Raw genomic sequence first — 60,948 nt, forward strand, 5'->3', positions numbered from 1 at the left:
TCCAGTTGTTATCCTATGTTTTGCATGAAGTAACCTACCACCACAAAGAGTGATGAGCACGGTCTTGCCATGCTTAGAGGCTTCGCGTGCACTGTTTTGGTGGTTGACGGTGGGGCTACTCGAGTTGGTGAGTGAGACTCATGGTGATGAGTCTGAGCAGTGGAGGCTCACCAAGGTGCCTCCGGTAAGGGCAGCAGCTGGGTTGACTGAGTTGTGGCTCATGGTGCCCTCCAACAATGCTCTGTTTTGTGGAGTTAAAACAGAGGCCTCTCAGTGATGGCCAACGGCGGCTCAATGTGAGCTCAAGGTTGGGCTACGACGGTCATATTTTTTCCTGCATGCTTGGCGGCACGGGATAGAAGAGACATGGCTGGCCGGTGGCTTATAGTGGTGCGGGGGTCAATCAGTCTTTCGGACAGTGTGGAGAAACTGAACTACGATGGTTGGCATGGTGGCTATGTTGAAGCGGCAGCAACGGCAATACCTTGAAGGCAAGAGGAAGAAAGCAGTGATGATTGCCTTGCCGTGGCTAAGCGAACACTTCTGTGGTGGTCTTACTGGCCATTGGGTTGTCGGGAACACATCGAATGAGGAAGGAGGCGCCAACGAGTTGCTTTTACCGAAACATATAAGCAGTGGCAAGTTTGCTACTGTGTTTGTTTCCTGAACACTTGGGGACATGCATGCTCAGTGTTGTAGACATAGAACAGGTCTAGGAAATTTAAACGTGAAAGTAACATATAAATGTAAAGTGTTGTCGTTTATCCCAAACGGAAACAAACTTGCATGTAGAAGAAAACGGGCATGCATGCCGTTCTTTTCATCTTAAAATATAGATAAAATTTTGTCTATTCATAGTTAAATTCGAGAGTTTGTATGGATTTAAATTCTTATTTCTTGGTTCATTGTGGATTGACAGGGTAGCCAAGTAAGATCACTATCATATATATAAATTTGTCGGATACTAGCATTTATTACATTTTAGAACTATATTTTTTATTCTGTTCTCTCTTATTACATGTTTTTACAAGAAATTTGTATTTTTGAAGTTAAAAAAAAAAAAGAAATTTATAGTTTTAGAATATTTTTCATGTTTTTGCAACTGGTAAGTTTTTTCATATTTTTGCAACTGGCAAGTTCTTACAAAGAAAAAAAAAAGATGAAAATTTTTGCAACTGAAGCTAAAAAATTTTCATGTAATATTTTTAGAATATTACATATTTTTCCTGTTTTTGTTCTTATTTCATGTAAAAACAACTGAATGTGAGAAAAATGAGAATGTTTTATATTATAGTTAAAAAAAATAGAGACTTCACAACCAAGGTAAACATTTTTCCTCATATTTTGGAGTTAAAATTTTTTACATTATAATTAGAATATATTAATTGTTAATATCAATAAATAATAATTTATATACTATTTTTAGATATCAAGTTTATTTAGAAACATACAATGATAGTGCATCAACTCCAATAGTCACTTTTGGATTTGTAATAGAAAATTGTGTAACACTAAATGTGTTTGTGGAAATTCTTATATTATAATAGTCATGTATATTCTACACATAATATATGTGATATTTTTTATGATCGATGAAAAAAATCTTAAAATATCGACAAAACTATTACATTTCATAATTATATATATTGATCTATTTTTTATTATTACACATTTTTATAGAAAATTCTTATTTTCAAAAATATTTTTCATATTTTTGCAATTGGGCACACGTGCATTGCACGTGTTTGCCCTTTACTAGTATATATATATATATATATATATATATATATATATATATATATATATATGCCGTCTCACTCTTACCGCTCGGCATACCGCTTAGTAGTTTTTTTTTTCTTTTTTCTCTTTTTACATTTTTTAATATTTTTAAATGTTTTTAAAAAATAAAAAAATAGATATATCAATATATTTAAAATCACTTCTTTAATTATTAAGAAAAAAAAAAAATTGACCAAAGTTCACGTGGACCAGCCAAAGTGGAGAGGCAAAGTAGTTTTATTCATATATGTAAAACAACAAAGTGCGAGCGATACATGAGCAGTACTCAACTTTCTTAACATATATTACACATGGTATATTATTATGGAACAAGGCAGTACTGATTATTTAACTCGATCGAATATATGTGTCATGCATGATGGCCGTCTTGCTTTGCGTCCATGGCAATCCATCAGATATATACAGATCCTGCATGATCACCCATCATGCTTTGCTTCAACCTGAATGTGAAAACCATTTCCGAATCCTAAAGCAGGGGACCGAATCACCTCGCCTCCCTTGATAGCAGTGCACCTATATATATATAAATAATATATGTAGGAAAATACCGAATCGTATTCGTAATTAGTTTTAATTGCTCAATAAATAATGTGATCAAGTAGTACTGCTGCTGCGCATCATGTGCATGAGGTACGTACGTACGCACGCATGCATATAAAATAGAAATTAATTAAAGTACGTACCTGTATTTCGTGACCAAGGCATGAAAGAAAACAGCCATGAGAACCTTGCTGAAATCTGCTCCTGCACATGACGTCATGCCTACCCCGAATGGTATGAAATTCTTGGCTGTGACGTTCTCAGTGATGTCCTATATATATATTAATGAAGCAAAACTGATGAGTCAACCATCATGTATTTTAATATTCTACCTGAGGAACGATTTTGGTGCTTGACTGATGCATGATGCATGAGCGAGAATAAATTAAAGGTTTTTGATCGATCTAGACAGGTAGACGTCCCTGCATATTGCGCGCGTGCAGTACGTACCTGCCATCGCCAAGGATTGAAGGCTAGAGGATCCTCATAAGTTCTTGGGTTCAGTTGAAGTGCAGAAGGAACCACCATAAGTGTCCACCCTTTTGGAATCGTATACCCTTCATTAGTTAAACAAGGAATTTTTAATTCAATAGCTCATATATATTAATGTACATGATTTGAACTAATAATTACCATTTATTTGAATGTCTTGAAGTGTTCTTCTCAGTATTCCAGGAGCAACACTGGCCAGCCTAAGTGATTCATTGATAACCTATCTTGCATGCCGATTCATTGTACATCAATTAAGAAGTGTTGCTTATAATAACTAGAAGCCGGCCTTCAGGGACCTCATAAAAGAAGTGGGAGAATCAAACTTACGTTATGGGTAAAAGTCATGGAGTACTTGTATTCCTTCCATGTGAGTCCAGAATCGGCATCTTCTCTGTTGTTAAGAATTGCTTCATGTTCCTCCTAATTAACAGAAATAACATGATGTCAAAAACAAACTGCCTTAAGGTATTTCTGAGTACTGTATCTGCATGCATGAGCTGCTACTAACCGTTAATTCTTGCAGAACTTTAGGATTATCTGTAATTAACTTAATGGCTAATGTAAGAGTTGCTGATATAGTCTCAAAGCTTGCAAGGATGAGCCCAAACATCATGTAGATGATGAATTTTTCGGTCAAGAACGACTCCGTTTTCATGTCGGCCAAAATCTGATCAAGAAAATCTCCTTTGCGAATTTCAGGATTACGTTTTCTTTCTTCTAGCGTGTTGGTTATTATTTTTACCGCCGCCTTCCGGTTCTGTATGAAAATGGATTTAATATATACGTATTTGAAAGAATTAAAAGGTGATCTTAATGATCAGAGTGCTTTAGATTTTGAAAAATATAAGAATTAAGTTGGGAGATGGGATATTTATGTACCTGTAGACATTTATGATAAGCAGTACCAGGGATGTTGATGGGGAATGCCATGAGTCCTTCCAGAAAGTTGTCGAAAGATTCACCAATATTTTCCCCAGATTTGTTTGGTTCATAACTGAATAGCTGCGCTGCTGTAAAATCAAAGATCATCTGGAAATGACCGAAAAATAAGTTAATATTGGATTTGCAGGAAAAAATTACGTTAAAAGAAACACATATATATATATTTATATATATATAAGTTATATATGTTCTGCAATAGCTTTGCAAGTACTTGAAAAGAAAAAGAATTACCGTCATCCGTTTCTTGAAGTTTATATATGTGTGTGTGTGTGTGTGGCATGCATATATAAAAAAGAAGTGTTTTCATATTTTGAATATATACTAATTTTGATCTATTCGTATATATAATTGCTTTGTATAGGTAAAATATATTTCCCAGCTCATGTGAGGAGCTTGATCACTGGAATATTTTATCAGAACAGTACGGAGTGGGTATTAATTATATGAGAGCCAGCCGCATTGAGAAAAGAACTGCTTACAGCTGAAGTGCCTTTTTTCACTTCCAAACTGGAAAGCTTAGACCAACACTGCAACTTTTCGTTTATGGCATCTTCCAACTTGGGCAGCAACTTTTCCTTGAGAGCCTCGGTACCGAAGGTACCCAAGATCATATTTCGCTGGTACTTGTGAATGTTCTTGTGGGCATTAATTCCTGATGCGTCTAGGCCCTGCAGAAGCTTTGAGAAGGAATCCATGTACCATCGCTCAACCAGTTTTCCTTCTTGTTGGAAAACTTGATAGTTGAATTCAGGATCAGATGATACCACAACCGGCCGTCCGACCAAGCTTGTCCGAAATACTGGCCCATATCTAACGTACATAACATTTATATATGCTTAAAAAATGCATGGGAATTAAAGATGTTATATATTATCACTAAAAAAAATGCACGAGGGCTCGTTATAATTATGAGGGAAATTAAGCAATACTACAGTGTGAATTTATATTGTGCACAGCTGCTTACTTCTCCATCCTTTTCTTCACGAAAAGTGGTGTGTCTATGGACTTGTTTGAGACCATAAAACTGAGGGTCTCCCCAATAAGTGGGAAGCCCATAGAGCCGGGTGGTAATTTTCCATTACATTTAGGGTTCCTCCACCTATAAAGCCAATGGGTGGAAAACACTATAAGCAGGCCGCTAATGACAGAAAGCCAAACAGACCACATCGATCTTTAAGTAGTACTACTACAGGGAGGAAAATAAGATATATAATACGTGCGTACTGATGTGGGTTGGTTTATAAGAAAAGAGTATGGCTCTTTATATAGGCAAAGGATGAGCTCATCACATGATCGAGACATGTACGTACGTACGAGGGTTTTCTTTTTTCGTCTAGCTTAAGATTAGAAAATTAATGTTAAAGCTGCATTGCCAAATGTGAAATGTCGTCGTCTATCTAGATGGTCAGGTCCTTACTCCGGATTTGAATGAACTATTTATAAGTGATGTGTCAAAGAAGAAAATGGCAACCTGGTTTTGAAAACTTTGCATGGCCTTTCATATTAATGAGGTTGACGTTATATGAGTTGAGTTGAGATGATTTGTGAATAGTAATGAAATTATTAGTTTAAATTAGATTAGATGAAGTATTTCATCTATATCTAATTAAACTGACCCTAATGATGTATGATGATCGGTAGCTATGCTATGCCGGTTTGATTGGCGAGTAATTCTACATACAACTGTGAAGTGCGTAAATGCTAAGTAATCGTTTTGAAAAAGAATGATGTCTATTATTAAAAAATTATTATATTCTTATGTGAATCTCATATTCTATTAATTTTATTCAAAACGATTACGCGGCAGTTCATATATAATTCACGGTTTGCAGATATATTTTCTCTTGAGTGACTGGCCTATCAGTTATAAATAATGGACAAGCAAGACTGCTAGCTAGAGGCCGTTGGACTAAGTACTTTTTAATGAATGGAATCGAATTTAATTTATTTTTCATACAACATAAGTCATGTTAAACAGATCAAGACGTACAGAGTTTAACTGCCATCATATATATATGTACATAACTACCTCAGTCTTTTCCCAACTCAATTGATTACACATTCAATCCCTAGATCATCATCTTCTGATATCATGATCGAAAACAACTTAATTAATTTATATGAGGCCAACAGCATCGATCTGATGATCAACATTTTGAAAAATTGAACAGTTGGGTAGAGTATTGTAGAGTGAGGATTTAAAATCAAGATCTCTGCTAGATCTGATCCAAAAAGTTTAAACTGATCAAAAAGAAATAGATTTAAGTACGAGAAATATTATATTTACAAAATGATTACATAAAAATAATTTTACAAATTGATGTAGTTTGATATAATTTTTTAGATTGTAAAATTATTTTTATTATAAAGTAAATCTGACAGATCATATAAAACTATATCAATTTCTGAAATTTTTTTTTTATAATCATTTTGACTATAATACTCCCTTTTAAAAATAATCTACGGTAGATATTTATTTTCGTGTGTTTTGGACCGAAGAAAAATGAAAACAAAAGACAAAGAAACAACAGTAAATCCACAAAACACAAATGATAACAAAAGTCTTTCTTTTAACATTACTCTTTGCAAATTACAATCAGGCGGTTTTGATATAAAATATCCTCCGATTCATTTTAATTGATATTATCTAATTATTATGATTTTTTAAGTTTTTATATAAAATATAATAAATAATTCAATTTTTTCAAATTTTAAAATAACAATAATATTAAAAAATAATATTTTATTTTACTTTCAATTTTTATCTTATCTCAACTCATTATCTAAATCTCTTAATTTTCACTGTTTGTTGCTATTCTGATCAGTAAATATTGACACGGATTGATCAGTGCTGGCCAATCGAAGGTCTAAGGCGGAATTTCCCCAAGCTGATTTTTTTATTTTATTGGATTTTGAAGATCTCGTAAATTAAGTTTCATACAAATTTTATGATTTGTTTTTGAAGATAAGATGCGATTTTTTGAATATAGATGAGATAATATGAAGTGTTTGTTTGTTAATTTATAGAGGCAAGATTAATTTGACTTTTTTTTATAGAATTTAATGTGATGAGATTTTTTTATAGTATTTTATTGGAGAAAACCGTTGAAAGCCCTCGCATGGGAGTATAAGTGTATGACAACCATTCATCAACGGTTGAGAAGTTTTCCCTTGCGTTCGTATGAACACGTTTTTCCTTTTTCGTTTTTTTTCTACTTTGCTTATTAATTTTCCAATTACGTGTAATTATTTTTTCTCTGCAAATCTGGCGCAAATCTCTGCGAATCTCTCAAATATTTTATTGGAAGATAGGGCTTTTGCCGAAAGGACAGCACGAGAGAGACTGGAAGATTTTGGAGACGTTTGGATTCGAAGATGACTTGAGATGACTTGAGATAGATTGTGAATAGTAATGAGATGAGTTGTGAATAGTAGTGAGATTTGTGAGTTAAAGTTGCTGAATAGTACGTAATGAATAGTAGTGAAATGAGTTGAGATAAGTTGAGATGAGCTGAGATGTCCTGCGAACAGTATTGAAGTAAGGAGAGAACGAGTGAGATGAAAACATTAAGGAGTATTCGTTTTCATAGATTATTTAACTCTACCAAAACTAGAAAAATTTTCAAAATTTTGTATTTTATCTTTAAAAGTAAACGAGACCTAAGGTGTATGTAGATTATAGTGTCAAATCGTGTTAACGGATCGTATTCGTATCGTGCCAAAAAATATATATATTATACTATATAGATCAACCCTAACTGACCCGTTAAGTTTATCGTATCAAAATCTTAAACTCTAACACATCCTATTAATATAAAGGGTCGTGTCATGTCAATCCGTTTTAACCCGTTTATGTCAATGGGTTGAACAGATCCAAAATTAACCCGTTTGGTCCAGTTAAGTTTAGCATAAGTTTATATAAATGTTAAAATCACAATATCTATAAAAAATATATATAAAACTAACTACAAATCCAAAATTACAATCCAAATAATAAAAATATTGAAATTAAAATCCCAACAATTTTATTTTTTAGATATAAGGGTATAATTGTAACTGTAATTTTCTTAATGGGTCAAAACGGGTTGACCTGTTATCAACCCGTTAAGCTATCGTGTCTTAACGGGTCAATCTGTTTTGATCCGAACCCGTTAAGACTAAACTATAATCCATTTTTATTGTGTCGTATTCGTGTTAAATTAATGGATCGTGTCACGTATTGTCACCACCTTAGAAACGACAAAATGTGCGTTTCCATTGAAACGACAAAATGTGCGTAGCAAGCTTAGAAAATCATATCGAAAATAGTTGTAAAAGATATAATAGCCATAAGGCCCATTATTATGGGCCGAACCACAGTGAAGACCAGCTAAAAAACATAAAGGGTCCACCACCTTTGCTCGGACTTTGGGAAATGATCAATAATTTATATATCTATGTACTATATAATTTCTTATGTATAAATCTCTTTTATTCTTAACCCATTTCATATTTTATCATTTATAGTAAATTAAAACAAATTATTATAATTAAGTTTGAAAGGTTATCATATAGCCTTTTACATTACATACTCTTTATTATCACCTCGTTACTTGTCTCTTATACTTCTCGTCTTTTACACTTCTCTCTTTCTTCTTCTTCTTTTTTATTGAAAGCATTGTAATTTCATTCAATTCAATGTTTGACTATACAAGCTATATCATGTGAAACTGCAATATACACTTCCTTTGGACACTTTTCAATCCACACTTGTTCTTCCTTTCTAGACAAACCTATCTTTGCGAGTTGATGAGCTACATTATTCCCCACTCTATTTATATAATGAATTTTCCACCCACTTCTACACTACATAGCTTTTTCGACATCTTCAACCAATTGTCCATAACAAGTCCAGCAATCCTCAACCATGTTTACTGCCTTAATGACCTCTAGAGCGTCTCTTTCCAAAGTAACAGAAGAAAATTTGAGTTATGTGCATAACTTTAGAGCTCTCCATAACGTCAAATTTCTGTTATCACTGGGTGTGCTACACCCTGTCTATTCATGCACATAGACACCATAATCTCTCCTTGGTCATCCCTTATTACAATCCTTGCACCCATTCTCTTGGCTTTTGAATCGTATGCAATATCCCAATTCACCTTAACTCCATTTCCATCTCACCCACCTTCTTTTTGTACATCTATCAATTTTTAGCCCCATTAAGCTACTTTGTGCCTACCGAAATTCTTCAAGACTATCCCTTGCTTCCTTCACCACCACTTTGGGGTTGGAGAAAGTCTTCTAAAAGATAAACTTGTTTCTTCTGGTCCATAACCCTCTCATGATGGATGCCATAACTTTCAATCCATCCTGCTGTAGGTTCTGGGACAATTTTTCCCACACCTTCAAAAACTCACCTTTTGAACTGGCCCATTTTGTTAACAGGACTCATAGAGTTAGCCTAAACATCGGATGCAGCAGCCAAACTCCACAATGTATAGCATATTGATTCCTCCTCTCTTTCACAAATAGGGTACGAGATTCTTAATAACTCTCCTCTTAGTCAGGTTCACTTTCGTTGGTAAATGGTCATTGATAGCTTTCCACATGAAAGTCTTCACCATAACTGGGGAATTCATACTCCATACCGCTCTCCAGCAAGTGTCCCTTACTAGGCAACTAGAAGTTTCACCCTTCTCTTCCATTCTATTTTCTCCTTCTACCCATTTCCAAGTGGTATGCAATTTTTACATTGAACTGCCCATTCTTTGTGTACCCCCATATTAGCTTGTCCCTTTGCCCAGACAAACTGAAGGGTATACTGCATACTAACTCAGCTTCCATTTCCCTCAACGTGTCTTTGATAACCTCAGCTTTCCAACATCCCCTTTTAGCATCTATAAGCTCCTCAACTCTAGAGTTGCTCTCAAAATTCTTCATAGGTGATTGCAAGCAGAAAGTAGATAGCTTTGGGATCCATTTATCACCTCATATTTTGATGTCTCTACCATTGCCTACCCTGCATGTAAGTCCTTCTTTGAGTAGATTAAGGGCTCCCCATAAGCTCCTCCATATCATAGAAGGCCCTGAGCCTAGCTTTGCTTGTAATAAATCATTGTTCTTAAAATACTTCTTATTTAAAATCCTTGTTGCCAAAGAAGTGGGATTTGTCAAAATCATCCAGCACTGCTTTGAAAGTAGAGCTTGATTGAAGCTTTCCAGGTTCCTGAAGCCGAGCCCTCCAGAGTCTTTTGGTTCCCCCATTCTACCCCAACTACACCATTGTATTTTCATGTTTTCTTGCTTAAAACCCCACAAGAATCTCGCCATCATGGCTGAAATTCCTCTGCACAACTTAACAAGCAATTTAAAGACACTCAAATGGTAATTTGGGATCGCTTGAATCACTGCCTTGGGGAGGATTTCCTTACCCGAGGGGGAAAGAAACTGGTTCTTCCAATTATTAATCCATTGCCACACCTTATCATTAATACCTCAAAAGGTATTATATCTTAATCTGCCTACCATAGCTGGGAGTCTCAGGTACTTCTCATAATAGCCATTGACTCTTGCTCCCAACTCTCTTTGAATTAACCTCTGTTCTTGAGCCTTAGTGTTAGAGTTGAAGAAAATATAGGTTTTTTGTTTGTCGAGGCATTGTCCTGAGGCATGTTCATGCAGTTCAAGCAAACCATTTATTTTCTTTCATTCATCCAGTTTAGCCTGCCAAACAAAACACAATAATCAACAAACAAAAGATGTGTTAGTCTGGTTCCTCCCCTCACCACAGCCACCCCCCTTACGGCTCCATTCTGCTCAAAAGATTTAAACAAGCTACTCAACCCTTCTGCACACAGTAAAAACAGATAAGGGGACAAGGGGTCCCCCTGTCTTAGCCCCTGGAAGGTTTAAACTTCCCTCCTGGTTGTCCATTTATCAACACTTCATACGAGACTGTAGTGACACAATTAATTACTAGAGCAACCCAGCTATTATCAAAATCCAACCTCATTACTTCCTCCAAGTAGCTCTATTCCACCTTGTCATATGCTTTTAACATGTTTAACTTAGTAGCCATACTCCTCACTTTCCCATACCTCATCTTCTTCATAGAATGAAAGGCATCATAGGCTACCAAGATGTTGTCAGAAATGAGTCTACCAGGTATGAAAGCGCTCCAAGTGATGGAGATGATAACATCGAGGACCAGTTTAAACCTATTTGCCACTCTCTTGGGTTACCACTCTGTTCATTATTACTTCTATCCTTATATTATTAGTTTATTACTTATTTCTTCCACTTCAAGTGTAGTTTTGTTTATTAACATCATTTTGTCTTCTTTTGTTCATAACATTTTGTTTATTTCATTTATACATATCTCATTAAAATTAATAATTGAAGATGATCATGTTTAAACAACTTCACACAAGCAAGTTATAAATAAAATTTAAAATAGAATAAAATTAAAAACTTAACAATATCTTGCACATTGCTCAGGTGTGCGACTAGTTTTTAACTATTCTAAAAGCATCTATGTGTCTTAAATTACTAAAAATTAATGTATTTGTGAATAGTTTTAACAATATCATATTTAATAAAATAGAAATACGACATAATCTATGAGAGAATTTGAGAAGTTTTTGGAAATGATATTTATTTATTTTTTCTTATTCTTTACATGAACTTCAAGGAATAGCATTTTCCTGTTTCTCTACATGCAAAGAAACAATAATTACATACAAAAAATACAACTGAATCAAGTTGAAACGCTTACCCTTGTAATAATAACCCTCGGAAAAGGGGAAAATCTAAGCAATATATGGACAATTATCTTGAGATTTATAGAGGAATGTCAAACAATTCTAGACCGTCCGATCAAGAATATGACCGTTGGAGGCTTCTGCCCTGTTATGGTGTCGAATTCAAAGCTACGTACCTCTCTCTCTCCCAATAAAAGCCAGTAAACTCGGAGAGAAAAAAATGGCATTCACAAACCCAATACAACAGGCAAAATACACACATTCGCTCGCTCTCTCCAGTCGTCTACGTATTCTGTAGCAAGAATGAAGTCTGACTGCAAGCCGCCGCTCCCTAAATCGCCGATCAGGCTTCGACCCCGTCCAGATCTTCGCTCAAACTCAGCCTCTCTGCAAACCCCTGTAGTGGACCTTGTATAGTCTAAAGAGAAACTGATGAGAAATGAGGTCATTAACCTCCAGAAATCCAACGGAGTTACGCTAGAGAAGAGGAAGATATAGAGAGAAAAGAGATAGAGAGAGAGATAGAAACAGAGAGAGAGATCGAGTTTCCCTTGAATGCCGAAGTTGGCCTCTTTCCCAACTTACGGCTACTATTTATAGAAGAGGGTTTCGGTTACATGAGCAGTTAGGAAAACTGCACAATTTGACCCAAACGACAATGCAAGAACGACATCGTTCTAATTATTCCACCTTAACACTAAACGACACGATTACAGACAGCTAAACAAACCAACTGACACTTAAACAAAACTCTGCGTTTTGGTCATTTCTTCACTACGAGTCGGGACTTCAATCTCAGCAAGACTTCAACCCTTGTTCATGCAAAGCTCAGACATCACTTACTATAGCCCGTAATATACCCTTCCCCATCAGAGCACCTTGCCCACAAGGTGAGGAAACCTGTCACGCAATGACCAATATGGCTCCCAAGTGGCATCATCCACAGTAGCTCCCTTCCAATGTACTAAAACATCAATTACTGATCTGTTGTTAACTTGCCTCATCCGCCGCTATAAAATAGCCTCAGGTTCATGAGTGAGTTCACCTTGTAAATCTACTGGTGGTAATGAAGATAGTGGAGAGTGATGTTGTCCCAGTTTTTTCTTAAGACAAGAAACATGAAAAACTGGGTGGATAGAGCTGGTTGGAGGCAATTCCAGCTTATAAGCAACCTGCCCTACTCGTTGGACAATCTGAAAAGGTCCAAAGAAACGAGGAGAAAGTTTGAGATTCCTTCTAGCAACCAATGATTGTTGCCTATAAGGCTGTAATCTCAAATAAACCCAATCCCCAACAGCAAATTCTCGTTCTGTTCTTTTCTTATCAGCTTGGTACTTCATCCTTTCCCGAGCAACAACTAAATTACTCTTAAGAGTAAAAAGAATCTGTTCTCTAGTCTTCAAAACTTCATCAACTGCTGGATTAGCAGTCAAACCAGGTATATAAGCTTGCAGCTTGGGTGGAGGTCTACCATACACTACCTCGAAGGGAGTTAACTTGGTAGCAGTGTGAGGAGTGGAATTATACCACCATTTAGCCAAGGTTAACCAATCAGACCACAACCGAGGCCTATCCCCGGAAAAACTCCTCAAAAAATGTTCAACACATTTGTTGACTGCCTCAGTTTGGCCATCACTCTGAGGGTGGTAGGCAGATGAGTAAGAAAGGGTCACTCCTTGAAGGTTAAAGAGTTCCTTCCAAAAGGAACTGGTGAAAGTAGCTCCTCTATCAGAAACAATATTCTGAGGCATGCCATGGAGTTTAAACACATTATCAAAAAATAATGTTGCCACCTTAGATGCTGTAAATGGATGTTTTAAAGCCATAAAATGTGCATACTTGGATAATCTGTCAACAACAACCATGATGACAGAAAACCCTTTAGAGATTGGCAAGCCTTCAATGAAATCCATGGACAAATCTGTCCATGTATTTGCAGGTATAGGAAGAGGCTGTAAAAGACCTGCAGGATGTAAATGTTCCACCTTATTCCTCTGACACAGATCACATTCTCGTATATACTGCTTCACCTCACGTTTAAGTCCAGGCCAATAAAAGTCATGTCTAGCTCGATGCAATGACTTATGGAACCCTGAATGTCCAGCAGAGGGACTAGCATGGATAAAATGTAAAATTTTTAGTTTCAATTCCTGATTATCAGGTATATAAATTCTGCCCTTCTTGAACAATAACCCATGCTTGATAGAAAATGCAGAAGATGAAGAAGGAGAACTCCCTTGTAATGCTGCCAAATGATCCTGCACTTTCTGATCTGAAGTGTAAGCTTGTTTCAATTCCTCCAACCAAATTGGAGTAGGAAATGAGGTAGCAGACATTAAAGTTGTGTCATCTGAAACTGCCTTTCTTGACAAAGCATCTGCTGCTTTGTTTTCAACTCCCTTCTTGCATTCAATTGTGAATTCATAGCCTAAAAGCTTAGAAATCCACCTCTGCTGAGCATCTGTCCCCACTTTCTGTTCTAAAAGGAACTTTAAACTGTGATGATCAGTTCGAATAACAAAGGCAGACCCTAACAAATAAGGCCTCCACTTTTTGACAGCCATGACTAATGCCAAAAGCTCCTTCTCATATGTTGAAAGCATTAAATTTTTTCCCTTAAGAGCCTGACTTAGAAAAGCCAATGGCCTCTTGTCTTGCATCAAGACAGCTCCTATTCCCACTCCACATGCATCACATTCAACCACAAACTGTTATATTGAAATCAGGTAAACATAGAACAGGAGGACTGGTGACTGCCTTCTTTAATTCTTCAAAAGCATGAGTGGCTGCCTCAGACCACTTAAAAGCATCATTTTTCAACAAAAGAGTTAAAGGTGCTGCAATCTGTCCATAGCCACGAATAAATTTTCTGTAATATCCTGTTAATCCCAAGAAACCCCTCAAAGCTTTGAGATTTTTTGGAATTGGCCAAGACAACATTGCTTCCAGCTTTCTTGGATCAGCTCTCACACCATCTTTGGAAATTAAATGGCCAAGGTACTCGATTTCTGAACAAGCAAAGTAACACTTGGACCTTTTTGCAAACAATTGATTAGTCTCCAATGTCTTCAAAACAGTGGCCAGATGATTTAAATGGGATGCCATATCTTTGCTGTAGACAAGAATGTCATCAAAAAATACTATGACAAACTGCCTAAGAAAAGGTTTAAAAACCTCATTCATCAATGCTTGAAATGTTGAGGGGGCATTTGTAAGGCCAAATGGCATGACAAGGAACTCATAGTGACCCTCATGAGTCCTAAATGCAGTCTTATGTACATCCTCATCTTTCATTCGAATCTGGTGATAACCAGATCTCAAGTCCAATTTAGAGAATACTGTTGAACCAAATAGCTCATCCAATAACTCATCAACAACAGGTATTGGATACTTATCCTTAATAGTAGCTTCGTTTAGCACCCTATAATCGATGCACATCCTCCAAGACCCATCAGATTTCCTCACTAGCAATACAGGAGATGAAAATGGAGACTGACTTGGCCTAATCACACCAGACATGAGTAGTTCAGATACAATCTTCTCTATTTCTGTTTTTTGAAAGTAAGGATATCTGTATGGCCTCACACTAACATGTATAGTGTCTTTCTTGAGGTTGATTTGGTGATCTCGAGCTCGATGAGGAGGTAAAGAAGTAGGTTCATAAAAAACCTTTCCAAACTTTTGTAATAACTGCAGTATTTCTGGACAAGGATCATTATGAGGTTTCATGTTTTCCACAGCCATAAGTTGTAGCCATACTCCTTTCGAGCCTACTTTAGAGACCATAGAAATTTCCTTATCATCAACTAAAGTGCTAGCAGATGATGTGAGTCCTTTAAAACAAACTTCTCTTCTATGATAAACAAACTGCATTTTTAAGTCTGTAAAATCCCACAGTATTGGTCCAAGTGATGAAAGCCAACTTACTCCCAACACTACATCACACCCTCCGAGAGATAATGAGAAAAAATCAACAACAAATCTGGTGCCTTGGATTTGAATACCAACACCAACAGCTTTGCCATCACTAGACAAAACATCACCATTAGCCACTTTGACTTGCAAAGCTTGCCCTTGCTGCAATACCAAGCCACACCTGCCTACCAAAGCAGTATCCACAAAATTGTGGGTGCTACCAGAATCAATCAATATGACTACCTTTTTGTTATGAATATGACCAACCATTCTCATGGTTGTAGTACTGGGAGAACCTACCATAGCTTGCAATGAAATGGAAGCTATGTCAGCAGATTCAGGCTCCTCATGGATCTCTTCCACAAGTAATTCCTTCTCACTCGTATGAACACTAGTTTCACCCATTTCCATTCCATCTAACACATAAAATTTTGGTCTACTGCACTTATGGCCTGGTTGCCATTTCTCATCACAAAAATAGCATAAGCCTTTCTTTCTTCTCTCTTGCATCTGAGACTCACTTATTTTTTGATAAGGTAACTTAACAATAGGTGCCTTAGGGTTTCCCAAAACAGAAGGTCCCATATTAGACTGAGGAGAATCACTAGAACTAGGCCTCCACGATCTCTTTGTACTCCAAACATACTGTTCTTGAATTTTTGCTAAACCAAAGGCATCATTTAAGGAAGAAGGATTCAACATACGTATTGGCAGCCTAATCTCATCTTTCAAGCCACTCAAAAAACAACTTAATTTGTTTCTTTCAGAAATGCCTTTAATACGATTGGAAAGCAGTTCAAATTCAGTTTTATAAGCAGTAACTGAATGAACCTGTTTCAAACGTGTTAATGCCTCCATAGGATCATCATAAGCAGATGAACCAAAACGTACCTGCACTGCTTGAATGAATTCCTCCCAAGAATGAAAAACTTCCGACTCACTTGCATCCTGGAACCATACCAAGGCATCATTGTCCATGTGGAATGAAGCTATAAAGATCCTCTGGCCAGGAGGAACTTGATGATACAGAAAATATTGATTAGCGCGATAAATCCAAGCAGCAGGATCCTTTCCACCAAATCTTGGAAAATCCAGCTTTATTTGTCTCATATTAGATCTGTCAGGTACATTTGTGCAGTAGACTCCCCCCGAACCATCATCTGTTTCACCTTCTCGCGATTGATGAAAACCTTGTCCATTCCTTGTATTATGAGCATTACTTTCCAGCTGAGGATTATAAGGAAGCTTCGAAAGATGCTGCAATAATTCAGTAAATTTCCTATCCTGTGCCTCCCGTTCCAATCTTGCTGTTTCTTGCTGCTGAGCCAGGATCGTAATTGCATCCTCGATCTGTTTTTGTTGTCTTTCTTGCCGGTCCCTTAACTGATTGACAGAATCAAGGATCTGTGCATATGATCTCGTGCCTTCCGCCATTACTGACAACTGATACCAATTGTAGTGGACCTTGTATAGTCTAAGAGAAACTGATGAGAAATGAGGTCATTAACCTCCAGAAATCCAACGGAGTTACGCTAGAGAAGAGGAAGATATAGAGAGAAAAGAGATAGAGAGAGAGATAGAAACAGAGAGAGAGATCGAGTTTCCCTTGAATGCCGAAGTTGGCCTCTTTCCCAACTTACGGCTACTATTTATAGAAGAGGGTTTCGGTTACATGAGCAGTTGGGAAAACTGCACAATTTGACCCAAACGACAATGCAAGAACGACATCGTTCTAATTATTCCACCTTAACACTAAACGACACGATTACAGATAGTTAAACAAACCAACTGACACTTAAACAAAACTCTGCCTTTTGGTCATTTCTTCACTGCGAGTCGGGACTTCAATCTCAGCAAGACTTCAACCCTTGTTCATGCAAAGCTCAGACATCACTTACTATAGCCCGTAACAACCCCATCAGGTAGCTAGGCCTGAACAAACACGTCTCAAGCTGGCTCTCTCTCTCGATTCCTGTTATTAACTTATATTTGTGCCCGACCGTTTTTTTTTGCCCGCTTTGGCAAAATCTGAGAGACCAAATCGTTGTTGGGACAACCAGGAAATGGATCTTCGACCCGAGTACCGCTCAATCTCGTGCGAGTTGCGGGCTTTAAAGAAGATGGTACGCAACGAGTTTGGCAACGGAGATTCAGACAGTGATGGGATTGCTAATTCTTTCGGTGCCAATTCGAGTCCTCTGTTTGAGAGGGGTCGGTTTTACGAGGAGTACTCCGCTAGAAGGAACGAGAGGCTGAGGAGCAAGAAGAACGAGACAGGGCATGAAAGGAAGACCGCGCACGGTCTCGGTGCCATGGGGGAGTCTGCGAAAAAAAGCAGCAGTACGAAGAACCTTGAGAGTTTGAGGAAATCGGTCTCGTCGGCTTACTCTGTGGAGCAGAGCGAGGCCCGACTTCGAGGTATATGCTAAGAAGTATGACGAAGGAGAACAAGAAGCCACCTCTGGCTGTCAAATCTAGGAAATCTTCGGTGCTTGGTGCAGAGCCAAAAATCGGGACTCGAAGCGTTCGGAGAGGCTGAGTTTCAAAACTCAGTGAATTCTACAGTTTTATTATTTTTATTTACTTTTTTATTTTGGCCTTTTGGTACTCAAGGAAATTGGTAATTTAAATAGGAATTTGAACATGGTTGCCTTGTTCATGGATTTTTTAGTGGTTAATGGTTATCCCCCGAATGATTGAAGTTTCAACTTGGCAAAGAAACCTATTCTAAATAAGCATTGTATTTGATAAAATATAAAAAATTCTATCCCGGTAGGCAAAGCAACATGGCAATTCTTTGTCATGACAATACTTTGTTTAGGGATAGTAATATGTGACATGACCTGTAAACCTAATATGAATACGACATGAAATTAGTAAGTTTGGATTTGATGTTAATACACGATTTATAAACGAGTCAATAACGGACGGGACAACTTGCTTAACACGAAATCAACCTATTTTAACCCGTTTAGAATTTATTTCTAAATTAAAATCTTATTATTACAAAAGTATTGTTATTTCTCAATATGCTTATGTTTTTATTATTGGGATTGTAATTTTAGACTTATGTTTTCTCATTTTTGTTATTAGTTTGTAATATTTATTTTATTATATCTTAAAATTTGAAAAATAAAAATATTGATATATATTTTTTAAGATATTGTGGTAAATATAGATTTTAACTTTTATATAAAATTATGTTAATCAGGTCAAATAAGTTATGTGTTTTAGTTTAATTCATTTACATGAAACAAACGGTTTAAATGAGTCGTGTCTTGTTAACATATTTCTAATTATTATTAAACTAGTTAAAACAGGTAACACGCTGTTATCTAAATGTCTTGGGTGTGTTTGAAAATTTGACTCGTTTAGCTTAATAGGTTGGGTTTGGGTTGATCTATATAGTCGAATGCTCATGACTTAATACGACACAGACACAATCCAAAGCATGATTTGTCACCACTAACTTTGTTAAAAAAATTTAAAATTAATTTTTTTTGAAATCAAGTGGCAATAAAGTGGAGAGTATGCTTTGCACAATGGCTTCCAAGTAGAAGAACTCATTAGGGAGATCTTTTCCACTATGGTAGTCTACTAAACACTCTGGAATTATAATTAAGGGTATGCATCCAAACAGATTGTTTGTTGCTTCCCATGGTGCCATTTTTTTGAGTGGTGTCCAGCTCTGGAAGGATCTCAAAAGACTTGAGATGTCTACGAAAATGTTGTAGATTGACTGGTCGGTTGATGCAGATGGTTGGGCTATTGTTGAAGTTACCACTTGGCTATCTTCTTCAATAATTATTCTTGCTAGCTAGTTTGCTAGTTGCTGCTTCCTCTATTGCTGAGTTTTGAAATTTGAATTTATAGAGTCAACGAACTGTGTGCGTCTTAGCTAAAATAATGGACCCTGTGTCAGACAAAGAAACCCAGTTATAAATATTGATGCGTTTATCACGTTGAAACGTTTTGATCTTACATTCTCATGTCTTTATTTCCTTGGCATTTCATCGAACGGTTGGGGGTGGGTGTTCAACCATTAATATAGTTGTAGCTAGCTAGGTGGCCCTCACCTTATCAATCTCCTTTGCAAGTTCTGTATGTATAACAGCTGAAGTACAAAGCCATCACTTTTCCATCGCGATGCATTTTCAGGGTTAGAATTCTCTGTAACTTTCCCGAACTCTAGGGTAGCATACACAGAACTCAGAAGTGAGAGAAGTCAGAACGAGTTAAATTTCTTAGAGTTCTTATCCAAAAAACCTAGGATTTAAAATGAGATAGATGATGCATAAAGTTAGTTTTATAATATTTATTGAATATTACTTAATCGGACACTACTAAATGTTTAATAAATAACATGAGACTTACTCTATTACGCGATAATTCTAGATGGTCTAAATCTAAAATGGAATGTCTTAACATTTTTAAGATATATTAATCCCCATTTCATTTTATTCCAATTTGGCAATGACCCAAGAGTTATAATACAATTATTTTGAATCCTTAAAAAGAAAGGAGTTAGTTTACATACGGTCTCTAAATGCGGATTGCTTATAATGTTTTTTCTCTTTTACCCCAATTCATCAATGAAATTGTACACACAATTCTCTACTCAAGAATGCAAATAAAATTTCTCGAAAGAGAGACATCCAGTCTTACCCGCAAAAAGAGTTGTAATATTAAGGGGGAAAAATTCTAAACATAAGCCCCACACCCTGCACACCCACTTAAAAACATGTGATTTTACTTTTTTATCCTCATATTTCATATTGAATTCAATATGAAATATGAGGATAAAAAAGTAAAATCACATGTTTTTAAGGGGTGCTAGCTTCACGCTACCTACTTGGAAAAAAAAGAAGAAGTGGAGCATATATGGGATACTAGTGAAAAAATTCACTTTTTCTTGGTATGTCTTACTTTATTAAAAAAAATATGTCAATCTTACATGCTTTAATATTATTATTTATGTAAAGGATAAAATATCCCAAGTCCAGGCAGACTAGGCCCAACCCACCAAGTGACCATAACTAGAAGACAAAGAAAGAGAGATAAATGGGAGACAATGAGAGGACAAGAGAGATAAATGTGTCATAGGAAAAAATGGATAGCGTCAGGAGAAAGTAGAAAAGGAAGAGAGGGTGTCATACATGCAAAGAAAAAAGGTGACCATGTCTAGATCTCATCATTGCAGACAGGGACGCGGAGAGAGGGATCAGATAAAAAGCAAGCGGCCAGACGACTGGGGGACTTTGGCTTCTTCAACTTCTTCAACCTTTCAAAGGGGTGCTCTAGCGAGGAGGTCTTCTCTAGCAAATATAGTTAAGATTTTTATTGTACAGTAAGAAATGAGAGACTATAAACAAGTATATTATAGTAGATTTTTCCTCTCTAAACGTACCATAAATGTAGACAATATGCTGAACCATATAAATATGTGTGTTTATCTCTCTTTACTTTCTCTATACTTATTTTCCTTTCACTGCCATAAATGTATACACTGACTCTGTATAGTCACACTGGACTATTGACGGGGGTTCCAGACCACACCGATCGAGGCTCGAAGGCCATAGCGGATCGGGAATGACTCTTTCTCCACTTCTAACATGTTCTGCAATTTTTTATGCATCATTTTGCTTCGCGTATAAAATGGTAACACAAATGGAACAAGATCTTTGATGATGTGGAAAAAAATCGGGGGTAACGGAATCATGTGTAAAATCACATTCAGTCTGAACAAGTAGGTACGCTTTATCTTGCATGCAGTATGGCATCGTGAACTTTTTTTTGAGTAAACGGGTGTTAACCTTCATTAAGAGAGGACTTACAAAGTTGATTTGAAAAACAAATCAATTACAATCGTTAATATCTTCCCAGTACACTTTCGTGACTGACATAGTCTAGTCCAGACAGTAAATCTCTGAAGACCTAGATCTTTAGAGAAAATACCACATCTGTCCACGACAGAGATTACAAAGCCCCATACTCCGACTAAGCAGGGTAGGGTATACCAAACCCCAACAACCCCGTCAACATGAAGGGGGGACTAATACTCTATTCGGACCAAAGTCTGAAGGTACTAAATTTTTTAAGATTTTTATTAACCTAGAAACTACATTACACAAAGAAAACTACAAGGAAAAACACTGCAACAAAAGAAAATAGAATACAGAGGCTGCTGTGGCGCGTTAAGAAGAGCGAGCTGGCTAGCCGTTATATGCCTAACTAAATAAATAAGAGAAATGCATGGGATCTTGAAAATGAGTCTAGAAATTTTCTCTCGAAAGGTTTTTTTATTTTTATTTTTTTTATTTAATGATTAAGGAAATATTTTTTAATGATGTTGTGAATTTTTTTATATTCTTTAAAAATGTTATGATGATTAAAAAAATTACATGAAAGAAAAGAAAATGAAAGAAAAATGAAAAATTGAAATGCACTATTCAGGACATCCTTTGGGATAATTTTTTAGTGGCTGTAGTGCCACTCAATAAATCAAGAGTGGTGCTGGCGGGCCGCCGTATCACTAGCCTAATTTGTAGATATTTTATTATTATTTTTTAAAGCATTTTTTTAACATTAAAAAAATATATAATTTTACTAATAATAACTTTTTTAATCATTAAATAAAAATAAATAAAAGAGCTTTGTTAACGTCATTTTTGCATACTCTTTATGCACTTTATTGATATTATTGATTGCGTCAATTTTTTTAACATGCAGCCAATCATATCAGTTGAGTGTATAAAGATTACGTAAAAATGACTGCATATAAAATTTTTGTTCCTATAAATAAATAACAATTAGCTGGCTAGCTGTGCAAGTTGATCTAGGGGTGGGGTAGCAGAGTGTGCCCCCCCCGTCGAGCGGGGCAGGTACCCCCGCTCCCCCCATGCAGGGGCGGGGTTGGTGGCGGGGGGCGGGGAGGGCCCAACCTCGCCCCGCCCACGCTTATATGTTTATATATATATATATATATATATATATACCTAGCGATTCCTTTCCATCCGAAAACTGCAGTTAAAGCAGCTACTCTTCCAAGCGGCCACCGGGTCGGTGCAAATGGAACGATTTTAATATTTCTGTATGCAATGGGAAGAATGGAGGAATTATGGAGTGAAGATTGCTTGGAGTACAAGCCAGAGAGATGGATATCGGAGCAAGGAGGAATCATATCTGTGCCATCTTACAAATTCTCTTCGTTTGGTGGGTGTCCCAGGAGTTGTTTGGGTAAGGCCATGGCTTTCATTCAGATGAAGATCGTTGCCTCCTCCATCTTATGGAATTATCATGTTCAAGTGGTAGAAGGTCACCCTGTTTTGCCAAGTGTTTCTGTTGTACTTCAAATGTAACACGGTTTGAAGGTGAAAATCAACAAAAGAATTGTTTGACTTTGATGCAGCTAGAGATATTATATATATATATATATATATGTCTACATTAATTAATATTTGAAGAGAAATACTCTAGTCACAAAATAATTATATAAAAGTAATCTCAAAATTGATGTAGTTTGTCAAATTGTAAAGTTACTTTTATTATAAAATAAATATGACATATCACGTAAAACCACATCAATTTATAACCCCTTTATAGCTGTATCACTCTCATCAATTTATAACCCCTTTATAGCTGTATCACTCTCATACTTGAATTTTATAGCTGTATCACTCTCATACTTGAATTATGTAAGATATTTTTTATAATGCTGCAGTCAAATCTTGACAGGCCACAAATTAAAATTCAACGCTGCTCGTAATAAAACTGCAATATATATGTTTTACAAAAATAGAAATTAAATGTCAGCTCAGCTGATAAGATGGACCTTGGCCTTCAACAAGGTCCGTCCATTCAAAAAGATTGGCTGGGGAGCCTGCAAATATAAAATAACTTAATAAGGCACAAGATTTCTCACTGGTAGGTCAAAGTCTGGCATATGCCTTATTTAGACCGAGCTCCATATATACTACGTAAGTAATTAGGTGGAAGGCTTACCATAATAGGGTTAAACTTATCCTTACAAAATCAAGTCCATGCAGTTTGGTTATATATCTTATTTTTACACATTTTTTTTAAGAACATTTTTTTTTCTCAATTCGTTTGCCTAAGTTTTAATGAAAAATAATAAGAAAAAAAAAATTATTTCAAGAAAATATTGATCTTAGATGAAATTGCTCCTTGAATTTGTGAAATCATCATTTGTTCTTAAAGTTTAAGTTGATTGAAAGAAATTTATTTTATTATTTATTTTACATCTTAATACTCTCACTCAAGTATTGGCCGGTCATCTTCCTCCTCAATAAGTGAGCCCAAGACGTGAACCATTTAATTAAATGAAATAAAATGTAAAGTTAAGATTTGAACTCAATACCTCTATTCCGATACCATGTGAAATCACCACTTGTCTTATAAGTTTAAGCTGATGGAAAGAAGTAAATATAATTATTTGTATTATATGCTTAACATAGTTGGTAAATCCTTATAGCATTAAGGCATTAAAATGATTAACGTACAACTATTTTGCAACTTTATTTTAAATGAATTATAGTTTTGTAAAATTAAAATTTATTTTTAATGAAATGGCATGCTTATATTGGTTGATTGTAAAATGAATTGTAAGAAAGTTATAAGAAAATTGTAAGTGTATCAAAGAACAAATGGTGAATTCTTATGGAGATCATAAAAACACAAAATAATTGGGCTAAACAAATACTTTATATAAACTAAGGGGACAAGGCATGGTGATTAGAGGTTGAAACTGTTTGCCTAGAGGTGCTATTATCTAGGGGTGTAAATTTAAATCGGAAAACCGGTCCGGACCGGTTGGTCCGGTTTTGAACCGGTTCGGTCCGAAACTGGTTCCTATTTTATGAAAACCGGCCGGATCCGGTCCGGTTTCAGTTCCATAGTTTCCAGGACCGGACCGGTTGGAAAAAATATATATATAAATTAATTTTATATATTATACAAAATATTTATATATATAATATATAATTATATATTAAATTTTTATATATAATATATATAATTATATATCATATATGAAATAATTTCATATTATAATTTATAAATTATAACATAAAATATTAATCTTAAATATGAACATTTATAATTTGTTTGATCATATGTTATTAATATAATTATATATAAGAAAATGTTGTTATAATTTATCAAATAAAAGTTTAATCTTAAAGATGAAAATTTAATTGATCATATACTTTAAACACTTTATTAAATTATTAATAATATTTTATCATAAGAAGTGACACTTTCTTATATTTTTTTTACATTTAAAAAAAACCAGAAAACCAGACCGGACTAGAAATCGGTAAAATCGGAGCTACCGGTTTAGAGGGTAATTGGGGCATAATCGATTTTGAAAAATACAAAACCGGTACATACCGGTTCGGTCCTAGATTTTATCCAAAACTAGACCGAACCGGACCGGTTACACCCCCTACTATTATCCTTAATTAAGGGGTTTAAATGAGTCCATGAGAGGCCCCTTATACGTCCGGGTCAAATATGGGGGACCATAGGCGTTACTTCCTCAAGCCATATTCTAACCCACTAACTCCATCAATATAGAGATCAAAATTGGCATGAATCTTGTCCCATTAGAATCCATTTTGATTCTTATATCACTATTTTGATAGGAGGAGTACTACAGTCACAAATAGATCATATAAAAATAATCTTACAAACTAACATGACTTTATGTGATTCGTTAGATCTACTTTTTATCATATAAGAATGTTTTCAATTGTGTATGAGAATGTATTTTATAATTAGATTTGACTTGAGTCTAGTTCCAACAAGCTTGATCGATCCAAATCAATGTTAAAGAACAATCTTAATCACAAGATTAGCAACTGATAGAAAAAGTTTGTAGACTTATGAGTCGACTTTCTTGTTCTTAAAATTAATAGCAATGTCTACTTGGTAAAAGCTTTTTTTTGGGTGGGGACGTATTCTAAGACTTATTAAGATGACTATTCTCGCCGGTTAAACAAGATCATTGTCTTGGCAATCAATAGTTGGAACACCAACATCCCCATGATTCACCGTGCTTCAAAGCAATGACGGTTCGCCACAAGGCCTCCCGTTCATTGTGATATCTTCATAACCATTTGCCTAGCAAAACATTATTGAAAGATTTCAAATTCCAAATACCCAAGCCTCATTCTTTGATGGGAGAACAAATTGTGGCCCATTTCACCAAGTAGAATTTAAACTCATCCTTTATCCCTCCCCAAAGGATATCACGTTGAAATTTCTCCATGCGATGAGCCACCTTGGTGGGAATAATGAGAGGAAGTATGTTAGTAAGTTAGAAGCAGTGTTTTTGATGAGAGTCACCCTACCCCCATTGGATAAGTACATCCGCTTCCAACCGACTAATTTCCTTTCCATTTTTTCTACCACATCATCCCACATGGATTTTTATTTAAAAGCTGCACCCAATGGAAGATCAAGATATTTCATGGGCAGCTGAGATATCTTGCAGTCCAAGATGGACGCCAAACTCTCCACATTGGGTACAAGCCCCATTGGCACTACCTCATATTTGGCCAAATTCACCTTCAACCCTGACACGGCCTCGAAGCATAATAAAAGAGCCCTCAAAGCTCGAATTTGCTCATGTTTAGCATCACAAAAGATTAAAGTATCATCAGTATGCAAGATGTTGAGCAAACCTGAGGCTGCCTCACCAACTGAGAATCCTGATAAGAAACCACCCGCTACTGCCCCTGCAATCATCTTACTAAAAGCTTCCATCATAAAAACAAAGAGAAGTGGAGAAAGGGGATCCCCTTGTTGCAATTTTTGGGAGCTTTTGAAAAAGCCTTTTGACGTGCCATTCACCAATACAAAAAAATAAGTCGTAGAGATACAGTAATGGATCCAAGTACGCCATTTAAAAAGCCTCATCTCTCAAGTATATAAAGTAAGAATCCCCAATTGACATGATCATAAGCTTTCTACATGTCCAACTTGCATAGAAGTCCCGACTCTCCTGACTTAATATGGCTCTTTAGGCATTCATTAGCAATAAGTACTGAGTTAAGGATTTGCCTACCTTTAACAAAGGCATTTTGAGGCTTCGAAATTGAACTTTCCATCACCTTGCTCAGCCTGTTCGCTAATACTTCAGATAAAATTTTGTATAACCCACTCACCAAGCTAATGGGACGAAAATCTTTCACCTCTACTGCGCCGGTCGTTTTAGGGATGAGTGCTAAAAATGTTGCATTGAGATTTTTCTCAAACAGCCCACTTCCATGAAATTCATGGAACACCCCCATGATATCTTCTTTAAGTACATCCCAACAAGTTTGAAAAAAGGCAATGTAAAGCCATTAGGACTTGAGGCTTTGTCGCCCGCCATACCTTTAACTATCAATCTGACCCCTACTTCCTCAAATGGCCTTTCAAGTTGTTCCAAAGCTTGCAGATCAAGAACATCAAAAGCCAGCCCATCAGATCTTTGCCTCCACGAAAACTGTTCCGAAAATAACTTATCATAGTAATTGACATTGTAATATGAGATCTCGGTTTGGTTGGATGAGGCCACCCTGTCTATCATTAGAGTTTCTATAGCATTGTTCCGCCTATGTGAATTGGCCACCTGGTGGAAAAACTTGTTGCATCTATCCCCTTTCTTCAATCATAAAGCACGTGATTTTTATTGCCAAGATATTTCTTCCAAAAGAGAGACCCGTTCAATTTCTGTAGTCAATTGAGTTTTGCGTGCCCACTCAGTTCCAGATAGTACCCTCTCCTCTTCACACCATCCAAACCCTTCAGCTCCTCCAAGAGAACAATGTTTTGGCTTTCCACATTACCAAACTCTTGTGCATTCCACTGCTTGAAATAATTTTTCGAAGACTTTAATTTACTGGCTAGAATATAACTAGAATTGCCATGAAAATGGTATAATGACCACTATTGACGTATTATGTCCAGAAAACCTTCAGACTTCAACCACATGTTCTCAAATTTTAAGTATCTTGGACCTTTTCGAATGCCTCTGCAGTTCAACATGATGGGAAAGTGGTCCGAACATAACCTGGGTAATCTCTTCTGAATGAGGTCTAGATACTGAGCCTCCCAATCTAGTGAAATTAGAAATCTGTCAAGCCTTGACCAAGATGAAAGATCTCGGTTGCTAGATCAAGTGAAAGAGCCACCTGCAAGAGGAAGATCCTGTAAATTTTGTTCAGATATGAAGTTAGAGAAGTCTACCATAGGTGAGTTGAAACCCAAACCACCCGATCTCTCACTCAGAAAACGAGTGACGTTGAAGTTTCCATCGATACACCAAGGAAGGTCCCATACAATGCCAATACCGGCCAACTCATCCTAAAGTAAACTTTTGGAGTGATCAAGGTTAGGCCCATAAACTCCGGCGAACGCCCATTGATACTCATCTATGACATTCTTAAATGAGCATGCCGCCACATAATCTCCTAGAAAATCTTCCATTTTCTCCACCACTCTCCTGTCCCACATTAATAGTATGCCCCCGGATGCTCCAATGGACGATAAATATTACCATCCCACTCAGGGGCGGCTCAATACAAATTGAGGCCTAAGGCGAGATTTAAATGAGTCATTTGTAATTATAATACAATAAAATATAAATTATTATATGGAATATTTTCAAACTTTACAATAAAATGAGATTTTATTTAAAATCTTTAAATACTGTTTTTGTGAATTTATATTTACAACAACTTAAAATGAGACCTCAATGCAGATTTTGTGTCTCAATTTAGCAAGATTTTAAAAAAATTATTTAAAAGATAAATAATTCATTGTATTGCTTATAAAAAAAAAATCATTGTATATTAAATATTAAATTTACTATTATGGGGCCTTGCACGCATTGCAAACTATAAAAATTATTTAAAATTTTATTTAATGAAATTGTTTTTATTTTTATTTTAAAAGAATTAAAAAAAATACTTCATTTTTATTTTTGGGACCTTACCTAGGGTGGGAGCCTTAGGCAATGGCCTAAATGGCCTTACCATTGAGCTGGCCTTGATCCCACTTGACTACAACCCCACAAACTTCTAATGATACACTGAGAAATAATTGCAAGTTTCGTGATGGGAACCAATGTGAGTCTAGTTTTAAAGATATGTTGCAAGTTCCAGATGGGCCAAATACAAGTTCAACGGTTTAAATGATGAAAATTCAATTTTGATTCATTTGATAAGCTATGGAAATGGCAACAACATTACTTAAAGACTTTGGGCACTTGAAGGCTTTCAATTTATTTAATTCATTTAAATGACTTATTTTATTAGTTTAAAATAATTGAGTTTATTATGGGAAGCACTTAAGAGGGTCTATGCAAGGGCATGTTGGGAAATTTATTATTTTATGGAACTTGAATTAGGGTTACTGTAGCCGAGTTACTATAGCGTCGTACTGTAGCCGCGACACTGTTCACTAAGGGGCATTTTTGGAAGATGAGGATTTGTTTTGGCTAGGGTTTTAATTAGGTTTTGGTTTAAATACTCTTTGTGACCTCATTTTAATCAGTTTATGAAATTTGATGATTTTATTCATTGTGAGTTGAGTTTTACTCCTCTTGTTCTTAATTGAATTTTTGAACTTATCAAAGGTAAATCACAACCTTTGTGGCATTCCTTCTTTGTAATCTGGGTTCTTGGGACGGGTTCTTCAACGGGTCTAGATTTTAATATAATCTAGGTTCTTGAAACGAGTTCTCATCGGGTCTAGATTCTCCATCCATTTACTTGATTTTGGCTTTCTTGAGAGGTTTTCAAATTGATTGTGGGTTCAAGGGATTCCGTTCCCACGGGTTCATATCATTTGGTTCGGCGTCGTCGCTCCCATTTCTTTTTTATTTTCAGTGAGAGCGCGTTGAGTTTTTTTTTTTTTTCCAGACTCATTGATTAAGTTACTTGCTGTTTGAAAAAAATGGAAAATTCTTTTGAGATCTTTCTATTTTTTTATTCTATTTTTTCTTGTTGATAAGTTTTAAGCATTGTCATGCATGAAAGGGAGATTTTTTTCGAGATGGACATTTGCATTCAGTTTGAAAAAGTGCCTAACTTGATTGTAATTTTTTTTACTCAAAAAATGCTGAGTGAAAAATATCGTATAAAATGTGTATATATGTTGCTGCAGATTTATATAAAGATTTATCGTAAAAAGTTGCATTCAGTGTTGCTGCAGTATTTATGTAAAGATTTTTCATTTTACTTATATATTTGTAAAGATTGACTTCTTGTATAGAACAAAATTTTAATTTCAAAAGTATAGAATAAATTATGCTGCTAAGCTAAGTCCTAAATGGATATATTGACTTCTGGTCGCCATATATGTGTAATAGAAAAAAAAAAGTTAATTGCCATATTGAAAGTCATTTTAATATAATATTGTAGGTGCGCGCATCTTGTTTTAACAACCACCCACTTGGTTTCATTGTTGAGGTAGATGGAGAAAGAGAAAGAAGATGCATCCCACATAACAGCTCCTATCACCAATCCATCAACCCAAGTATTGTAAATATCTTTCAACAGTTGGCGTGTGTTTATTTTATGTGTAGTCATTGTCACTTGGGTTGATTAACATTATGTTGCTATATGTTAGGACATATCAAGACCACTATATCCAGAATTTCCAAATTATATGCTAAGTTACTACGGTCAAATGCCTCATGTGTGGTTACTACCTTTTGTGCCTCCTCCAATTGCCAGCCCATATCCATGGAGCAACCAGGTGATCGTTGGATGGTAAAGTAGTTCATGTGCTTTATTTTATGAACTTGAATATTTGGTCTAATTATTTGTTTTTAAAATTTTTTTTTTAGAACTGCAACAACACCCATGGAGCTCTACTGTTGTTGCCACGTCAAGTACTACTGCCCTAAGTAGTACCGCTACCTTGTATAGTTCTGCCATACCAATGATAAGACCTCCTCCAACTACCTACCCATATCCATAGAGCAACCAGGTGATGATTTCTTGGAATATTGATTGTAGTTAGTGTGCTTTAATTTTCTGAACTTGAATATTTCGTCTAATTATTTATGTTTAAATTTTTTATGGAAAACTGCAGCAACACCCATGGAACTCTACATCCGCTACCACGTCAAGTATTGCTGCCTTGAGTAGTTCCGTTGCCTCGTCAAGTACTGCTGCCTTAAATAGTTCCGCTGTAGTGTCAAGTACTGCTGCCTTGTATAGTTCTGCCATTCCAATGATGAGACCACCTCCAACTGCCTACTCATATCTATGGAGCAATTAAGTTATAATTTTTTAGAGTATTTATTGTAGTTAATGTTATACTTAAATATTGGTCTAACTATTTATGTTTATATTTTTTTTTGAAAAATTGCAGCAACACCCATGGATTTCTACTTCCGCTCTCCTGTCTAGTTCCGTAAGTAGTGTCAGCTCTAGTGTAGCTGCTAGATCTAGTGTACAAACCAGCGCTAGTGCCGCTGCTAGCTCGTGTTTGGCTTTACCAGTATTTATTCCTCCAACTTCTACCAACTCATATCCATGTGGCAGTGAGGTGATGTCTTGGATTCTTCACATGCAGTGTCTTTACATTATCCAGAACATATTTTTTTATATAATACTTTTTTCTCCTATTTTACAGGAAAATAAAGTGTAACAAAGTAACTCTGTTGAATAAATTAATGAGGCCACATTAGACTCGATAGAAGTTGAAGCGCAGTCTACTGCCTCTTTAGGTAATACGGTTGATACCAAGGAGGTTGTCACTAATGGGGTGATATCACTGAGGAGCCAAAGCCAAGAATGCTGTTTGAGTTGGATAATGAGTTGATGAATTACTATAAATATTATGGAAAGCGATGTGATTTTCCAGTAATGACACAAAGGAGTAAAAGAGAGAAAGATGGGACTGTGAAATATGTCACTATGGGATGTGCTCGGGGTGGCAAGGCATGAAATAGGGCATCAAATGTCTCAAAGCCTTGGCCAACAAGCAAGACAGACTGCAAGGCAATGATGAATGTCATGATAAAGGATGAGAAGCTGTGTCACATCTATATTTAACACACACAATCATGTGCTCAGCCCAAGAAAATCTAAGTTTTTCAGATACAACAGAGAAGTTAATAAGTTTGTTAGGAGGGTGTTGGTTACAAATGATGAGGTGGCATACGGATGAATAAGAGTTTCCATGCTCTTGTGATTGAGGTGGGTGGATTTGATGACGTACTATTTGGAGAAAAAGATTGTCGTAACTATATTGATAAGGCACGACACCTGTGCCTTGGTAAAGGTGGTGCTCAAGCGTTGTTTGAGTATTTTAGAAGGATGCAATACAAGAATGATGGCTTTTTCAGCCTCATGGAATTTGACGAGGATGATAGACTGAAAAGTGTGTTTTGGGTGGACGCCTGTAGTAGAAGGGCCTACAAATACTTTGTAGATGTGGTAACATTCGATACTACATACCTGACAAATAGGTATGGAATGCCATTTGCACATTTCGTGGGTATAAACCATCATGGACAATCAATCATTTTGGGTGTAGGCCTTATTTCAAGTGAGGATACAGAATCGTTTGTTTGGTTATTTAAAACTTGGCTTGATTGCATGGATGAAAAAGCGTTGAATACTATTATTACAAATTGATCATCACGCAATGAAAATGTGATCGCCATTGTCTTTCCCAACACGTGGCATAGATATTGCTTGTAACACGTATTGCAAAAGGTCCCAGAGAAGTTTGGTTCCTATGGTCAATACAAATGTGGTCTGAAAAATAAGTTGCTATCTTGTGTCTATGACTCCCTTACAATCGAGGAGTTTGAGAATTCTTGGAAGAGCCTCAAGGATACTTTCAGCTTGGTTGCAAAGCTTATATGCGGAAAGAGAGTTTTGGGTGCCAGTATATTTAAAGAACTCGTTTTGGGCTGGAATGAGTACAACTCAACGCAGTGAGAGCATGAATGCTTTCTTCGATGGCTACGTGCATGCTAGGACAAACTTTAAAGAGTTTGTTGATCAGTTCAACAATGCTCTCAAGAAAAAAATTAAGAACGAAAACCAAGTTGACTTTAATTCAGTTAACTTCACTATTCCTTGCATATCACACTTGGTTCTTGAGAAGAAGTTTCAAGATGTATACACAAATGCAAAATTTAGGGAGGTTCAACAAGATATAATGGGAATGATATATTGTCATTGTCGTTTCGAGAAAATGGATGAAGTAATCGCAACTTACGTGGTCGATGATCAAGTTAAGGCTGAAGATTTCATCAAGGAGGTTACGTAAACTCTTTACTTTAATGAGGCCGAGTGTGAGGCGAAGTGTGTTCGTGGGTTGTTTGAGATGCAAATGATAATATATAGACATATTCTTGCCATCTTTTCAGCTAAGAAAATCCATGAGTTGCAGAAAAAGTATATATTAGACTGGTGGAGAAAAGACATAAAACGTAAGTATACTATTATTTTGAGCAGTTATGACGTTGCTGATCAGAGACCCGAAACTGTTAGGTATAAATGTATATTGAAAACTTTCAGTGAGGTAATAACAAATGCAGTTTCGTGCGATGGGCATATTGAGCAAATGATTTCAAAATTATATGCAATAAATGAGGTATGGTGCACTTTGAAGCCCTACAACATATATTCCAATGTTGGAAGAAGTACCGTGAATGTAGCCATGGAAGGAAGTTCCAAAAAGGTGCTAAGTCCCCATGTTGTCAGAGGCAAGGGAAGACCCCCGTGTAAGAGGAGGATGTCGACGATGGAGGAACAATTGAAGAAAATTAAAACTAAGGCTGTGAATAAGAAAAAAGCTAAGGGAAAAAGCAGAACGGTGAGAGCATAGTTATTGTCATTATTACCTGATGTTCATCTTCGAGTATTTGATAATATACTATTATTTCCACTTACTTGTGAACTCTAATATTTTTTATGTTGTTAGAGGTGTAGTTTGGACACCGAACTATTGGAAAACAATGGAAACCAACTCGTTTATCGGGAATGAGAATGCAAGAAAATGCACAAACTCCCATAATGGTGGATCAAGAAAGTGGACAACAAGATGTGATGGGAACACCAGAAAGTGTACAAACTCCAGTGATGGGGCACAAGAAAGTGTACAATTACTACTTGAATTCATTTTATTGTATAGTTCGTGGTTTTTTATGTTGGTCGTACTTTGTCTTCTATTATATTCACAAATGCAACTAGGAATTGATGGAACGCAGCCGGAGACGGCAGATGGAAGAAAGCCAAGAAGCTTCTTGTAGCAAGATTTTAGATATCCATTATGCCTACTTATGTTGTGTGTTGATGGTGGTGATTTGTTACAATTTGTGTTGGATGTGGTTTGTTGGCATTTATAAGCTAGGGGTGATTTGTAGGAATTTGAGTGTTGGTGTTGGTGTTGGTATGTTGGAATATGTTATGTATTAGTGGTGAAAGTGTAAGTTTTGTATAATATCTTAGTATTTGAGCCCACGTTTTGCACATTTTGTATCCAAGTACGCTATTTAAGTAAATTTGAGTTTGTATCCAAGTACGCAATTTATGTGGTTTTGATTGAATGTGAATGGCATTAGTTTATGAGTTGAGATTATACTGTGTTTGATATTGCCTCTTATGTCCAATTGAAAAAAAAAGTAAATCAATAAACCTGTAATTTAGTCCTGTCAAATATTCTGACAAAATGATCAAGCTGGTAAGTTATTTCATGCATATACATACTTTTTTAAAAAGTAGTGGCACGTTAAAACAAAATAAAGTTTCGGGATTGAAGATCAAATACAAATCAGAATAAACTCTCAAATACATAATTTTAAAGTCTCGACTTACAAACGCTAAGTTTGTATAAGATACAAATACAAACTCGTCAACGCAGTGAGAGTATCAAATACAAGTAAATAACTATGGCTATTAGCCAAAGTATACGAAATAGTTTGCGTGAATGGCGCATGTTGGCTTCTTGATTGCGAAACTGGGATTGATCGTTATGGAGTGTCAGCTCCCTCTTTCCGATCTCTTATTATCTCTTTTTAAGTTCTTCATCTTTCTTCAATACTTATGCTTCTCTATTTTTAAGTTATTTCTCTTTCCTTAATTCTGCTTTTTTCTTTTTAACGTCTTCCTCTTTCCTTAATACTTTTGTTTCTCTCTTTACAAGAGCTTGCTCTTTGTATTCACTACTATCTAACCACTTGAAAAACTTGCAGTGTGATAACTCCTGATTATAAATAAATAATCAAGTATGTTTGACGTCAAAATTTTGAATAAAACATTAATATGAAAATAGAAACACGCAAGTACTATTAATTGTGTCTGCCTCTTTATTATACAATGGACACCCAAATAATGCTCGCCTCAGATTTCTTCGAGTATTTGATATTCTAAGTACAACTTGTTTCCCACAGCTGCACATTGGAGCATTGCTCGATGTATGATTATGCAACGATGTTGAAGCAACTGATGACGACATTCTAAATCTGTCAACGAAATACAACAGCACCTCCAACAATATAGTCAGTGAATTTGTATATTGTAGTGTGCGAATCCTTCCTTTGCAAAATTCATGGTTCAGTTAGTCCAGACTTTTCTCACTACTTTAAAACAGAATTCATGGTTCAGTAACATGTTTCATTAGGCTATGAATGAGACACAATTCATAAAACCTCCAATATTTCAAATAAAAGAGAAGGAAAACAATAATGGAAAATTGGTCTTGTAATCAACTTTCAATTCCTATGTCAATAGCCAATGAGATGAAACTTTAGGACCCTCATTACTTGAATATCTTAAACAACCAAAAGATTCATAAATTAAATGGTCCACTTCCTAGGGACACCACCACCTGCTCTCAGAACACAAAAGATTCATAAATTAAATGACTAAAGAATTATAATAAAGAAACCTAATGATATGCTACTAGAGGCATTTTGCCACACTTCTATTTCCAAAATTACATATATGTCTAATTCCAGGATATAGATTAAGAATAAGCAGCAGGGAAAACAATAGTTAAATAATATACCTAACCGCTTGAATGATATTAGATAGGGTAATTAGCAACATGTGTAACACCCCGTATTTTAGTGTATTTTAATAAATGAATTATTTTTATTGATTCAGAATTTATTCTCTTGTTTTAAAATTATTGGATTTTTAATTAGACTATTTTTATGATTTTTAGTTTACGAAAATTATTTTTTTTGAAGTGCTTTCTTTAAATTAATTATTGTTATGTGTTTAAATTTCTTCTCGAATTAAATTAACTTATTGTTGGGTTTAATTATTTATTTTCAATTTAATCACTGTGTTTGAATTATTTTATTTCACTTGCAGTTTTAAAATCGTTTCCGTTGAATCATTTTTATGACCCAAGATGTGAGGTTTGGACCTCATTTCTTTTCCCTCTATTTTTCTTTTCTTCTTTTCTTTTTCTTTTCTTTTCTTTTTCTCCTCCTGGTCTTCCTCCCCGCGCGCGAGTCTCTTCTCTCTCTCTCTCTCTCTCTCTCTCAGCCGTTCCTCCCCGCTGCCGTCGCGCCGCCGTGCGCGACACCGCCCAGCCGACTAGCTCCCCCACCGGCCGGCGACCTCACCCCCCAAATCCCAGCCCCTACCTCGCCGCCGGTAGCCCGCACGCACCCCACAAAGCCGCGGCGTTCTTTGTGCTCGCGCGCCGCCGTCGCGCCACCACCGGCCACCATCTCTTCACCACTTCATCCCCAACCTCCCAGCTACCCAATGGATCCAACCCCGGCTCCGATCCGTCACCGGTGAAGCCCCACCAAGTCCATTTCCGATTTGTGCATTTTTGGCCTAAAACACCCCTTGCGCCGCCACCCACGGCAAACCACCACCACCATTGGCTTCACCGACCTCTCTAGGCCCTACCCTATCAATTTTGGGTCTTGGTTTGTCTCCGTTGAAAAGTGGGTTTTTGAGACTCACGGCCAGAATGTATTTTACACTGTTACGTTGCTGAGCCGCCACTTCTTGCAGTTTCTTGATCCTTCGGAAATTATTATATAGCAATGTAAGTATTTTTCAAAGAATTCTCGTGAATTTAATGTATTTCTGCACTAGCACATTACATTGTATTTAATTGCTGATTGGTTTTGCCGGACTGAGTCCGAGGAGTAACGGGGTTGATTGGATTGGGTGATGGAGTTGTTAGTATAATTGGTTTAGACTATGAGATTTGTTGGCTGTTCGGGTTTAAATATTGGTGTTTTGGGTATGACGTGGGTTGTGGTGGATATTGGTGATTTTATGAAGTAATGATATATTTTGGGATTATGAAGGTTTTAAGTTTTGAGAAATTTAAAATAGGTTATTTAAGAAGCTTAGGCTTAAATATCGACATATGTGATCTATTGGAAACTTACAGAAATTACGTGATTATTTTTATAGGTGACGATTTATAGTCGACTCGACATTTTTTGAGAAAATTTTTGGAAAAGTTAAGTCGTCCAGGTAAGCGGGGTTCCTATGCTAGATTGGCATAAAAAGAAATGAACTGAGGTTGGTTTGTAAAAATATGCATGTTGTTTTAAAAAGAAAAAGTGAAAAACAACCTCAGTATATGTTTTGCATTCCCTCATGAGATACATATGAAAGAGAAAAGAAATGTTTTTGACATGAAATGTGTAGACATGAGCAATATTTGACATGTTTCTGAAATATACAAAAGAGCGAATATGATATCATTGACATTTTTATGCATGTGATATGAAATGATATGGATCTGTTTTTGATCAAATAGAAATGATATGAATATGTTTCGCACGTGTTTTGATATGATATGGATATGATAAAACTTTGGCATACTTATCTGTTCTGAATATGGTTCTGATATGATGATACTGTTCACGTGATATGGTTGGTACCACCATGATATGATATGAGTGCACCCACTTTGGAAACAAAGTGGTCTTTTTACGTGTTCTTTCCTGTGTGCACACTCGGGGCTCCGAGATTGAAAAAGGGGAAGTTCACCACATGATACTGCCTGGTTTGGCCACCGGGGATAGCACAACCCTACCACGGGGGTTAAACATGGTATATGATATGATATGATAAGATGAATATGTTCAGTTATGTTATGCCAAAGTGTTTTTGAATATGAAATGGATCCTCAAATATGAATTGTTGACTTGAGTATGAAATGTTGAAAAGTCGCTCTGATTTTCTGATAACACGTTTTCTGAGATCTGCATATAAAAATAAAATGTTTTGTTTCTGCATATTGAACTTTCTGAAAAGGCTCATGTTTACATGCTAGTATATGTTCTCTGCTTACTGAGTTGTTGATAACTCACCCCTTATCTCCACAATATTTTCAGATGATTTGAATGTTTCAGTTGAGGATCAAAGATATGGAGCATGGGTGAGAAGAGTTAAGAATGATGGTTTAAGCATAGAAGGTTTATATGGGTATTGATGGTTTTCATTCAGTAAACTTGTTGTGTTCTGATGTTGTGATTTTTCGGGAGATTAATGTTTATATTAAGACTTTGTCTTGTCTTAGAATCGTTATTCTGAAGTAAGTGATGTAAATATATGAGTATTTTGTGCGATAGAGAAAAATTAGAGTATGTACTATGTGGAAGAAAAATGATTTTTAAGTGACATGAGTTAACTCTCCGGACTCTCGGGTACGGGGCGTTACAACATGACTGTTCTCCTAATTATAAATGTCACTATTTCATAATTGGTGATTTTTTTCTTTTTCCAACATTCACTACATGTGTTCTTCTTTCAAAGATTAAGAGTAACATATAAACCTATAGTAACATATAAACCTATACTTCTTCCCTCAGTGTGATACTTAGGTGAGGTCACGCTTTGATGTGCTGGGAAGTAAGCTTGCATCTGCACAATGCGTAGGACAGCCATACTCTTTTTTTATAAGACGATTCCAGACTTAAGAGTTCTGCTGTCTATTGGCATCGGTGAACCAAAGCAAGTTGCTCCTAGACAACAATTTAGGGGTGTGGATATTTCAGGCATATATTCACCATAAAAGATGGTCTTCTATGTTGCATGGTATTAGATCAATGCCAAATGCCAATACTTTCTTTACTGAAAATCAGAAGGAAAAAAAAAAGAAGAAAAAAAAAAAGAAGGCCAAATTCCAACAGACACCCCCGGCCCCCCTCTCTAATAGTAATAAAATAGTAGCCAAGTAATTTTAAAATATCTTAGAATAATTATGTTTCTAAACAAACAATACACAGTTGTTCAGCATACCATGAAGGCACAAAGACTGCAAAGAGATCCCCCAGAAATGTATCTACTCATTAAGCAGAACTGAATAGCATGAGAGACTTAATAATTATCTTCATTAGTTCATTGCGCATCAGCGTAGGTATTTAGCAAATGAAAGACTTTTCTAAATCAATTTTTAGCTCTAGAAAAAGTGATTGGTATTTGATGTTATCAAAGAGCAATAGTTATGGATGTGTCTTTCAAATGAGAGCAGAGATGAAGACTAGGTAGGTTTCTATAGCAGTGAAGAAGAGTTTAAGGAGAAGGACAAGGATTGCCTCCTATTGTGACCTACAGTTTAAGAACAAGAGAAAGCTACATCATGTTGTGTAAACCCATAGAACCAATAATGAATCTTAAGAATATTGAGAAAAATAGGCAAAAAATTATTGGAAGTGACTTCAAACCTCTACATTTTTTGCAGCACTTGGACTGATTTAGCATTACCTAAACCCCCCATGTTGATAACATCTATAATCTTGTAACTGAAAGTACATGAAAAGTGATGAGATATTCAGTTAACTACCAACATGTAAAAGCTCAAAAGAGCAGTGGAAACAATACAGATTTACAAAGAGCGAAACATAGATACTGTGGATAAGAATAGCAGCAATGAAATTCTCCAATTCCATCTAGCAACTTTCTAATTTTAAATAAAATGTACCATATTGATTTAAGTTTAGATATTGGATAGCATGAAATGGAGAGATTCTTAAAAATTAATACACGTATATAGGGTTGGGAAAGTTATCTAGGATGACGCTGCTTGGTGGATAGCTAGAGTGCAAATCTTTCTCGGCGTCGCACAGCTGCGTTAGGCTTAGGTTTAGGTTTGGGAGAGAGATCAGGCAGGAGAGAGATTCCTGTAAGGAGAAATGAAGAGAAACAATGAAGAAGATCGAAGAGTCCGGGAGAAACGAAGAAGAATTTGAAATCGTAGGGGCAAAGAGAGCAGAGAGTTCTTGGGAGGGAGACAGATCGAAGTAACAATGCAAAATGGTGCGTTTTGTTTCCAGAAGGCAGGCATATCAGATGACTCAATACACACAATTTTATTTACTCCAAAACGGTGCGTTTTGTTTCCACGTAGGAAGTCGTCCGTGGGGAAGCCCGAATCATGCCTGCGTTTAGAATTTTCCTAATAATAATATCGATCATATTGGATTTAGAATCCAACTTCTTCAATTATATTATATATATATAATTATATTACATTGTAGATGCAGAATACAATAACATTAATACACTATTGTAAATTTTGCTTATATTATATATAGGTATATATGGGCGTCTTGCTGATCTGCATACTCCATTCATGGCGATCGATATCGGATATTATATATGTAGCTATATATAAATCATGATCACCCGTCATGCTTTGCTTCAACCTGAATGTGAAAAACCATTTCCAAATCCTAAAGTAGGGGACCGAAATACCTCGCCTCCCTTGATAGCAGTCCACCTATATATATATATATATATATATATAATATATCGTACGTATTCGTAATTAGTTTTAATTGCTCAATATATATATATATATATATATATAATGTAAAGTGCTGCATGTGCATGATGTACAAAGTACGTACGTACGTACGTGTATTTGGTGACCCACTGACCAAGGCGTGAAAGAAAACAGCCATAAGACCTTGCTGAAATCTGCTCAACACATGACGTCATGCCTGCCCCAAATGGTATGAAATTCTTCGCTGTGACGTTCGCAGAGATGTCCTATATTTAATTCATCATCAGAGTCATCAAATGAAGCAAAACTCAGTCCATGTACGTATCTTAATATAATTCTACCGATCAGGAATAATGATTTTGGTGACTGGAGAGCGAATATATTAGACGTGAGGTAGACCCTACATATTGCAGTACCTGCCATCGCCAAGGATTGAATGCTAGAGGATCCTCGTATGTTCTTGGGTTCAGACGTTGAAGGGCAGAAGGAACTACCATAAGTGCCCACCCCTTTGGAACCGTATACCCTTCATTAATAAAAGTGATGTTAACGTACTTTTCAATTGAACAAGGAATTTTTAATATATCACGTTGATCGATCAACACACCATCGCTACAACACAATTTACTTTTTATGACAGAGAAAACCATCATCAAAAATTGCTAAAACGTCACTAAAAATATTTAGGACGGTTTGAAACCGTCACCACGACCGTTACCTAATGTGCGTCATAGAAAATAATTAGTGACGGTTTACTGTTGAACCGTCACTAAAAATACTTTTAATGATGGTTGGAAGTGTTCGGTTTGGTTGAACATTTGAATATATGTTACCCTTTTTGTGACAGTTGATGGTAACGTTCGAACGTCAAATTGAACGTTCGAACGGAAACCCGACCGATTGGCGTTCGAATGAGAGAATTTGACGTTCGTTAATTATAGTTCGAACGTATCATATTTACGTTCGAAAGATTATGCGTCCAATCATTCATTATAATAACCCGTTCGAACGTTAATGGACCAATGTTCAAACGTAAAGGGTTTAATGTTCGGACGTTATTTCGAATGTAAACGAATGAGCGTTTGAATGCAAGTGGTACATTCGGAGCTTTGTTCGAATGTTGATCGTTTAATCGTTCGAACGGTTTGTTCGTTTGAGTGTGAGTACGTTCGAAGGTAGAGGCCTACTTTCGAATGTTAATATCCACTTTTATGTATTCACGTTCGAACATTGGTTTGAATGTAAACCAACGTTCGAACGATTTTAATTTACATTCGAACGTACAGATCAGAAATACTAATTTCATAAAATTTAAAAGCATATAAATTGTATCATATTAAATACCATCAATTAACAAGTAACAATGTCTTATAAAATATTAAAATTAGATATTAAAACTAGCCACAAATACTGATAAAATTTATTTCTTCTTTTTTCCTCGCCCACCGCGATTCTGTTGCAACGACATAACGCGCTCCATTTGCATCATCATCTCCCGTTGCACTTGCTCTTGGACTTCATTGCATATTCTTTCCTCCTGGTCTCTCTGTTGGTCCTGCAAACGCGTCTCTAAATGAAACTGTCGTTCTAAGAGAGACTCTAACTCTTGCTGTCTCAACCTCATATACTCATTCTCACGCCATGCAGCTTCTAAATCTTTGGTAAGATTATTAATTTGTGAAGTCGATGAGGTTGAGGAGGATGAACATCTATGCTTAATAGATCGTCTCAAACCTCTTGCCATACTAGACTACAGTCCGAGTACTTGCGTGAATATGTCTATGTCACTAGGGGAGCATTCCCCAGAAGCCGACTGCATCTCCATCATTTTTGTCTGCAATTTTAAAGGTAATAATCATTAATAAGTAACGTATTAAAAGAAATAGAAATAAAAAATAAATTATTCACATGTTACATAATTTATTTAACAAAATTAACACTGCTTACATAATTATCGGCAGCGACAGGATTCATCCACTCATTATACTCATTAGTGTGAGCAGCATCATAGACATGAATGAGAGAAAACTTTTCAGGATCATCACGTTTCTAACAAAGCGACATACACAATTTTAAAAATATAATGTTAGTACTTAAATAAATGAATATTAGAAAAATAAATGAATTCTATAATTTTTTAATTACCATTTTTTCAGCAAGATGGTGGAATGACCTTGAGCCGGTATGATTGTGGACTGTCAGAGTGGATTTATTCTGTGCATTTGTAGAACTCAAGTGCTACAAAATATATTAAGAATATTAATTGTAATATATATACATATAATATATAGAACGAATATGAATGTAAATAATTAAAAGATATAAATGTAAAATACCTGATAATTTGGAGACGCAAAAAGATCACAACATTTTCTCCAATCATCTAACTTCATCCGCTGGAAAGGAGACTACGCAGCCTCTTCCAACGTCTCAAACTTCTTAAAATGGTCATGATATCGTCCCTTGTAACGTCGGAATAGTGTAGCCATCAACTCATTCACAATTCTCAAATCCTCACTACGGTCAAAATCGAAGTCGAATTCATCCTAACAAGTGAATCAGGTCAAAAATATGATATACTAATCTAGTTGAAAAAAATGTACTCTCAAAGTAAACTCACCAACACACGACTTCAAATGTGCTCTTTAATCTCATTCGGAACATCTCGCCATGAGCGCACATAAAATGGAGTATAAGCTCGAACTACTATGCCAATATAGGAGGAAAGCGCTGATGCACTATCATCCACTCCTCCAGTGGAATTATCAGGAATGATGATCTTGAGTTTTTCGTGCCTTCTACTTCTCTCAAGAGAGATGTCATGTGTATAGCCACGACCGCGACGTGCAGATGCATCAACTACATGATAATAGATAGTATAATTATAGTTATATAGTTATTGAGACAAAAATATTAATTATATAATTAATTATCAATGACAATATTTCCTTACTGGTAGGTGTCGACTGACTATTATTCTCTTCCGTATTAACTTGATCTTCAGGAGTAGATTCCTCGAGTGGGGAGTCCTTAATGGGTTCGGGACTTGGACTTGGCGAAGGCATATTTCTTCGTTGTCGTTTTGGCAGCATCCTTGAAAATGATTAATTATATCAAATATATTTTATAGTCACCTATACGAATAAAATATTTAGTACTTTTATTCTTCATCTTCAGATGTATTTTCCATGCTTGTTTCAGAATCTTCCTCAATAACATCTTCATCATCATCATGCACCTCTTCTTCATCCTCCTTATCCACCTCCTGGCCGGATTCTGATTCGTCTTCATCTTCCGATACTTCTTCTTCTTCTTTCTCCTCACTTACTTGAATTGAATGATCATTTAATACGGACAGGTCGAGATGGACGGGTGGGACATCATCTCTACACAAGGGGAGCAACTCGAGTGCACTGAGGTCAACAAATAAGTTAATACCCTCTCCATCTTCCTGGTATGCTTCCACAATCGGAGTGTCATCTTCATCTCCACTATTCTCGTGCTCTGCACTCGTTCCTGCTTCATATATATTTCGAGAGATAAATTTTTGTACGACTCGCCAAGTTATCTTTCCACTATCTTCATCAGCACTTTTCATTGGATCAATCAAGTAATAGACTTGGGTAGCTTGACAAGCCAATACGAATGGATCATCTTCGTATGATTTAGATGCAGTATTGACACTCGTAAAGTAATTATCCCTATGTATCGAAACCCGACCACCACCTACATCCCACCAATCACATTTAAAGACATATGTTACAAACCCACCCAGATATTTTAATCTGATAATATCACGTATGACACCATAATAGTCAATATCATCTATTCCATGACTCCCTCGACTAATACACTAGAGTTTTGAGTCTTTCTATTACGTTCACGGTCCAGAGTATGGAATCTATAACCTCGAGCTGTGCATACAGTATATCGAAGTGCTCTATTTGAGGAACCACAGGCCAGTGCATATAATTAAGAAGAAATTGATCCGAGATCACGAGCACGTTGTTCCAAAATTTAACAATGAAAATAGTATATATTTATTAAGAGTTACCCAGAGTTAAAAGTTTAAAAATATAACATATATATAATTTTAGTTCATACACGTTCTTTAAACCATCCGGAAAATTCTTCCTCGTGTCTTGCCTCTATATTTTCTATGCCTTCCGTCCTAAGTTTGTCCATGTGCTCACTATTATAGATAAATGCAAAAGATGTATATTTTGAGCACAACAGTTATAGTTAAACTTGAAAAAAACTAGAATTTTACAAACTATGGAAGGACATACCTGAGATAATCATCAATCTCCCGGCAATTATTTATCACATACCATCGAACTTTACCCAACTCTCCTTCGATTAAATTGTAACCCATTTGTGCACCCAAAGGTTGTACATTCTAGGAAAACACTGATAGCTCACGAGGAGGCGGAGCAGCAAGATCAGCATTTTGCTCTTGACGATTAAATCGTGTCTCAACACCACGAGGATATAAAGAGCAAAATGTTAAGCATTCATCGTGTATATAAGCCTCTGCTATTGAACCCTCAGCTCTGGCTTTACTCCCAACAGTGCGCTTCAGTCAACCCAAATATCTTTCAACTAGATACATCCAACGAAATTGCACCGGTCCACCCAACAGTACCTCTCGCGGTAAATGTATTGCTAAATGGATCATAACATCAAAAAATGATGGTGGAAAGATCTGCTCGAATTTACATAGTATAGTAGCAATATCTTTTTCCAATTTCTGCAACACATCTCGATTTACTACCCGAGCGAACAAATCCTTAAAAACATACAGAGTTTGGATATGGCAACACGTACATTAGATGTCAGCTTCCCACGAATTCCTACAAGCAATAACTTCTACAAAAATACGTGACAGTCATGGCTTTTTAATCCACTAATTTTCCAATCATCAGGACTCACACATCTACCAATATTTGAAGCATAACCATCTGACAACTTCACACCTTGCAACCATTTGCAGAAGCCCATCCTCTCCTTCCTCGTCATCGTAAAACATGCATGGGGCATGACCACCCTATTGCCTTCCTCCAGCAAATGTAGATTATGTTTAATTCTCATTCTCTCAAGATCTTTCCTCGTCTTGATCGTGTCCTTCGTCTTTTTGTTATGTTCATCAATATACCCAGTATATTATTACAAATATTCTTCTCTATGTGCATTACATTCAAACTATGTCGCAACATGTAGGACGACCAATTCGGCAAGTCAAAAAAAAACAATACTATGTTTTGCCCAATTCAATTTTGTTGTTCCTCGTTTTCTCTTGTTCTTTCCTCGACCTTTGTCAAAATTGTTCGCTCTAATATGTACCAGTTGTTCCACTATCTCTTCCCCAGACAACTCTTTTATCCTCTATTCTCCCATCAAACTTAGCACATTCTCTTTTCTATGCATGATTTGATGGTAGATAACGTCGATGACCCATAAAACACAATTTTTGAGAATATTTTAACCATTCATTAGTAGTTTCTTTATTGCATGCCGATCCATAAAATGTAAGATATATAGAATGTGCCCAAAATCGGCATCTTCTCTGCTGTTAAGATCAATTGCTTCATGTTCCTTCTAATTAACAAAATAACATGATGTAAAAAACAAAATGCCTTAAGGTATTTCTGATGAGTACTGTATCTGCATGCATGAGCTGCCACTAACCGTTAATTCTTGCAGACTTTAGGATTATCTGTAATTAATTTAATGGCTAATGTAAGAGTTGCTGATATAGTCTCAAAGCTTGCAAGGATAAGCTCAAACATCATGTAGGTTTTGAATTTCTCGATCAAGAACAACTCCGTTTTCATGTCGGCCAAAATCTGATCAAGAAAATCTCCTCTGCGAATTTCAGGATTACGTTTTCTCTCTTCTAGTGTGTTGGTTATTATGTTCACCGCCGCCTTCTGGTTCTGTATGACAATGGAATTAATATATACGTATTCAAAAGAATTAAAGGTGGTCTTAATGATCAGAGTGCTTTAGATTTTGAAAAATATAAGAATTAAGTTGGGATCAGATGGGATTATGTACCTGTAGACATCTATGATAAGCAGTACCAGGGATGTTTACGGGGAATGACATGAGTCCTTGCAAAAAGTTGTCGAAAGATTCACCAATATTTTCCCCTGATTTGTTTGGTTCATAACTGAACAGCTGCGCTGTTGTAAAATCAAAGATCATCTGCAAATGACCGAAAAATAAGTTAATATTGAATTTGTAGGGAAAAAAACATGTTCAATTATATATATATATATATATATATATATATGTGACATGCATATATTAAAAACAAGTGTTTTCATATTTCGAATATATACTCAAATTTAATTTGGATCTATTCATATATGCATAATATATATATATATATATATATATAGTTTTAATTTATAACTTGCACCAGAAAATATAATATTCGAAGTTATGACAGCATGACCAGCAGCACACAAGTTCTCCACATGAAGATGTAAATACTACATATAGAAGTAGAGTTAAGGAAAGGACGGCACAAAGAATAGCCTGATTTAAGCAACGGTTACAATTGAAAAACTCTTTGGAAAACAAATGTGAAGTTGATAGATACCTAGCTGAAAGTTGTGAGGAAGAAGATATATGCAAGTTTTGACATTCTTATTCGGTGGAAGCTTAATTCAGTTAAATATCGTGTGTTTTCAAAAGTTGCACGCGATATACTTGCAATATCGGTATCTACAGTGGCCTCTGAATCTACATTTAGCACGGCGGGTTGTCCTTAATCTTTTCCGAATTAATTTATCTCCAATGATCGATGGTTGAGGTTCTCATTTGTGCATAGAATTGGCTTCTTTCTTCTTCTACTCTAATCAGCCTTAAGACTTTAATGGATGAGGTAGAAGATTTTGAGAGGCAATTGGATATGGGTATGTTTTTTATTTACTTCATTTTATAATTTTTATGATCTATAATACTATGTTATGTAAATTTATATAATTTATTTTGTTTCTTTATTGTATAGAACATTAGAACTTGTTCGGGAGGGTGAAATTCTATGGATGTGTCAAATACAATGCCTACAACCAATGCAAATTAATGAGGTGAATATGTTTAATTTAGCTTGTTAGTTGTTAGTTTTCAGTTTCTGTTAATTCTATCATCTATGTATTTCCCATCTATATCCATCCTCCATGAGAATAGGAGCAAGTACTTGTTTCGGGCTTGACTTGTAGTGGTAGTCTTTGCTTTAGTTTTAGTTCTGTCATCCTTCTTGGATTTTTCAACTTACAAATATTTTTTAATAAGCTTCTTGATATTTCCTGTAGTGATTGTTTCGTCCTAACCTTGGTTATATCTTTAATTGCATTTAAGCCTGTCTTTTGTTATTTTATTAATTTCAATCCTCAAAGCTGCTTTTTTTTTTTTTTTTATAGAAGAGTCGAAGCCACCTGTCCATGAGTGACCCCGTCCCAAATTTTATTAATAACCCTCACTTGTGGCGGAGGAATACCGTGGTTACAGACCGACACCTAGTATTACAAACAATATTACCAGATGTCAAAATTACAAAACAAAATTACAAACCTACTAAAAACGGACAAACATTACACAAGAACAAGACACTAACGATAACGTAAAGAAGGCAAACCCAAATTATCCAAACGGATTAAACCACGAAGCACCCTAGGCACCTCCCTAACAAATCTCCACTCTGAATTAAGACCCAATGCACCACTCCGAGCCAACCAATCCGCAACTTTATTTCCCTCTCTATAAACATGACGAACAACGCACACCATAGAATCCATGAGGGACAACGTATCTTCCCAAAAATCTTCTAAATACCACACACCACACCTTCTCCTATGCCACCACGAAATCACCACTTGCGAATCTAATTCAATTTCCACAAAATTAATCCCCAACTCCTTACATGCTTTGAGCCCCTGAAGAACAGCTAACAACTCCGCTCTATTACTTGTACCGATCCCAATAGAAGAATTAAAAGCATAAACCATAAGACCACGATCATTCCTAATGATACCGCCCACCCCTGAACAACCAGGATTACCCATACTACTCCCATCTGTATTCAATTTAAACCACCCATGAGCTGGCTTTTGCCAAGCCACTGGTTGTACATGCTTTCTAATAGGAACCAAAACAGGAATATTCAATGACTGTAAAACCTGTAAATCATGTCTGGAACAATTACTAACCTTTTTCATATCTCGAACTACAACTCCCATCCATCTACTAATAGAAAGCCGAACCGAAAAAATAGACTGGAACCTTCCCTCCATACGTGCAGCACAACGTCTAGTCCAAAGGTGCCAAGTAATAATAGACGGTAAAATCCCCACTATTAATCCCAGTTGAGAATTAAAAGATGCCCTTCGAAACCAAATTTGAACCGTCTCCCTCCAAGTACGACCAATAGGAATACCAAAAATAGATCCATAGAAGTGCCATATAGCTGATGCAAATTCCCCTGTAAGTAACACATGATCTTGATCTTCATAATTACCTTCATCACAACAATCACAACGAGAAACAATCTGGATCCCAATGCGCCGAAGACGATCATCAACACTTAATGCCATGAACCACACCTTCCACATTAAAACCGAAACTTTAAGTGGAAGTAATTTATGCCATACCCAAGGATGCCACTCCATACTAGAACCTTGAACCCGAATATAATCCCAAGCGGATTTAGTCGAAAAATTCCCATTGTCATTCTTCATCCAGATCAATACATCAGATCCTCCCTTACACCCAGCCAAAGCCTCAATAATACTCTCCACCTTATCCTGACCAACTAACGTACTCAAAAACTCCACATCCCAACTATTGGACAACTTACACTCTTTAACTTGCAACATCGGATTACCCACTATCTGTAACTCATCAATTAGAGGACCCTCATCTCTCCATTTATCATACCAAAATAAAATATTACCATCTCGAACTCTCCATTTAGAATTATTAAAAACACTCGGAATACTTTTGACAATCATTTTCCAAAACCTCGTACCTTTTCTCATATCAATAAGACACCAACTCGAATTTCCCACATATTTTCCTTTAAAGAAACTAGCCCACAAAGATTCTCCTTTCAAAAGATTCCAAGCAAACCTCATATGCAACGCTCTTTGAATATCTCCCAAATTCCGCAAACCAAGACCACCCTCCTCTATTGGCTTACAAATATTCTCCCAAGCCACCCACTTTTTTTTTCCTTTACCATTAATCTCACCCCAAAAAAATGTGCTCAACAGTCGATTTAAAATTTTAATAATAGAATGAGGAACCTGTAAAACTGCAAAAATATGTAAAGCCATACTAGACAGCACATGACGAAGTAAAATTAAGCGCCCACCCGCAGATAATAATTTCATTTTCCAACCACTGATTTTATTCCAGACTTTGTTAATCATCTCCTCTAGATGCTCATGCTTAAGACGCCCTAAAACAATCGGAACCCCAAGGTATTTAAAAGGAAACAAACCTTCAGAGAACCCTGTCAGCCTTTTAAGATCTCTCTTTCTTGCTAACGAAATTTTAGGAGAATAAAATATAGCCGTCTTTTCTTTACTAATTTGCTGACCTGTCCATTTTTCATATTTTTCAAAAACCACCAAAAGTTCCTTAACCGATTTCTTACCCCCATTCAGAAAAATAACAATATCATCAGCATACATAAGATGAGAAATATGAGGAGTACCTCTAGCTTGGGAAAATTTTCCAATCTTGTTCCCATCAAAGCTTTGTTTCAAAAGTCTAGAAAGTACTTCTTGAAGAATAATAAAAAGGTAAGGCGAGAGAGGATCCCCTTGGCGCAAACCCCGCCTCCCTTGAAAGAAACCTTTCGTCGTACCATTAAGCATCACAGAATACCACACATTCGAAATACAAGCACTAATCAGAGCACAAAAGGAAGAAGGAAAGCCAAAACACCTCAAAACCTCAAGCAAAAATTGCCACTCCACCCGATCATATGCTTTAGCCATATCAACTTTAATCATAATATTACCACCATGTGACGTCCTCTTCAGAGAGTGAACCATTTCCTGGGTAAGACTGATATTCTCAAAAATACTTCGCCCAGGTATAAACGCACCTTGTTCAAGAGAAATCATTTTGGGAAGGAAACCTGTCATGCGATTCACAATAATTTTTGAACAAATTTTATAGAAAACTGAACAAAGGCTAATTGGCCTAAATTTATCAAACCCCGACGGCATATCTACCTTCGGGATAAGCACAATATAAGAAGCCGAATAAAATCTCGGAAGGCGTTTTGATAGAAAAAATTCTGAAATGGCTTCTAAAACATCCACTTTAACCACCTCCCAGCAACTCATAAAAAAACCAGCGCCAAAACCATCTGGACCCGGAGAACTATTAATAGGAATAGTTGATAGAGCCTCTTTCACTTCAACCAACGAAGGGATCCCACAAAGCCGGATACAATCCTCATCATTAATAACCGATGAAATTAAACTAGATAAATCAGGCACCTCCCTAACCGGATTAGATCTTTGAAGAAAATCAGAAAAATAATCAACAGCTCCAAGATGAATTGCTTCCGGAGAATTAAACTCCAACCCATTCGAGGTTCTTAACTGATGAATTTTCCTATGCTTTTTATTAGATAACCACACATGAAAAAATTTTGTATTCCTATCACCACCCATTCTCCACTTAATTTTAGCCATTTGTGCCAATCTAATATCCTCCCTAATCCTCCAAGAAGACAACTCATTAGAAGTCCTTACTAATTCCCTTTCAATATCATCATCCCAACCTCTCTGCAACAAATTTTCCAGATTCTCAATCTTATCTTCAAGAATAGCAATCTGAGTATTAGTTCTCCCAAATACACTCTTGTTCCATACACGCAACGCCACCTTAAGTTTTTTAAGTTTAGTGGCTAATTTAAACAGCCCCGAACCAATAACCGATTCATACCAAACCTTTTGAACAAGAGTCATAAAATCCGGATGCTCAACCCACATTTGCTGAAAACGAAATGGAGGTGGACCATAAGAGAAAGGATCACTTAAAAATTCTATAACCATAGGACAATGGTCCGATGTAGTCCTAGGAAGATACAAACAATGAGCAGTCGGAAAAAGAGATAGAAAATTTGCATCAAGTAAAACTCTATCCAGCTTTGCCCAAGCTCTAGATAAACCTTGCTGACCATTACACCATGTAAACTTACCACCTTGTGAATTCATTTCCAACAACCCACCCTGATGAATCCATTTATTAAACTCATCAATTGCAACTCTATTCCTCGGATGCCCACCACACCTCTCAATATCCGACCGAATTACATTGAAATCCCCAGCAAAGAAACACGGCTCCCCACCCATTCTATCCGAATTCAACTCCTCCCAAAGCAGCTGTCGTTCAAGCCTATTACACTTTGCATAAATAAAATTACCCAAGAAATGATTACTTCCTTCGGTAATGCATAATGACACAAACTGCGAACTCATGCGAACCACCTGCACATCCAATTCATTTTTCCAAAACACCCAGATTTTACCACCATCAGTCTCATTTGATATCGCCTCATCAAATTTCAATAACCGCATGAAACTATGGATTTTAACCACACTCTGAAAAGGTTCCAGCAACACTATCAATTTTGGCTTATATTTAGACAGCATTTTTTGTAATCGTCTCTTAGAGGTACCTAAACCTCTTACATTCCAAACTAAAATTGATCCAATCATTGAGAAAACTTTTGTGTTCTAGTGATCACCCGCCTAGAACTACGGATCTTCTCAAACTGCCTCTTTTGATATTTACGCTTAACAACTTCATCTTCAGCAGCCGAGTGATATTCCTTCTCCTGCAAAAAAACTTCCGCACATTTCTCAGGCTCCGGATCAGACATCGAGCCATCTTCCAGACATACCTCTTCCGCAGGTCCATCATATACTTCTTTTTCTGCAGAACTAGGAATAACTTCTCCCTCCCTCATATCTGTTTCTAATTCTGTTTCCGTCAAACGGTTCGCACAAGCCAAATGTCCGTTCATAATTCTTGGAATCATCTCTTCCGCAATTTCCGGAATCTCAAGATTATCCTCTTGATCCTTTTCCGGTTCCAACTCCAAATGATCAAGATTATCCGTTTGAACAACTAACACCCGATCCTCCTCAGCTGGTTCTTTTGACTCAACCTCTGTATGTTCAAGAACTGGAATATTATTCTTATCCGTCGGCTCCTCCACGATCGGATCTTTTTGCCGAACCCACACATTACTTCCTACATTTTTTTTCCTAGCACGGCAAGTCTTTAAATTATGTCCCTGTATATGGCATTTAGAACAGAATGCTGGCAACGTTTCATAAACAATTTCTTGCTTTCTGCTAGTTCCCAAACCAGGCATTCCAATCCAAAAAGAAAGTAACGGTGTCTTAGCAACATCCATTTCAACACAGATGCGAGCACCATCAGTCCGAGTAACACAACGAGTAGAGTTATCACTTCTAATAAATCTACCAATAGGTGCAGTAAGAATTTTAAGGAAAGATTCATGATAGTAATTTGGAGGCAAACCTGGAAGTACAATCCACACCGGAACAAGCGAAGGTTCTTCTTCTTCTTTAAATTCTGGAGTCCAGTGGAATGGACGGTAAGGAATTCCATCGATATCATTGACTTCACGAGACAGAGCCTTATTGCAATCCTCTTCTGAAATCATTCGAATAAAAACATTCCGAGGATGCCGCATGTTGGAGACGACTGGAACTCCATCAAGATTCCATCGCTTATGAATGAAGGCCCGAATGGCATCCAATGATGGTCTGTTTCTCAGAAACTTCAATACGATGGAATACCGAAAAGGTTCGGCAGAACGTTGGACTTCTTCCTTAGAGAACTGGAAAAAAATTTCTCCATCCTTAGACTTCGGCAGACGAAAAGCCACAGACATATCTGGAAGAGGTTGAGGAACCACCGATACTAGATCCACGAAGGGACGCCGACCTCCGTTGATAGCAGCAGCAGCCATTACGTGCGTCAAACGAAGCAAGAAAAAACTTTCAAGGAGAAAGCCATTCTTGGAGCATTCTTGGAGCCATTCTTGGAGTCAAAAGTTTTTGATCTTTAAATGGTGATGTTGGGCTCACTGATTTGATCGCGGGGATATCGTTATAATTTGGCAAATAGTACTGGGTGGTTTAGTGGTTTTGTATTGTATTCGATCGAGTTGTTCGATGCATGAGATCATCCCACCATGAGAGTGACGAGTTACTCTTTGAAATGGTGAAAACATCGTTCAACATTGTACAATCATGTATACTTCCAAACTTCAATCGCTCACATGAAGCCGCTTCATTAATTTTAACGTATTTGGTACGTACGTTCTTAGTTAATATACCAAAGATGATGCATGATTTTCCAACCGCCAACTATCCTTGCTTGCCGTCTTATTAATATCAGCTGCTAATTCCAATCCTCAAAGCTGCTTAAATACTTTATTCTTTAAATAGAACCTAGCCAAGTCTAGTAGTTTCTGATATGGTACTTTAGGTTTCAATATTGATGTTAGACCATTACTTGGCCCTCATTTACTAGCATACACATCCCATCGTTTACTTTAGACTTGGGACAAAGTCTTGAGGTAGCATGGTTTATACATATCCCAGAACTTCAAAGATAAGGAATGTTTGCTGGAGGAAATCAGAAGTTCTTTTTTCAACACATTATATCTCAGGAAAAAACCCTTAAATTTTAATGGGCTCACTTTTCATGATTTTCTTGTCTCTATTTTTTTTCATGGCTAGGTGTTTCTCTTGTATACATCCTGCTACTTAGACTATGCCTGTTAACATCGGAAAAATATTTACTCATGCATGCATATACATCGTCCAACTCAGCTTACTTCGGTCGTCGACCAAGAAACCATATCATCCATGCAATTAAGTGCCTCATCTATATGCATATTGAGATCAAAGGACATTTGCTAGAATGACGTGCTGGTTGTCCTGAAATGAAAATTATTGAAATGTCACTTACAATAATACAAGAGTTTTGCTATATATACAAGTCAGTGTATGTATTAATGCATGAATACTACTATTTATTATGGATTCCATTATCATTATAAAAAGTAATTAAAAATATTAATTCTTTTTTATGCTAACTAACGTGGATGGAAGACTTTCATATTAACAATGTGTTGAGTAGTGTTAGTAAGCAGACTTAGAAATATATTTTTTCATCATAAAAATAACAGGTTAAATAGGTTAAATATGTGATACTATCATGCAAAAGAAACCACCCAAGTTTGAAGTATGCATACCAAATTGGTCCATTTGTTTTTCAGGATCATTGGGGCAGCGTTGATCATATAGTGGGATTGTACTGTGCTTATTCTTGGAATATATGGTTTGACTTGATCACTTATTATGTTAAACTATGTTTGGTGATGAGAACTTTTGCTAATAATTCATTTGTTTATATGTTTTAGAATACTGTGAAAACTGAAAAGTATGACAAACCAAAAGATGTAGGAGGCTAGGAGCTGTCAGGAAAATAATTGTATAATTTGTATTGGTGTAAATGCTTTATGCCACTGTTATAGTGTTATTTCATATTTGAGAGCTATGTTTTTTTCCAAGCTTTTGATGTAAATTACTAAATATGACTTCTAGTCTTCTACTGTTATTTTTTTTAGACCTTCTTTTAATTTTTAGTTTTTGAGACGTGTATAATTTTAAGTTTTCATTATCTCTGTATGGGAATGATTTTTTTTTTCTTTCTTTTAGAAGGCAGATTTGATTCTCTGTTAGTATGCTACTTACATGCTGTGCATAGATAATTTCCAGTTTTCAATTTAACCTTGTTTAAATTGTTTGGATGGATATAGAATATTTTTATTTTTTTTATAGTAAAATCTTTTATTCAAATTTATTGTTTATAGACAATTTTCCTTTTATGACTAATTTTATTTTTCAAGTTCTTTTTTGGCATTTTTTGGCTTAAAATTAGATAAAATGTTAGTGGACTTTCATTGTTGAGCTGAAAAACATAGCATATAAGGATTTGACCATTGGCCCATTTGGTATAGGGTTGGACCAAACGGACCGACCAGACCGGACCGGTCCTTAAGACTGTTCGGTCTGGTCCAGGGTGGGAAAACCCCTAGACAAAAGAGGTCCGGTCCAATCCATAAAACCTCTTACGGACCGACCGAACCGGACTGAATTCACCCCTAATTATAATATCAAGGAAATCATTCACATAATACTCAATATGAATATCTATATCATTATTATCAGTAATATGTATTATGCTCCATTTGTAAGAATTTTCCAAGAATGACGATATGAATGTGCTTACCGGGCTCACTAGGGGGGTTTTCCACCACAGGAGCATGATTTAAGTTACTCTCATAAATTACAGTAGGTGGCTTTATTGAGTCATCATTTGATACTGCAGATGTTGACTCATCGCTTGCGGTTCCTACTTGCGCTGCATGTGACCTCCTAATCTGCTGCACAACATAAGGTCTCTGTTGTGGCTTTCGTTGTCGTACACTAAGCTGTCCTCAATGGAACGTAGTTATTCCCCCATGAACATTGTTGCCCACCATACCTTCTATATTTTTAAACATAACTTTTATTCTTTAGATAACTGTCCTACAAGAGCAGGGACACTAATGTTATGAGTAAATTTGAGAGGGTTGCGTAAATAATCTCCACAAGAATATTATTTCTTCTCTTGCTTTTTTACGGCCTTGCTAGTTGTTTCTGTTTTCAACACATTCATATTTATTTGTCTCAAAATGTGGTCATTTTGACTCTTGAATTAATTGTATCGGGGCCTTCGTGTTAATGATACTAATATATTTATCCATGTACTGTGATTAGGGACTATACGTTTGACATGGCACCAACAGACAAGCTTTCAACATGACATAGTATTTGACTATTTGTTCAATGAAAGTGAACTTCAAACTAAAAAAAGAAAGAAAAAAAAAATCCATCACTCTTTTAACCCTAAAGAAAGTAACCCTAAAGTTGTGTTACCCTAGTGGTGCAGTATGCTCCATTTATGACAATGTACTTACTATGTACACATTTAATTATATATTTAGTTATTCGATTAGACTTTAGATTTAATAATTGGCATATAATTAAGATCAGTTTGTTGTCACACTTTATTAGGTGATCTGTATATTGAAATATTACACGATTCGCCATATATATATTTCCAATTAATTAATTAATGATCATCTGTACCTAATGATGTTATTGTTTTTAACGTGGCCAATATATTAAAGATTGGGCTGCATATATAATATGTAGTACTACTTTAATATATAGCCAGTTCATAAAAAGTAGTTCATATTATATAAATATATATATATATATATCTTATACTATAAAAGTGGCTATCCTTAAGTGGACAAGAATGAATAGTGACTTTTGTTTGACACTTTATTTTTCATTTCTGCCCCTATGTAGCTGATTATTATTACAGTTTTGTCCTGGCTCTTATATTTTACTTTTTGCTTGTGCCCTTCTGTGGGTGATCTTTATTACAATTTTGCCCTTGGTTCTAGTGTTATTTATTTTTGTTCCGCTGGTGCCCTTGTTTCATTGAGTATTTTTACGTTTTTGCCCCTGATTCATGAATAGTATTTTTTCGACCACCATTTTTTTTCCAATTTTGCCCCGTGTTTTCTCAAGAAATTCCCTTCCCTTTTGTGTTTTTCTTCATTTCACCGACTTATCTCTTTACTTTTCAATTTTGTTCCTCATGCAGTGTCGTCTCTTTTACGGATTAGTCTGAAAGTTCTGTCTCTCTCTCCTGCCAAATTTTTTTTGTGCAATTTTTGGTTCTGGTTTGTTTTACATCAACCCCCATTTTTTTATAAGAACTTTCTTAGTAGAAATCTAGGCAATGCCAATATACACATGTTGTATACAACAGAATCAACTCCCAAACTACTAAAACGACACTTATATCAGATAGCTAATTAACTCCAAAAAATCCAAAATTTTATCTCACTAAAAAGTTGTAGAATATTGAAGAGGGTGGGGAGATCTGAGAGCTGGCATCTTACGTCATTTCTATTGAGAATACACATTATTTTGTTTGATTCTCAGATGAGGCAAAAGAAGATGTCATTCATTTGATTTTCAAATGGATCAGAAAACTATTAAAGACTAATAGACTAATAGAAAAATATAAACTTTTTCAAAAATGGTAAAAAAATGCAAACTTTCCAAACTTCTCACTTTTGGTGTTTGATCTGAAACGCCTCATCCCAAACATCCAACCCAAGACGCAAAATTTTCCCATAGATTTCCTCACATAGCTTAGATCTAAAAACATAGAAAGAAAGAGAGAAAGAGAAAAAAAGAGATGAAATTTTGTGGAGAAAAAAATGGGAGAGCAGATAAAGGAAAATACTTACTCTAGGTTGTTGCGAAGTTGTCGTTGGCAACGGTGGAGGATGAAATGAGCTTTCATGGTGGGGAAGAAGGAGAAGGATAGAGAGAGAGAGAGAGAGAGAGAGGGAAAACAAACTTAAGCTTGAAGACATAGACAACGGCGACTCACAAAGGGAAGATCAAAGAGTTTCGATGTGGGAGGGGGAGAAGGGGAAGGAGAGAGAGAGAGAGAGAGAGAAGGAAAGTAGAAAAGAAGAAAAAGAATTGGTTTGCAAATGTCCACGTGTCCTCTCTTCAAGCTATGAAGTAAGAGAAATGTTTGGGGTATCCATTTTGGATTCGAGTATTTCTACCGATTAATTTTTTTGTTTATTATTTGTTAATAATGATTAAGTAAGTATTTTTTAATATTGTTGTAATTTAAAAGAAAATGTTTAAGAGTATAAAAAATTGTATAAAAAAAGCATGAAAAAGAAAAGTTCATTTGACCTTATCGATCAGGTGTCTCGTGTAACACAACTCATGAAGTAATGTTTAAAGTTCTGAAGAATACAACATCGAAAGTTAACAGTTTTATAATATTAATTTTAATAAAAATTTTATTTATCATTCCCTACAAGGCTACACCACAGAACACCACATCTATTTTAATTTTGTTTCTTTTATCTCATAACAAATATATGTGATATATGGATGATGAATGCAATAACTCAATTAGTTTAATAAGGATAAAATAAGATAAAAATAAAATGAAATAAAATAATATTTTAATTAATAATATTTTTGTGTTCTAAAATTTAAAGAGTCCTACTTGAAAAATATGCTCGGTTCATTAACACTACAAATATCCCATTTATTTTAGACTTTTAAAATATTTGGAAGATTTTCAAACACTTGGTTTAATTTAAAAGTCATCCGCTAGACTTAAGACAAATACTTGAGATAGCAATATTTTTCTCCAAGATTTTCTAAAATTCCAAATTTATTTCATGTAAGAACATTTACCATACTTGCAAAAAAACATTACGATGCATACTATATAATTTCATGTAGGAACAACCTCGTAAGAGATTTAACATTCTGTCCCTTCATCCAGTGACTTAAGGCCTCGGTTCATTAACACTACAAATATCCCATTTATTTTAGACTTTTAAAATATTTGGAAGATTTTCAAACACTTGGTTTAATTTAAAAGTCATCCGCTAGACTTAAGACAAATACTTGAGATAGCAATATTTTTCTCCAAGATTTTCTAAAATTCCAAATTTATTTCATGTAAGAACATTTACCATACTTGCAAAAAAACATTACGATGCATACTATATAATTTCATGTAGGAACAACCTCGTAAGAGATTTAACATTCTGTCCCTTCATCCAGTGACTTAAGGCCCCGTTTGATTCCTCAATCGAGCTCAATACAGTTTACTCTTCGACCTCTTTTACCATCCAAACAACAACTTAAGCTGCATCCGAGACTGAGTTAAGTGAATTTACACTATAAATTGATTTAATGCTTCTGCCAAATGCCAGAGATGCCGCCCAAACTCATGTCAAAGTGATGGCTGCAATAAAAAAATAAAATAAGAAAAATTGTCCATTTTTCCCTTACTTTACTCCATCCAGTTGGTTGCAAGTGGACTCCACGGGAAATTTTTTTGACCTTTTAAGCAGTTGACATTGGCTGACTTTTTAATATGTCATATGAATAGTAGAAATTAATGATGAGACCTATTTATTTTATAACTTTTCATAAATATATCTAAACTCATCTTGACATCTAAATATATTTAAACTCATCTTAAGTGGGTTCTATAAAACTCATCCAACCATTTCAACTCATTACTATTCATAAAAAACTCAGCTCAACTCAATATCTAAATTACAACAAAACTAAAAAAACTTTTACCTTATATATGTTGTTCACAATCTGCATTTGAAGAGTTTTTTTAACACTTTTTGATATACGTTATGAGATGATGATGTTTTATTATTTAAAAATTTTTTCTTAATTTTTATACTTTTTTAGATGAATTATTTATGTGAAAATATTTTTTTTATGTCTTTTTTCTTTTCACCGACCGGGCGCTAGGTGCAAGAGGCATACGTGGCTTGCACGTACCTCTCTTACTAGTGTATTTATATAATACATATATATATATATATAAAGTCATAATATTTTTGTACTTTCGACCGGCGGTGAATTTATTAATATATAGTCATGATGTCATCTGCTTGGCTTTAGTCATGACTTATTTTAGTATTTTAATGATATTTGTGTTAATTTCATAATTACATTGGTCGATTGGCCTTTGGATAATAATTAAACATTGGAATATTCGGAATGGTACTGTAAGTACGTAGTACTAATTCACATATATATTAATATAGTAGGTGAAAGTAACGTGTAATGCACGTTTGTTTAGTTTTATTTATTTATTTTTTGTTAAGAACTAATTTTTTATTAATAAGGACGTAATGTTTCGGTCAATTAAATAACGATGTAATATTTATGTAATTTATAAATAATTACATACTGTGATATATTATAAAAGAATAGCATTAATAAAAGCTATAACATAGTCGAGTTGACCTCCACTGCGTGCACATCCCAGAGGGTCTAGGTCGGCCACCTCCACTTAAGAGACATACCTCGGTTCCCCTTTATATCTCTGGCATCTTTCTTTTCCTTTGCAACTCCTAAAACATCGTGGCATAAGTTCTTCTTGGAAGTAGAAACCTGCAGTGGTAAACCATAATCAATGTCTAACAATATGATGAGTAAAAGAATGAAAACTATAGTGGGCTACACAACAATGTGCATGGTGGGAAGGCTCCCTTACGTTAGAGAATTCAGGTTCAGATGCCCCATAGAGCTCAATCAACTTAAGCTTGTCTACCTTGAGCTGTAAAACAAGCAGTAAATAAATTTGTAAATTGCTCAAAAAGGATAGAAGGCAACTAATTTCCCTGCCTATGTATGGTGAGAGAGACAAAGAGGGATCATGAATGAGGGGCGAGTGAAGTCAGCACTTGCATGCCGAGAAGTTGGCAATGAAGCCAGAAACCGTTCCTTAAAACTGGAAAGCAAACATGTTAGCAATTGCTCACATATAAGCATTTACAAAAATTATACAGGGATCATTGACTATAAACTTTTACCATTTTGGATCAAATAGTACAAAGTAATCACTAACGTTTGAAACACCTAGCAAATTGCAAATTGCAAAAGCAACAATCTTCACACTTACAGGAATTTTCTCAAACACAGAGATAGCATATGAACATTAAGAGAGAGAAGTTGGAAACTTGGGCAATACAAACGGAAATGGGTCTTACATA

General features: G+C 35.9%; 4 protein-coding genes and 1 long non-coding RNA gene across 5 annotated transcripts; 1 reads left to right on the plus strand and 4 right to left on the minus strand.

Annotated features, from left to right (window-relative positions):
- Positions 1–2,234: 2,234 nt before the first annotated feature.
- Positions 2,235–2,603, minus strand: LOC118349261. The gene is made up of 2 exons (XR_004802241.1): positions 2,484–2,603; positions 2,235–2,313 (listed from the first exon to the last, which is right to left on the minus strand). It is a non-coding gene; the product is annotated as an uncharacterized LOC118349261 (long non-coding RNA).
- A 359-nt stretch (positions 2,604–2,962) lies between these two features.
- Positions 2,963–5,004, minus strand: LOC109021589 (cytochrome P450 87A3-like). Its single transcript, XM_035692745.1, has 6 exons — positions 4,739–5,004; positions 4,254–4,584; positions 3,712–3,861; positions 3,341–3,589; positions 3,160–3,252; positions 2,963–3,052 (listed from the first exon to the last, which is right to left on the minus strand). The coding sequence occupies exons 1-6, from the start codon at positions 4,939–4,941 to the stop codon at positions 2,963–2,965; spliced, it is 1,116 nt and encodes a 371-aa protein (XP_035548638.1). The 5' UTR covers positions 4,942–5,004.
- Positions 5,005–14,213: 9,209 nt separating this feature from the next.
- On the minus strand, positions 14,214–16,865 carry LOC108979192. Its single transcript, XM_018949806.2, has one exon. It carries the CDS (start codon positions 16,863–16,865, stop codon positions 14,214–14,216), a length of 2,652 nt encoding a protein of 883 aa, XP_018805351.2.
- Positions 16,866–17,494: 629 nt separating this feature from the next.
- LOC108979193 lies at positions 17,495–17,860 on the plus strand. Its single transcript, XM_035692746.1, has one exon. The coding sequence runs from the start codon at positions 17,495–17,497 to the stop codon at positions 17,858–17,860; it is 366 nt and encodes a 121-aa protein (XP_035548639.1).
- An 8,020-nt stretch (positions 17,861–25,880) lies between these two features.
- LOC118349174 lies at positions 25,881–51,787 on the minus strand. The gene is made up of 7 exons (XM_035692747.1): positions 50,618–51,787; positions 46,239–46,388; positions 45,887–46,117; positions 41,947–42,015; positions 26,829–26,940; positions 26,518–26,751; positions 25,881–26,188 (listed from the first exon to the last, which is right to left on the minus strand). The coding sequence occupies exons 1-7, from the start codon at positions 51,785–51,787 to the stop codon at positions 25,881–25,883; spliced, it is 2,274 nt and encodes a 757-aa protein (XP_035548640.1).
- Positions 51,788–60,948: the final 9,161 nt, after the last annotated feature.

The sequence above is a fragment of the Juglans regia genome, chromosome 8 (assembly GCF_001411555.2).
Source record: "Juglans regia cultivar Chandler chromosome 8, Walnut 2.0, whole genome shotgun sequence".
Lineage (NCBI taxonomy): Eukaryota > Viridiplantae > Streptophyta > Magnoliopsida > Fagales > Juglandaceae > Juglans > Juglans regia.

What these genes read in the sequence shown, in the direction of transcription:
- LOC108979193 (XM_035692746.1), top strand. Translation starts at nt 17,495, where the DNA reads ATGGATCTTCGACCCGAGTACCGCTCAATCTCGTGCGAGTTGCGGGCT.
- LOC118349174 (XM_035692747.1), bottom strand. Translation starts at nt 51,787, where the DNA reads ATGCGGTTATTGAAATTTGATGAGGCGATATCAAATGAGACTGATGGT. An exon ending in CTTATCATAGATGTCTACAG is followed by an intron (nt 46,118 to 46,238) that starts GTACATAATCCC and finishes ATTGTCATACAG; the next exon opens with AACCAGAAGGCGGCGGTGAA. An exon ending in GGTCAGATTGATAGTTAAAG is followed by an intron (nt 26,752 to 26,828) that starts GTATGGCGGGCG and finishes ATGTACTTAAAG; the next exon opens with AAGATATCATGGGGGTGTTC.
- LOC109021589 (XM_035692745.1), bottom strand. Translation starts at nt 4,941, where the DNA reads ATGTGGTCTGTTTGGCTTTCTGTCATTAGCGGCCTGCTTATAGTGTTT. An exon ending in TGAAAAAAGGCACTTCAGCT is followed by an intron (nt 3,862 to 4,253) that starts GTAAGCAGTTCT and finishes GGTCATTTCCAG; the next exon opens with ATGATCTTTGATTTTACAGC. An exon ending in CCATGACTTTTACCCATAAC is followed by an intron (nt 3,053 to 3,159) that starts GTAAGTTTGATT and finishes CATGCAAGATAG; the next exon opens with GTTATCAATGAATCACTTAG.
- LOC108979192 (XM_018949806.2), bottom strand. Translation starts at nt 16,865, where the DNA reads ATGGCGGAAGGCACGAGATCATATGCACAGATCCTTGATTCTGTCAAT.